We start from the raw sequence: 72,089 nt of genomic DNA, 5'->3' as shown, positions 1-72,089 counted from the left end.
ATTTGGATTGATAAGGAAATGAAATTATAAATTGTAAATTAGTTGTTTATCTTCCAAGGAATTATTATCGGTGTAATGTTTATGTTTAGTTTTGTTATTGCGTCATAAATTTCAACTGCTGAAAATTATTTTTGAAGCATTTGTGGATAAAAATCAGAGAATTTAACTTTTCTCATTCATGTGTGATATTTTTCCGAATCCTGCTGCTTACACACAAATTTGTACTGAGCCTTTTGGCTAATAATGCCGCCCCCAGAAATGTGCCGCCCGGGGTGGACTTCCCCCTCCACCCGCCCCTAGCTATGCCACTGTATTCAACCAAAAAAGACCAAAAATGTCAAAAAGGCAAAAAAAAGTGTGCCTAAACAGACAACACACATCAAACAAGTCCAAATCTGTAATCAAATCTAAACTAATAACAATACACTTTTTGAATGTTAATAAACCACTAAAGCATTCGCTCCCAGCTTCAGAACATATAGGCTGAGGGCGGTCCTTCAGCAGTGACATCAGTGTGGCCCCGCCCCTTGGGTTCCACCCACAAAGCATAAGGAACATAAGAGCAAAGTATAGAACTTAAATACTAAATAAGACATAAACAGAACAAAATTAACCAAAAATACATAATTATAATAAACACAAGAAAAATAATACTTAAACAAACAAGTGTGACCTGTAGTGTGACCACCTGAGTGCCCCAAACCCCAGACACAATTGCACTGACACAGTCCCAGGTTCAAATTATCTTTTTTATTTCTTCAAAATACTTTACAGTATAGAGGCTTCTTTCTTCAACACATTCTTCTTCTCTTCTTCGCTTTTCTTTTCTTCCACTCCTCCCAGGTGAGCTTTGTCTAACTCCACTCTCGGCTGAGGAGGACGTATTCTTTTATCCTGGACCTGGGAGTACTTCTGAAGGAGTTCAGTAAGAATTTACCTAAATAAAATAAATCAAACACTTTAAGCATTGATCAGTCTGAAGCAAGGTTTTATTGCTAGACACACACAAATGTCTTACGCCCTGCTAGGGCCCAGCTGCAGCTCCTAAGATGAGTGTGTGCTCGTTGCATTGAGCAGGCTGCTTTTAGAAGTTCACACATATGTCATCATATATCTCTTAAGAAATGTCATTTCTCTGAAACTTAATTCTTTAAAGTAACAGGAAGGCTAATTTTGAAACAGGCTTCATAGACAGCTTTGGTAGTACAAACCATAGAAAGAAACTTAGAAGTCTTAACGTTGCTGCTGCATTATTTTCATAAGTCAATGTACAGTATAAGCTAAGATAATAGTCAGAAATAAGCAAACATGGGTTAAAGCGGTTATGAGTCATATGGGCTCAAATAAAATATAAGTCAAGACTGCTGTATGGTTAGAGAAACAATTTAACCCTTAGCACTCATCCTTCAAGACTTCACCAACAACTACAGGTGCCACTGCCTCACTCCCAGGAAGTACATGTGGAACCTCCCTAAAATAAGGATGCGTCCTCCTGGCAGCTCCCATGAAGACTGCCAGGGCCTTCCAGCTGAGCTACAGCTCCAATGCTGCCCTGTAGGTGTCTACACGGGTGAGGGATGATGCCACCCATCTGGCTCTGGGTGTAAATGACCCTAGGAAGCAGCCCCCTTCCATCTGTTTGTTATTGCAGCCTCCTGACTATGTAAGGAATTATCCCTTTTGGCACATTCTTCCCCTGGAATCATCCTTTATAAAGGCCATGTACAGAACCATTGCTTCTGAGTTGGAATGCCTCTCTGTCCATTAGCACTGTCTATTATCAAGTATAGCTGTGTGTGGTCTTCGGGACAAAAAACAACCTGAAGCAGTTTTCCTCTATTTGTGAACTTGCAGAGGCATCAGCTAACTCTTAAGAATTACCCAGTGCAGAGGACGTGGACCCTCATGTGCTTGCTGCCCCACTGGCTTTTGTAAGAAGACACTGGCAATATCACATCTTAGCCGTACTGCTGGCATGTGAGTCCTATTAATCTTTGACTCGAGTAAATACCTCCAGATAGACAATGTTTTTAGTGAAAAATTCAAGCCTTACCTTAAGTTGCTGAGGTGTTTCATATGCACGTTGTTGAGCCATGGAGTTTGCTTTGTTTCAGTATTGTGTCTCTTCTTTTGTTTCATTAGCACGATGTCGTTGTTGTGCGGCGACGTTTTCTGCACACAGGTGTTTCGTTGTGAGAAGTGAGGTGCATGCAAGCACCGAAAAAAATGAACAGATCACGCATGCACCATTTAGTGGCTGTGGCTGAGCGTGAGCAGAGCGGACTGGCCAGGTAAAGTTCCATCCATCCTGGCTGGGGTGCCCACCGGTCCATATCGTCTGTTACAGAAGACTCAAAAAAAGAAAAGTGAACAACAGCTATATAAGAAACCCACCAAGCTGCCTAACATGTCACATATATTAACAAATCACACATAAACTCATTCAAAGATTAATTACTTTTAATGCCAGAACATGTCCATAGCAAAGCTAATAGTAGTGCACGCTAAACAAAAACCATCACACCTGGTGTGCGGATTGAGAAGACAGTTAGTAATAATGAGCAGAAAAAAACAAGTATGGGATGAACAAGAAAGAAAGAAAGAAAGAAAGAAAGAAAGAAAGAAAGAAAGAAAGAAAGAAAGAAAGAAAGAAAGAAAGAAAGAAAGAAAGAAAGAAAGAAAAATCACTAACCAAAAATCCAGGCCAAAAGTTCAGAGCTAGTTTGCTAGGAGTTACAAAAAAGAATAAGAAGCACAAATCAATCTCAGGTAATCTGGGAGTACACGTGATGACCTTTATAGAGACGTGCAGATGAAGTTATCCGTCAGCCACTCCTGATGTATCATGGGAAAGATGGCCACAGCAATGACCATGCAGCTGTCCCAAAGTGGCAGCATCCTAAGCCAAAACGAAATGGCAGTAAAAACAGCAGTAGATCAAAGCACAGGGATTATCGGCTACCTGCTGGGCTTTGCTGCCATTTTGTTTTGGCTGACGATGCTCCAACTCTGGACTTTAATCTTATATTTCCAGAATGTAATTAGGGTCGGCGACATGGTGGCGCAGTGGGTAGCGCTGCTGCCTCGCAGTAAGGAGACCCAGGTTTGCTTCCCTGCGTAGAGTTTGCATGTTCTCCCCATGTCTGCGTGGGTTTGCTCCGGGCGCTCCAGTTTCCTCCCACAGTCCAAAGACATGCAGGTTAGGTGCATTGGCGATCTTAAATTGTCCCTAGTGTGTGCTTGGTGTGTGGGTGTGTGTGTGTGTGTCTCCTGCGGTGGGCTGGCGCCCTGCCCGGGGTTTGTTTCCTGCCTTGTGCCCTGGGATTGGCTCCAGCAGACCCCCATGACCCTGTAGTTAGGATATAGCGGGATGGATGGATAATTAGGGTCATTTTGGTACAAACTGTAGATTAATCTTTTATTTTTTTATTACAGTACTGATTTTATTAAAAGCAAGTAACATTCGATACAATGAAGTCAAGCTTAACAAAACTAAAGAGAAAGAGAGGAAGGCCAACAGCAGGGCACATCTTTACTATGCCCTCCCAGTCCTTTCTTTAAAATCCTCTCTGTCCCTCTGAGAACAATTAGACGCCCTAAGAAACATGGCACAAGGCAGACCTTCGGCAAGAAGTTATGAAAAGAGTGAAAGGACAACATAACATTACATAGTAAAAATGTCTTTAACAAAAGCAACACCTTTTGTGAAATGGGAAAAATTAACCTGGCAAAACTAAAAAGAAAAAGCGATTGGACCAGGAAATGAAGTCACAAGGGATGAGGTAAATAGTCATAGAACGGTCTGAAGTCAAGACCAAAATTCAAAAAGCGCACCAGGCAAAGCCCAATGCGTATTATGAAATTCAAAAGTCAAAAAACAATTAATATGAAGTCCTACCTGTCTAAATAGCCTTTCCTTAAATTACTCTTGAAATGGCAAAGTATTCAGAATCAATTCATATATAAGCAAATAGAATAAGTAAGCATCTTGCCTGAAGAAGGGGCTGAGTTGCCTCGAAAGCTTGCATATTGTAATCTTTCTAGTTAGCCAATAAAAGGTGTAATTTTGCTTGGCTTTTCTCTACATGCAATATAAATGAAAATATATGTATGTAAGTTCTTGAAGACATGGTCTTAGTGGTGCGGAATGGCCGTTGTTTCTTTTGCTGTGGGCACTGGAATTTTTTACTCACCAAACATTACACAATGCTGACATTTAATACTGTTGATCCTGCATCCTCATTCCACAAAAATGAACGCGTATGTCTGCCCTTGCTGGGGCTGCGTGAGTGCTGCTTCTTCACAAACAGAGAAAGGCCCTCCAGATTACCACAGCCAAGACTTTCCATTCTCTGTCAGATTCATTCCTCACCTAGTGCTGAGGGTGAGAATTTTGAGCAGTCCCACATTCCGTTTCTTTATCTTTTCAACCAAAATAAATCATTTTAGTTACAGTAAGAACATGTAATAAATTGATTGATAAGAGCAGCACAGTGGTGCAGAGGTTAGCGCTGCTGCCTAACAGATCCTACATTTGTGATTTGTGAAAGTTATGTAGTTCCTCTGTTTTCTGAGATCAGTCCAACCTGTCATTAATGTGGACCCCCAGCTACTTGTAGGAGTGGACCACCCATACATCAGCTCCTTGAAGAGTGACTGGACACTGATGAAAGTAAATAACCAGTTTCGTGGTTTTGCTGATGTTAACATGAAGACAGTTCTCTTTGCACCAAGAAACAAACTTCTCCACCTGACACCGCTACTCTGTCTTTATCAATACACCCCATAAGTACAGGATCATCTAAGCATTTCTGCAAGTGACATGACCTGCTGTTATATTTATAGTCTGAGGTGTACAGAGTAAAGAGAAAGGGAGACAGGACTGTTCCATGTGGTGCTCCAGTGTTGCTCAGAGACACAGCCCTTGAGCCTCACAAACTGTGGTCTGCCATTACCCAGGACACCACAGGCTCGTCCATCTGCAGGCATTGAGAAATCAAATACCATAATCCTCCCAGTGCTGCCAGCTTTGTCCAGATGGGAGTAAGCCTTATGGAACGGAGAGATCATTGCATGGCCATGCTGCTGAATTCTCTCCAATAGCCAAACATGTGACTGCTGTCAGTTCAGCTGCTCTGAATGAAATCTTTGTTTTTATTAACGTTCAGTGTGGATTAATATTAGTTCTGATTTCTTCATTTTCCTTGCCTTTTGCGATGTCATTTTTATTATTGTTTGTTGGTAGTTGCTGTCATTACTGTGTACAATGTGTTGTGTTTTGTGTGATCTGATGTCTACATTACACATGCCACGATCAAATGAATGTCATAAAAATGGTGGCACACATCTCTTGCCATTAAAGTACTTTGATTTAAAAAATTAATTAATTAATTAATTAATTTGATTAAAAAAACTAATTCTTCCCTGAAGCTTACTTAGGAAAAGGTAATCTAAATATTGTTAAGGACCTTGGCTTTGCTATTTTTGAACTTCTGTATTTATTTATCTTCTTGCTCCTGACATTAGCTTTGTTCTTTTTTACTTTGTGCTCTTTTGATCCTTTGGCTTCACTCATTTTGCTCAAAAAATGAAACAACTTGCCTCAGTTTGTTTGGCATGTCCATTTTGGTCACAATAGTAAAGTTCTGTGACGTCAAAACAAATCCAAAACTAGATTCTAAATATCTGAAGGCCTGTCTCCTGGTGGCTTAGGTCAGTGCTTGTCACTCTGCCATTGTAGTGAGAAGTCGAGCACAATGACAAATTTTATTGGCTAACTAAAAAGATTACAACATGCAAGCTTTCGAGGCAACTCAGCCCCCTTCTTCAGGCAAGATGTAATACAGAAACTGCCATTGAAATACGATTGAGTAACCTCGATTGTTCATCTCAGCTTTGCCAAAATGCAACTGCATCCTCCTCAAGTACTCTTTAATAATGCTGAATGAATCAAACGTACTGCTTCTGTCCCATTTTGCTTGGATGAAAGCTACCTTTACACGCCATTCCATTCCATTTTGACTTAAACCAATGAAGATGTTGTGGCAGGACCTGATCAGGCCTAACGAGTCACGAAAGTCTCCAGATTACTTCATGGCACTGAGACACTCTACTCCTTAGCTACATGACATGCGTGGCTGTGGTCATGACAAGTTACTGAGCCCAAGGAATCAATTACTTTTTAGATTTTGCATACCATTTTTTAAGTTAGCTTCTTCTTCGTTCATCTGCTCCCATTAGAGGTTGAAATAGTGGATCATCTTCTTCCATATCTTCCTGTCCTCTACATCTTGTTCTATTACACCCATCACCTGCATGTCCTGTCTCACCACATCCATAAACCTTTTCTTAGGCCTTCCTCTTCCCTGCCAGCTCTATCCTTAGCATACTTCTCCCAATATACTCAGCATCTCTCCTCTGCACATGTCCAAACCAAAGCAATCTCGCCTCTCTGACTTTGTCTCCCAACCGTCCAACTTGAGCTGACCCTCTAATGTACTCATTTCTAATCCTATCCATCCTCGTCACACCCAGTGCAAATCTTAACATCTTTAACTTTGCTACCTCCAGCTCTGTCTCCTGCTTTTTTGGCCATTTTTTTAACTTAGCATCAAGTCAAATTATTTTGGAGTTTTTTAGCTTTTGATCAAATTTGGTCTGTAAGTTTACAAGAAAATTTAGGGGGCAAATACTTTTTCACTGCACTGCAAGTAAGCTTATTAATTCTATGAGACACCTCTGCTCGATTTAGGGAACGCTAAACAGCATGCACATGTGTTCCTGACCAGTTGTGCGAGTGGGTCTCAGGGTCTCAAATTTGTAATACAGTGCACTGTGTGTTTTTATCATTAAAACTCCATCCTGTTTTGTAGTCATAAACTGAGGTGGCACGGATTTGTAAAGCGCACAGATTTCCTTTGTCCTGCTGACTACTTGCACGGCATTTGATGAGAAGACCCTGAAGAGCTCGCTGATCCTTCACACAGATGTACGTTACTCGCACGCTTTTGGAGCCCCATTCCTTTGCCAGTTATTTTGGTGGTTTCAAACTCCTCTTCAAATCACCCCACCCACATTCACAGTTGAAAGAGCACCTCACAGATGGGAGCACAGCTGGAAGGTGGTTGAGGCAAGCGATGAGATTAACAGGAAATTGGGAAATTTGATCTTATGTTCCACTGAAGGGAGATGAAAAACACAAAATGAGTCCAAAGTGAAGGTTAACATCACTTAATTGTGACAGTGGCTTAAAGTGAAGAGGGGGATCAACAGGAATTGGGTGCGTGGCTTTGTTTCTTGTGCTGTGAATGTTGGGCCAAAAGAATCTTCAATTCCATTGCAGGCCTGATTGCTAACAACCACAAGTAAGCTTACAGAATGACATTCTCCTTCTGACATTATGATGTCAACCACATTTTTGATGTTAGCAAAGCTAAGGAGACAGATCTTACTCTCATCTACACCAAAAGGGCTGGGACAGAGGAGGTCAACAGCTTCAGATCTCTTGGAGTCATCATCATTGACAAGCTGAAGTAGGCTCATAACATCCTGGCTATTGTCAAGATGGTTCCTCAATGACCTTAGTGCCTTTGACATCTGAGGAAATGGAGATGGATCTGGCTGCAGGCATCCACTGTCAGGCCAGAAGACCACTGTGGTGACAGAAGTGACGTTTGATTGCTTGTGGAAATTGGGCCACTTCCACGGTTAGCAAAGAAGTTTATCATGGTGACGAAAGTTATTCCTGATCTTTTCAAATAGATAACATTTACCTACAGTGGATTCAGAAAGTACTCAGATCCCCTCACGTTCTGCACACTTTATTGTGTTGTAGATTTAATTTGAAATGGATAAATGTGCCATTGTTACCCATCAATCTACACACAGTAACACATAATGATGAAGCAAAAATGCATTTTCATTGACGTTTGCACATTTATTAAATATCAAAAACTGAAATCTCTCAATCATGCAAATATTTATACCCTTACTGTAGTACTCCAAATTGTGATCTGGTGTACCCTATTTACTTTAATTAGGCTTGAGATGTTTCTAGATGGGTGGCGCAGTGGTAGCGCTGCTGCCTCACAGTAAGGAGACCTGGGTTCGCTTCCCTTCGTGGAGTTTGCATGTTCTCCACGTGTCTGCGTGGGTTTCCTTCGGGTGCTCCGGTTTCCTGCCACACTTCAAAGTCATGCAGATTACGTGCACTGGCAATCCTAAATTGTCCCTAGTGTGTGTGTGTGTGTGTGTGCCCTGCAGTGGGCTGGTGCCCTGCCCAGGATTTGTTCCTGCCTTTGCATCCTGTGTTGGCTGGGATTGGCTCCAGCAGACCCCCGTGACCCTGTGTTAGGATATAGCAGGTTGGATAATGGATGGATGGATGGATGTTTCTAGATCTTGATTGGAGTTCACCTGTGATAAACTGAATTACGGGGACATTGTTTTGAAAGGCACACACTTGCTAGGCCCCACTATTCACACTGCATGTGAGGAAAAAAAACAAACCATGAAGAACAAGGAACTCTCTGTAGGCCTCCGTGATCAAACTGTGGCAAGGCGTAGATCTGGGCAAGGGGATAAAACCATTTCTAAAGTTTTGTGTGTTCCCAGGAGCACAGTGGCCTCAATAAAAGTGAAATGGAAGAAGTTTAGAACCAGAAATGGAAGATGTTTAGATCCAATGAGACTCTTTCTAGAGTTGGCCCGTCGGCCAAACTGAGTAACTGGGCAAGAAGGCCTTGGTCAGAGAGGTGAGCAAGAACCCAATGGTCACAACGCTTCAGAAGAGCTCTGCTGAGAAGGGAGAAGCTGATGGAAAGGTTGACCATCTCAGTAGCACTCCATCAGTCAGGTGCTTATTGTAGAGTAGATCAGGGTCCCCAACTTCAGTCCTGGAGGGCCACAGTGGCTGCAGGTTTTCATTCTAACCCTTTTCTTGATTAGTGACCCATTTTTGCTGCTAATTAACTTCTTTTGAATTAATTTTTTTTTGTTTTTTCAGATGTGTTCCCCTTATCGTTCCTCTGAATTGCTTCATTTCATTCCTTAAATGGACACTCAGACAGAAATTAAATATGACGTGAGTGAGCCAACAGAAGACCAACAAAGTCAGGGCCTCAAACTCCAACCAATTACTCAATTAGGTGCCGATTCTTGTTGTTAATTTAACTCATTCTTTAATTCTGTGGCTTGTTGCTGCTCTCGTGGTGCATTAGCAGACATTTGGGGTGGAGTGGTGGCTCTGAGGTTAAGGATCTGCACTGGTATCCAGAAGGTTGCTGGTTTAAATCCCCGTCACTGCCAAAAGAGATCCTACTCTGCTGGGCCCTTGAGCAAGACCCTTAACCTGTAATTGCTCCAGGGGTGCTGTACAATCTCTGACCCCAAGGGGTATGCGAAAACTAACAAATTCCTAATACAAGCAATTGTATAAGGTGAAATAAAGAACAACAACAAAAAAAAAATCCCAAAATTGTTGGTTTTCTCTTTTCTAAGAGCATTGTTCAAATTTTGGGGACCTGAGCAGATGAACATTCCTCAGACCTTCTTATTTCTTTATTTTCAGATATTGTATGATGGACACAGTTTGCTGGACATGTTTTGGCTCATTACGCTCACTAGGGTGATTCTAAGTTATGATGTATGAAGCAATCCAAGCAAAATAAAGATCACAGTATTTCTGGATAAATGTAGAAACAAGTAAGGGAAGGCGCTCTTTTTGACTTATTTTTAAATGAACTGGATGACTGTGAGATTGGTGAAGGTTATTCACAGCAAGATGGGGCGACCTGTCACACGTCAGCTCGCAGCATGGCACAAATTGAATTGTTTTTTGACAATTGGGTCATTTCAAAGGGATTTTGGCCACCTCGTTTCCCTGGACCTGTCACTTCTGTTGGGCAGTGCTGAAAAGAAAAGAGTACAAGAACAAGCCTCGTACCCTGGAACAATTACAGCGAAACATTGAACAGGAAATTGCTGGCAGCACCCCTACAATGCTTGCAGATACCTTTGCCAATATGGAGTGCTGTGTCGATCTGTGTTTGCAAGAAGAAGACAACCATTTCCAGCACCGAATGTGATTGGGTCGTTTTACACATCTATCAAGGTATGCAATGTATTTATTTTGTTTCAAGTGCGTCATTATTACGTGAGTAACACATCAGAACTCAGGGCCTCACCCGTTAGAATCTCCTTCTACTTGGTAGCTTATTCCAAATGTCTATCGTTCTTTGTGTAAATAAAAACTTCCTAATGTTTGTGCGAAATTTACCCTTAACAAGTTTCCAACTGTGTCCCCGTGTTCTTGATGAACTCATTTTAAAATAACAACCTCGATTCACTGCACTAATTCCCTTCATAATTTTAAACACATCGATCGTGTCTCCTCTTAATCTTTTGCTTAAACTGGTGTGAAATAAAACAGACTCGACACACTCCAAAAAGGTTTGGGGCAGCCACCCGTATAATATTCCTGGCTGAAAAAGGTTTTTGAATATCACAGAGATGTTCACAATACTGAGTCCAAAACAGAACTGCTTAACAGAGGAAGGGAGTGGGGTTTTATAGGAAGGTTTGCGGAAGTCCTGTAGTCCTCGGGGCTGGGACAGGAAGTGACGTAGTCCTCGGAGTTGATAAGGAAGTGACATCTTCATATTCCGGTGGGATTTCCCATGTCTGTGGGGACAAAATAAGAGGTTTGAATGCACCCCAACACCCCCTGGCTGGGCATGGATTTCCCTTCTTTTGGTCCCTGTGGCTGGCTCCCATGTGCACGTGTGTGACACTGTATAGGCTCAGCTCTTTTAATCTTTCCTCATAATTCATCCCTTTTGTCCCTGGAATCAGCCTAGTCGTTCTTCTCTGGACCTTTTCCAGTGCTGCTATGTCCTTTATGTAGGTTTGAGACCAAAACTGCACCCAGGACTCCAGATGAGGCCTCACCAGTGTGTTATAAAGGTTGAGCAGAACCTCCTGTGACTTGTACTCTACACATCAGGGCGCTATATTACCTGACATTCTGTTAGCCTTCTTAATGGTTTCTGAACAATGGCATCTTCATGGGGTGGCTGCAGCTACCATACAAAAATACTGACATCAGCCACTCCAGTTCGCACTCTTTGATAAACTGACTGAGGTGAAACTTTTGAGGTTGTGGCCGCAGTTTTACTGGTAACTTTACTGGTAACTCCCTGGTGTGAGTCCTGCTGCTCCTGACAACACTAGATGATTCTTCTTCGAGGACGGTTGTGATGATGGTGGTTACTTACGATGCCAACTACAGCTACAGAAGAGCTACACTAAGTAACGTAACGCCAGTTTAGCTCACTGGTCAGTTAGTGTAACTGGCAAGCGGAGTTTATCTGCATTACATAAATGACCTTAGTGTAGCCGTAATTAATGTTAATTATTAGAACTTCAAGAATTTTATTTCTCCTGAGACAAAGCAGGTATGTCACACCTGTAGCCCAGGACCATGCTTGTATGTGTTGTTATTCACTTGGCCGTGGTGAACCCGGTGTTTTCCACTGCATGCTTTGCCGTTTTGTTTCGTCAGCCTTAATAACCCTGTTAAACGTGTTCATTCTCAGAAAGATCAGTCACAGCTTCAAGCTGCCACTGCTTCTACTCACCTTCTTAAAGTTGGAGGCACCACACGGCCATTCTAGGAATTAAATTGTCACGCTTGTACACTTCCACCCTGTAATGTCATCATCATACAGCCAGCTAGCCGTCTGGGTTTTAATTTCCAGGAAAGTCGAAATTCTCCATTAAAGGTTTTTCACAGATCTTGTACTCAGCTGTCCATAAGCAGTTTGTGTGTTCTCTTCATGTCTACATGAGTTGTACTCCCACAGAGCGCAGGAGTGGGCTTTGCAGTGGGCTGTGTCCCGTCCAGAGTTGGCTCCTGCCTTGTGCTCTGTGTAGCTGGGATCGGCTCCAGCTCCCTCCGGCACAGGCTGACTAGAGAATGTCCTGTTATCATCTAGATTTAGTGTCCTAGCAGCCTGTCACCAGTTAAACCAGTTTAGAGTCACAACAAAACATGGGACCCACGTCCAGCATACTGGAAGAAAAAAGCAAAGAGCTTCTTGTTAAGGAAGTGCTGCTAGTGTTTGTTTCAGCGTGCATTGCTTAAAGCTCGGCAGGCCTTTGTTCCTCTTCAGTTTCTTAACGTGCCATGATGTGTCGTTTGACATGAGACTGACTGCCTGAACATTTCCTAAATATTTAGTCACTAAAATTGAATGTTTGACTGGATTACAATAACTAATGTCAATGATTTGTCAGCTTATTTACTTCTGACATGACCATTTACTTTACGTTATGTAAACTTCAGGCACACAAACCATTTGTTTTTGGCTCAATTTCATTTGCCTGCCTGCTCAACTATTTTAGGAATCCCATTCGGCGTCACTAAGGCCTCCGGCAGGTGTGAGGACCTCCCGTACCTGAAGAGAATTTGTAAAACTTTTTTAAAATGCTAAGCCACCTCAAGTGAAACTACCTTCATACAACAAGAACTGACTTTATCACAAGCAGTAAGAAGCATGTAGTTGTGCGGCCAGCAGTCAACAGGCGTCCCATCCAGGGTGGGGTCTGCTGTTGTCACTCACTGAGCAGATTATGAGGAACAACCTGCTTATCCGTGCAATTATCTACTCGGCCAGTCATGTGGCAGCAATGCAATGCATAAACTCCCACAGGTAAAAGTCAGGAGCTTCAGTTCACGTTCACAACAAACACCAGAATGGGGTGATGATGATCTCAGGGATTTTGACTATGGTGTGATTGTTTGTGTCAGGCGGGCTGATCTGAGTATCTCTGTGACTGCAGAGTTTACTCATAAAGGTGCAAAAACATCCAGTGAGCGGCAGTCCTGTGGGCAGAAATGCCTTGTTGATGAGAGAGGTCAGAGGAGAATGGCCAGACTGGTTTGAGCTGACAGAAAAGCTACGGTAACTCACATAAGGTGAGTAGAAAAACATCTCAGAATGCACAACATGTCAAACCCCGAGGTGGATGAGCTACAACAGCAGAAGACCACATCAGATTCGACTCCTGTCAGCCAGGAACAGAAAACTGAGGCTGCAGTGGGCATAAACTCGAGACTGGACAGCTGAGCCTGGTCTGATGAATCTCAGTTTTTGCTGAGGCACAAAGATGGTGGGCTCAGAATTTGGCACCAACAGCACAAATCCATACACCCAACAGGCCTCATGTCAGCAGTCCCTGGTGGTGGTGCAATGGTTCAGGGAATGTTCTCTTGGCACACTTTGGGCCCATTAATACCAATCAGCTTGAATGTCATGGCCTGTCTCAGTGTTGTTGTTGACGTGTGTATCTCTTCATGGTCACAATTTACCCGTCTTCTAATGACAACTTCCAGAATGCTAATGCACCATGTCAGAAAGCAAAGGTCATCTCAGTGTGGTGGAACGGGAGATTCACAGCCTGAATGTGCAGCTGAGAAATCCACAGAAATTATGTGACGCTATCATGTCAACATGGACCGGAATGTCAAGGAAATGTTTCATTGAACCTTGTGGGATCCATGCCATGAAGAACTGAAGCTATTTTGAGAACAAAAGGAGGCCCGACTGAGTATTAGTACAGCTTGTGTGCTGATGTGCTCTGTGAGTGTAACCTCTGGGTCCTCGTCAAACTGTCATGAGTTGAATGGATATGGTGTTGGTAAGAATTACTTCTGATCTCTTTGAAACATTATGAATGAAGACACCAGGAGACACAGTAGTCCAAACACACGCTTTTATTTCATTTTCTCACTACACAGTCCTTTGCACCTCACACACAGTGCACAATCCACCACCTCTATTGCTCACAGTCTTTTCTTTCCTTCTTCTCTGCCGCCCTCACTCCTCCACTCGCAAGCTCTGTCCTCTGCCTCCCAACTCCGGCTCCCCAAATGGAGTGAGGCAGCCCCTTTAATGTTGTGCTCCAAGTGCATTTGGTTCCTCTTCCAGCAGCACTTCTTGGTGTGGCGGAAGTGCTGCCATCCAGGGCTCCGAGATCATCCAGGTGCCCCATTGCGGTGGCCATGGACCCCAACAGGGTTGAGCTTCGAAGCTCCCAATCCGTGGCCCTGATGTAATCCAGGGGGGCTGACCTCTTGCGCCCCGAGGAAGATATTGCCCATCTCCCGGTCCTTCCCTTCTCTGGATGTTCCGGTGGGGCAAGGTCCCCGGTCATCTGCCACAACATCTTCAATTTGTTTCCTGACTCACAAGTACAAGAAAACCCCCTACAGCATGTTAGGGCCGTCTTCACGTTTGAGCACAATGGGCCAGGGAGCATAGGGGTCCACGATGTTTCTGATACCTTTATGTGCTTCTGTTTTGTTGTTAAAACAGGGGCCCAGGCGACACTACTTTGCTGTTACGACAGCCCTCCATGTTATAGCATTTGACATGTCATGATGTCTACTTAGGCAAGACGTCAAGCTTTTTGGGGTCCCTCCCTATTTTTGGCTCTCTACACAGAAAACAGCCCTCATTTGTAGGCCATTTTTGAACCACGCAGCAAAAATGTTTAGCTGGACTTGAAGCTGTGCAGATCAAAATCAGCGAGGAGTCAAAGTTACTTCTTTTCACAAAACTGGGGGCATGTGGAGTGTCATTTTATGCCATTTTGAGGTTTCTGATCATTTTTGATATCTGATTTTGTACTGGTGGTCCTTTAAGAGTCAACCAGAAGCATGTGGGGTATCATTTTATACTATTTGAAAGTCAATGATTATGAATATGATGTTATTTTTGATTTTTGATCCTTTACTAGGGGTCTAGGCCGCTATGGTCTTCAATCAGAGGGAGAACAAATGACACATTTTCTGTTACAACAGAGAATATTTAGACTTTAAACGTTTAAATATTTCAAATATCTGACACAGCTATTCTTGTTTAATATGTAGGTCTTCGTCATGAAGTAAATCACCGCATTTCTTAAGAGGACCCCCAATTTGGGCGGCTGGCGCTAATTGAGACTTTTCGCTGAGTGTTTGGGGGTCTCATTCTCCGTTAGTTCCTGCCACTGCATTCTTTGCTGCCTGGAGAAGCTCTGGCCGTTGGGAAAAGCGGGCCGAGGAAATGGACTGATGGATGGCGCTCCTAATTGTTTTCAAATGCACGAGAGCAAGCAGCAAGAACGGTTCATTTTAGAAGATTATTGCCACCCCCCACTCCCTTAAGCACATTCTTTTATTGAATCCTTACAAGAGCACAACAGCATGTGCAGAATACGCTTTAACATTCGCTAGAGTGGAGATTCCCCAATTCACACAGGAAACTTTCTCAGCTGTTACTTAATCCACAGATCCAGAAAGAAGTCAACAAGCTGGTTACAGTTAAGTCGGTCGAGCGCCCGGGCTTGAGTGATGTTATACATTCTACAGCAAGGCCCCTGACCTGTGCCCTCAAAACCAGATCCCTAAGGGATCACTGGAAAATAAAGTAAGTTAAATAATGGAGAATAAATATTGGCATATAACTGTTTTTAGATAGAGAGAGAGAGAAAATAAATGACGCGCCGCACCCGGCTGGCAGTGCGCGCCGTGTAACATTCGGGAGAACAGCGCCATCTGCTGGAATTGACTTGTACAACCATAATGCAAAAACGAATTTGGAATAAGACCTTAACAAAAGCTTCATCTGCTCTTGATCACACGTACAAAGCATCGGCAACGCGGTTATTCGTCTCTGTGCGGCGTGGTATATTGACAGCCTTTGATAAGCAGGTGCAGTTATTCCAGAATATGGAAGGTCTTAAACAAACTGTGCAAAATCAGGAGAAACAAACCAATCGGCCACTACTTTAAAACCACCTGCTTAATACTGAGTAGGTCCCCACCATGTGCTGCTCTGACCCATCAAGGCATGGACTCCACAAGACCCCTGAAGGTGTCCGGTGGTATCAGGCAGCAACATGTTACCACAGTGGTTTTCAAACTGTGGGGCGCGAAGTAACAAAAAGGGGGGCGCGAAGATGTGAAAAAAAAGAAAACAAGAATCGAAAATATGAAAAATACATCTATTAAAACCAAAACAAATTAACTTAAACTACATTCTGATACTAGAAAAATAAATATAGAGTTAGATAAATGTCGATAAAAGTTAAGTAGGTATACTAAAATATGCATCTATGATATATCATTAATTAAAAAAGAACAAATTGGTATTAGCGGGCTCCTTTCAAAAAAATGTTAGGGGGGCGCGATTAAAACTGTTATGAAAACTCAGGTCGCAAATACTTAAAGGTTGAGAAACGCTGTATTAGCAGAAGATCCTTCATGGCCTGTAAGTTGCAAGATGGAGGCCTCCATGCATCAGACTTGTTTAACCAGCGCATCCCAAAGATCAGACTGAGATCTGTGTAATCGGAAGGTCAAGTCAACACCTTGAACTCTGCCATTTTCCTCAAACCATCCCTGAGCAATTTTTTTATCCTGCTGAAAGAGGCCACTGCCATCAGGGAATACCGTCGTCATGATGAGGTGTGCATGGTCCACAACAATCTTTAGGTAGGTGGTATGCATCAAAGAAACATCTGCATGAATGTTTCCTAGCAAAACTTTGCCCACTGCCTATGCTAGCTTGCATTCTTCCCTTAGTGCATCCTACTGCCATCTTTTCCCCTGGTAAGCGATGCACCTACTGTATGCCCGGCTGTCCTCAAGATCTAAAAGAAAATGTGATTCATCCATCACTCACTGGTCCAGTTCTGACGCACACATGACCATTGTAGGCGGTTTCAGGAGTGGATGGGGTTAACATGGGCATATATATATATATATATATATATATAGCTATAGCTACGCAGCCCCATATGCAGCACACTGTGATGACATCTTCCTCTCATGGCAAACATTACGTCTTTCAGCAATTTGTACTACAGGAGCTCTTCTGTGTGATCAGATCAGATGGGTCAGCCTTCACTCCTCATGTGCATCAAAGAGCCTTGGGTGCCCATGACCACTTTTGGTGGGTACTGACCACTGCATACTGGGATACCCCACAAGACCTGCTATTTTAGACGTGTCCTGATCTAGTCATCTTGCCATCACAGTTTGACCCTTGTCAAGAGTCGTTGACATCCTTACATTTGGCCATTTCTTCTGCTTCCAGCACATCACCTCTAAGAACTGACTGTTCACTTGCTTGACCAAGTATCCCACTCCATTGACAGGTGCCATTGTATCGAGATAATCAGTGGTACTCACTTGACCTGCCAGTGGTTTTAATGTTGTGGGTCTCATTTAGCCTCCTTAGGGGAAAAACGAGCCGATAGATAGATAGATAGATAGATAGATAGATAGATAGATAGATAGATAGATAGATAGATAGATAGATAGATAGATAGATAGATAGATAGATAGATAGATAGATAGATAGATAGATAGATAGATAGATAGATAGATAGATAGATAGATAGATAGATAGATACTTTATTAATCCCAAGGGAAAATTCAATTAAATTAAAGAGTGATAAAAATGCAGGTACAAACAGACAATAACTTGAATAATGTTAACGTTTACCCCCCCTTGGGTGGAATTGAAGAGTCGCATAGTTTGGGGGAGGAATGATCTCCTCAGTCTGTCAGTGGAGCAGGACAGTGACAGCAGTCTGTCTCTGAAGCTGCTCCTCTGTCTGGAGATGATACTGTTTAGTGGATGCAGTGGATTCTCTATCATTGACATGAGCCTGCTCAGCGCCCATCGCTCTGCTACGGATGTCAAACTGTCCAGCTACATATTATTACTACATTATGGAATTAATGTAATTACATTATTATTACATTATGCTATTACATGTAACAGGAACACACAAAAATCAAACTATCAACATAAATACAGAAGGAAAGGTGTGTCTAGTGCCCACTGCTCTAATGACGGAGATTCAGTATACGTCCTTCATATGTTATGCTTTGAAAGTCACCAGCGCACATAGGCCTCGTCTGAGTAGATGTCAAAATGTGCTTTTGTGATCATTTTTCTGTACAAAGGTAGAATGTCAATGCTTGACCCATGCAATGTTATTATAGCCCACCGCAGCACAAGGCTAAGTGACTTCCATGTTTCTTCTGACAGTCCCTGCACTCTGGACAGTGCTGAGGAGGCAGATGTCTTTCTTATCCTCCACTTGATTGCATTTTACCTTTTTGCCACACAGCTACTGCACCACAATACAGCTTGACACGTTCACATGAGTGGAGTCACCAGGAATATTATGGTGGTTCGGACATCTATCTATCTATCTATCTATCTATCTATCTATCTATCTATCTATCTATCTATCTATCTATCTATCTATCTATCTATCTATCTATCTATCTATCTATAGTGCCTTTCACATCTATCTATCTATCTATCTATCTATCTATCTATCTATCTATCTATCTATCTATCTATCTATCTATCATATAGTGCCTTTCACATCTATCTATCTATCTATCTATCTATCTATCTATCTATCTATCTATCTATCTATCTATCTATCATATAGTGCCTTTCACATCTATCTATCTATCTATCTATCTATCTATCTATCTATCTATCTATCTATCTATCTATCTATTGTAGCAGATAGAGGCGTGGTCCACCTCTTGAACCCTCAGGTACCACTCTGAACACCAGGTGAAAGTACAATAATTATTTATTTTGTTATAACGTGCACAAAGCACCCTCCACTCCACACTCATATAAACACAATTCTCTCTCTCTCTCTCTCTCTAACCAATCGTCCTCGCCCAGACACGTCGCCCTCCTATCTCCCAGCTCAGCTCAGTGTACTGGGCTTCCCAGAGTCCTTTTATATCCCCTGACCCGGAAGTGGTTCCTGTCCAAACCCACAAGTCCTTATTCCTTCCGGGTCAGGGTAAACAGTCTTTTTCTTCAGCCCGGGAGCACGTCGTTCCTTCCTGTCACATGATGAAGACGCACTCCCGGGTTATAGGGCACATAAGAGCCCACTAGCCCCCCTACAGCGACTCCCGGTGGCCCCCAAGGTATCCAGCAGGGCTGTGTATACAAACTACAAAGTCCATGAGGCCCTGCTGGAACTCAGGGCACGATCATGCTGTCCGGAGGGCTCCTCCTGGCGGCCTGGGGGTGGCGACCGGAGTCTGTAGCCAACCGTCCATCACACTATCTATCTATCTATCTATCTATCTATCTATCTATCTATCTATCTATCTATCTATCTATCTATCTATCTATCCCATCATTGTACGGTAACCTTGGTCAAGCAGAAGGTCCACCAGTGAAAGCACAGATGAAGTAGCCCCACTTAGTTACCCGTACTTGTCATTTCACTTTGTCCCTCTACATTTGCAGAGTATCTAGTTACCGTTGTACCCAGACCTTGCTTCGCACAGCATGTAAAAGTTCATACTGAATACTGCCTTGTTTAGGTGTGACATCCATTTTCCAACCCGCTGAATCCAAACACAGGGTCACAGGGGTCTGCTGGAGCCAATCCCAGCCAACACAGGGCACAAGGCAGGAACCAATCCTGGGCAGGGTGCCAACCCACAGCAGGACACACACAAACACACCAAGCACACACTAGGGCCAATAGATGTGACAGCCTTCCATTATTACTAATGAGACTTTTGTCAATATTTGTATCATGCTTAGTAACCTACACCTTCTGAATGTTTTGAACGATTGCGATTGCGATACACATCCCACACTTTGTACAGGTTTGGTGCCGAATGGTTGGCTTCATCACAGTCATTGTTATTAGTGAAACACAGGTATTTCATAATGAGTGAAAAACAATACTCGTTCATAACTTTAAATGGGTGTCTGTAACAACCAGTTTGTAGACCATTTCTGCACTGGTCCACCTATTATGCTGTGCAGTATCAGAAAACTGAAAACACTCACATGTCATCTGCAGCGACAGGCAAACGGTTTGTTGTGATTTTTCTGACACTGCTCAGCACAGTGGTTCGTTTCAACAATTATTTTCTCCTCTAGACTATCATCGACAAATCCTAAATAGTCCAAATGATCAGCACACATGTTTAGGCACAGGGTTACTCGTAAATGGGCATGCAGGATTGCCAACAGTAGTATGAAGTCAAAATCACTGAAACTTGGCACATCAGAATTTACCAAACCAGCGTCAGTTTTGCTGGTCATGTCAACATCTGATGACCTACTCACATTGTCATCACTATCGCTTGATTCGAGGAAGGGATCAGTTTCAGTTTGTTCTAAAACTGGTTTCATGGCTTTTCGTTTGCCAGCTCCATCCCCCGCTTGAGTATTGATGAGTCACCATAAAGTAGCAGAATGAATTGTCTATTCATAATTATTTGCAGCATGATGTCATTTCATCCACTAGATGGCAGCAGCACACCATCCTGAGAGTTATGCAGACCCTGTGAAGTGAAATCATGAGATGCCATCACAGGTGTGACTCAGGCTTCAACGTATTAACATAGAATCCCAAGCATGAGTCACACTCGAGGTTAACGCCCAGGAGGTTATGCCACGTCTGCCCATTCTGAGAAGTTATTGGAGTAGGCCACACTGAAGAGATGTACTGCCACTGTTATTAAGACCAAATGGCGTCTCTGTTAAGGTCTTGTTACATAACAACAGAGGAGTAGTTGATGTATGTCTGCAGTAGCTAAATTGTTACCCAGTTTTCCAAACACATTTCACAAGGACTGGACTGGCGCATGGAGCACCAAATGCTTCTCCTGTACTTTTGGGTGTGGAGTACACACTACTCTCATACCCTTAACCCTAATCTTGAGTACAAAAGGATGGCTCCTTTACCTCTTAGTGCTGTATTAATTCACCTATTGGTTGTGTGAGTTTGGGCGCATGCATTAGTGTGCCCAGTGATAGACTGGCACGCCGTCCAGACTTGGTTCCTATTTTGTCCCCAAGGCTGCTGTTAGGCAGCCCTGAACTGGATAGACAGATGACAAAATGGACGGGTCAACACAATTATACAGGGGTGCTTAAGCTAAGACCCGGCCTCGTCTCGGTGTGTTATATTGACAAGATTTAAAAAATGCAAATTTTGTGCATATTTCATAGATTCACATTTTCAAGTGTTGTGACCGTCTCTCCCCGTTTTGTAACAAATGTTTATTTTGGCTTCAGTGACGTCCATCTTGTGGCCACGCACAACAGTCCAATGCACTGTGGTTTCTTGCCACACTTTGATTCCCAGTTATGGCTTCAGCCGCACACTTTGCTTTCTCTAGCCTGGGGTTTCCTCAGTGGAGTTGCCTCCTTTTGCATTAAGGTGAACCTGAATGGTCCTGACCCAAGTGTGGCCTAACATCCTCCGTGCTAGACTGCCATCTCATCTAGGTATGATTTCTGCTGGAGCTGCCTCTGGCTCTTCACAATCCTAAGATTTAAAAACATTCCCAGCAGATTCTGCATCTCAGCTGCTTGCATTTTTTTGAAGTAATTTATAAGCAGCATATGGAAACCATTTAGAGTTTGTTAAAATCAAGCCCGTCCATTGCAGAAATTTCAAGAGTACTCTTTAATGGTATACTGTAACTGAAAACAGCTGTAATGGACCAGCGTCTGGACAGTTTAATCCACTTTCTTTCTCAATGAAACAAAGACTTGCATTGCCCTGTAATGCAGCAAACTATTGTGATGTGAATAAGAGAGACTAGAATGATGCAGGAGACGCCGGCACAGCCACTGCACGTCTACAGGTCCACATTATGGTCGAACTTGATATTACAATCCCAATATTCACCACTTTCTTGAAGTCTTTAATGGATATAGGGTAACCACTTCATTGGGGTCATTAGGTGGGCATCCTGCTTCATCAGTGTTTTGTTGATAGGCTCAAAATACCACGGTAGGGCTCAGCAGCTCCAATTGGTATTCCGCTTTTACCCCTTGCTTGACATTTTGCAGCCCCTTTGGGATTCTTTCTCATTAGCCAAATCCAGTTGCTGCTTCGGTTGGCAGTTTCTGAAAGGGACTTGACGGCCTGCCCTCATAGTCCCACGCTCTTCACGTGAACAATTGGGCTTCTGCTTACAAACCCTCTACACCCAACCTCTACCCGCAGCACATGGGCACGTGTTGTTCTGCCTCAGCTGCTATGTCTGCATACTTAAGAATTTTGCACTCATATGCCCCATCAACTGCTGCCTCCCATGGCACTGTTCACTCCACAATGATCAAGAACTTATGCAAGGTGGACCACAAGATTAGGTCAGGCTCAAGACTAATAATACCTGCCAGAAAAATTAGCTTCCAATTTAGATCAACCTGCATCTTCCAGTACCTGGCAGTGCCCAGACGGTTGGTTCTTTTGTTGTGGACGGCTTTTCTGGAGGTTGACCTGCTCTTACAAATGGGATGGGGTTTACAAATCTGGTTGTGGGGTGCATTGCTGGGAGATCTCCTTTCCTCCATGGTAATCATTAGTTGTTGTAGAACCTAGTTATGGCTCCAGGTGCATCGCCTTTGGGACAGACAGATTTTACAGCCAGAGAGGATGCTGGGGTTGGGCAGATAGAACATGATGGATCTTCTCCAACCCACTGACGTAGGTTCATGGGTGTGGGAAGTACATTAAACAGTAGGTGGCTCTGATGATGTTTATTTGAATTTCCTCTTCCACAGAGCCTTCCAGGTGAGCTTATGATGCCTGAGATTTTCCCCAACTAGTCCACTGGCCTCCTTTGGACTGGGAGACTACCCTTGCATGTCTCTCAGCCTCTGCTTGCTGGCACCAGCTGTCGTCTCTGGGTAGATGCTGCCTTATGCCATGCAGGATTGACTTGTCCTTACCCAAACCAACCTCTTCCTTCCTGCACCTGTCGCACAATGGCTCTGTGTCTAAGAGCAGATATTGCAAGCTATACAACGTCAAGACAGAAATAAAGGATGGTCAGCCATTCCTATTTTTGCCAATCGGATTAGAGAGACAATCTTTATGGTCTTTTCTGCATGATTTGTTGCATACACACATAACCTATAAAAATACACCCAGCAGGTTTTAACGTTTTATTATAAAACATTCAATCACAGTGGATTTGTCTTTTTTCACACGGATCAACGGGAAGAGACTTTTAGATGATTAACCGATTTAAGTACTCCCCTCCTTCAAGTGAGTGATTAGCCAATGCACCTTTGGCAGCCATGATAGCCTCAAGCCTATCAGCTTTGCACATCTGGGCACTGACATTTTTCTCAAGCTTCATGAGGACATTGAATGAACGGCCAGAGATGTCGCATACATTTTTTTAACACCCTCCCTTAAAGCTGGGACTGGTGAAGCACTTGGCTAACATTTGTTGTTTGCAGTCTCGCCAATCCCAGCCACTGTACCTTGTGGCTCGTTCAGAGTTCTCCTAGGTCTCTTGGTAGCCTCCCACACTCTTCTTGTTGCACGATCACTCGGTTTTTGTGGCTGGTCTACCCCAAGCAGATTTACAGCTGCGCCATACTCTTGGTTTCTTAAGGATTTCATGAAGATGTGTGGAGTGTTCTTTTGTGGTCATTGTGTGGATTAGCCACCACACTGATTTACCCCAAGTTGGACCTTCCAGATAAGGTTCGTTTAGACAACAAGCAATGCAAACCACAGACAGGTGACCTCCACTGAGCTACTTATGGGAATTCTAAAACCACTGATGATTTGGTGTGTCCTATTAAAGACAGTGAATACTTTTAAAAAGCAAAATAAGTAATCAGATATTTGTAATTAATTCTGACCACTTTTCAATGGCAAAGTGAAAACAGATCTCTGTAGAGTCATTTGCTGTTGGCTGGTGTCAAAAAGCCAAATTAAATCCACTGTAATTCAATGTTGTAAAACAAAATATGAAAAACTGAGAAAGTGAGTCATTTTTATAGGCCTTGTACAAGTTACAGCTGGGATAAAATGTGAACACAACATAAATTCATGAGGAAGGTAGAAACTGCAATCATTTCTGAAATATAGGACCTTTAAAAACAAACTACACTCCTTTCCTAAAGAATTTCAAAAACCGTAATGCCTCGCTGCCATATGTTCAATAAAGTTTTACTAATGCAAAGAGAAACAGAACACAAGATATTATTTTTAATTGTAATAAAAATTCCAGTTTTGAGTAATTAGTATTTATATAAAAAGAGAGCCCGACAAAAGCAGTGAGCCTATGTGGTCTGCTGTAGTGACAAAATGGCCAGGCTGAACAAGGAGGGCTTCACTGGCCAGAGGATTAGTTGTCTCCACCACAAAGTGCCAGCAGAATGTTTCGATAGTCTCCTGAGCAATCACCCTGCAAACAAGAGACACAAATAAAAGCTACAGAAATTAAATATTTAAGACATCAACAAGCAATGATATGGCATTTTATCAAAATGCAAGTAAACAGGAGAATTAAAGAACATCAAATATCAATCATTGCAACGATGCTGACATGTTGTGTTAACAGGGGTTGCACTTGTCGTCCAATGCATAAAAACTAACTGTCTGAAAAAGAATGCTGTGATTTCAAAGTTTCCTATAATTGCAAGTTATAGACACAGCATGATTTTATTTAAAAATACGTACAAACTTTCCACTTTGTATCTTCAAATGGAAATTTTTAAATTGACTGCAGATAAGCGTTTTTCTTTTTTTGTGAGAATATTCAAGTGACACGATTGGCCCAGTTCACCAATTGCACAGAAGCCCTGCCAGGAGACAAATGGAATGAAACACTAAAGCCAGCAGAGGCCTTTTCAGTATTTACAGAATGAATACACCCTGAAAGCTCCAGATTTGGAACATTGTGTATTAAAAGGATAAATGAGAAACATCCACGCTACATTTATATTTTCCAAATCAGTAATCAATTAGAATTGCATTTTCAGTGGATACTATTTCATGGCTTGTGGGCTGCTAAACATTCAATGGTGGCTGCTACACAAGTGTGCCAGCAGCAAGAACCAGAGGCTTAGTTAACTTGGTGAACAGAAGGTCTAATTAGGAATCCATGGACCTTAACACACATGGTGGCCTCCTTAAACATTTGGGGGGGGGGGGGGAGCAAATATGGAAAGTTTCAAACAAAACAATAGAGCCCCAGCAAAAATGTGGCCAGTGCAGTGTGGTGAGTGGAAGCCTCGGGGCACTGCTATCATCACTAGAACAACATAACAGAGCGGTTATGCCCAGCACCAGATAAAAGCACTGGCATCAAAGCAGCAATGGTAGGTTTGGCTAGGTGTAAACTGCTCATAAGCCAGACTTGCAATCAACTGTGTAATCACAGAGCATGTTTTACACCAAGAGGGTCTCAGGGAGACTACACCTGTATAAGATCAGGCGCAAGGCATGACTTCCTTTGACAGAGTAGGCGTTCATTGTAGGTCAGCCTCATGGCAAAACCACCGTCACTATGGAGCTATACATTTGAATACATTTGTTTATCATTACACCGAAGACTGGTGATGTTTTACATGTTCGCTGGGCATAAAAGTAAGAATTTCACTGTACTCTGCATGTGTCATGAAACTACCACTACTAGTTATATATGGACCTTGATAAATAGTTGACATGCATTTGAGGTATGAGAAGAAATGGAAAAATGTGCACATTCTATGCAGTGATTGACCAAGCCAAGAAATAAACTTGGGTCTCCAGAGAGTGGAGGACACAGCTTTCAGCACTGCATCTTTACCTGAAGTATAAGCTAGACATGCATGATTGTGTACAAATTTAAATAAGATACACTTTGGGATCAACCAAATGTAAACACACATCCCTAAAAGAACCTCCATCCCCCAGAGTTTCATCAAAATGTACATGCTTTGTTGGATTTATTTTCCTTTCAGCTATGCAAATACCTTTAGATGGTGCAGTAATCCCATTTTTCCCCCTAGTCTGCAAATTTTACCATAGTAAAGCACTCACATTTTCTTTATGACAAAAACAGCTCTCATATGCCTAGTAGGTAAGTGTAGATACATATTATTATGTTCGCACCTTGATAAATGAGAAAAGTGTTTTTCCATACATCTTCAAAAATTGTGCCTTAATGTCGAGCATGTCGACTTCACAGCGAGACACCATGACTCTAACAAGGATACTGTCAGTGGTTCCCAGGCCCTGCCAAACAAAACATGAACAGAATCAAACAATAAAGCCCTCTCAACATGGACTGTGGTCCTTCTGTGATTTTTGCTTAACATCCTCTTCCAAATTTTGAAAAGTTCTGGGAAAATACAGAACATAAATATATACAATATATATACATAAATTATACAATATATATACATAAAAATATACACAGTGCATGACTCAGGCACCTCCACGAGTGGCAGCCTTTCCAGCAGCTCCATGTATTACTTTTTATTTCTACCTTTTTCTCTATTTTTATCTAATTTTTTCTAATCACTCCTACCACTTTCTTTTATGTGGACTTGTTTCCTGTTTATTAATCCCCAAGGGGAAATTCACAAAGTATCTATATCTACCTACAACACCACACACCACCAAAGGGCAACATTCTCTCTGCATTGAGCTAGCTGCTTTATTACCCGCAAAAATAAGTAGGGATACTTTCCAGCCAATATTTTAACACACCACAAAGACATCAGCTACAAAGAGAAGAATCTCTCATTAAATGGCATGATCCATTAATCAGAATAACTGGCTGAAACAAAAGTCAGCAGCCAGTGCAGGCCTCCAGCATCAGGATTCTCTGTCCTTACAGTGTTTTAGAGGCCAAGAGGATGGCAAGAAGGTTCTGAATTACATCATAAAACATCTGCAAGAAATTCTTTCAACTGTTTAATAAAAATTAAAAAGGAATGTGAACAGTCCGCTGACCATAAAAGAAAAAGGACTATAGATTCCTAAATCTAGACTTGCAGAAACATTTTACATTGTACAGTAAAGTATGACATTTGTATATAAACATAAATAAGAATTTTAGGACAGAAGCTTACCTTCATAGATTTGTAAAGACGTTCTGCAAAGTAGGCAGGCTTGTTCCTAATGCTTCTCACTGAAGCAGAAAGATATTGTTACAAGTTACAAAATGGTCAAACTATAGCCACCCTAGATATCACAATATGGGACCCTAGGTACGTGACCTGTCCAGCCAAAAGAGTGAACTCTTCAGTTTTTCAAAGCAGCATGGCACAAGCTTCCTGCATATAGCAGGAGTGTCTTTTTACTTCACGATAGTTATAAAAAAATTTAAAATCCTACTGCAGATTTAGCAAGAAGTAACCAAAAAACTGAACGCACAATGTCAGCTAGTGCTCTTTCCTCAGACAGCAGCTTTCTATCACAGCACCATCTTCTGTTAACTGTATTTAATGCAAGGCACGCAGTCATTTCATTTGTCATAAGCAAATGTCTTGGCCAGTGATTCAAGTCATGAATCTCCCAACGACCTATCATTTGTGAGCTCTCAGATCACATAGAAGAGTATAAATTACTGTAATTAAAAAAAACAAAAAAAAAAAAACACAAAGTATTGTGGAGAGGTCTGACACTGAGGCTGAACTGTAATAGCAAAATCAGCAGTAGATAGAAATAGTAGGATTTGCAAGCAAAGAAAATGACAATTGTAAAAATAAGATTGGAGGGGGACAGTTTCCTATTTTGGGTGGGGAATGGAATCTTTACACAGATCATCCTCATTTGCAACTATTTTAAGAAGGGTATTCCATAATTCTCCAATTTATCACAATGTACATATTTTCAGCAAGTTAAAAAAAAAAAAACAAAAAAAAAACACCCTGCTACATTTTCTGTGTTTACAGTCTTACTGCTAAGAAAAGCAACTGTTTTCTGAGTAAATAGTCTTTGTCTGCCGGTTCCCATACTAAACTGAATCATTTTCAGTCTCTACAATTAGCAGTCATCTAGTCTGACAACACATGGGAATGCAGTTAGGAACAGTGTGGACTTGTTTTGAAAATACAGAGTCATGGGGAAAAAAATACTTAGCCATTTGGAAGTATGTGGGAATGTACTCTCTAGGGATCTTGCACTTAAAGGAAAAACAACTATAGCCAAGCCATGCAGGTAGATCAAAGTCAGTACAGTTTAGATACAAGCAGCTTCTGAATGCAAAACTGCACCTAATGCACAGGAAACTGTAGCCATTTCCAGCTACCCATGTCTCCCTGAGATCAAGACTGGAGTCTGCCATAGCAACTTTACCACAAACACCCCTGTCCCAAACAGCCCACCTAATGCAAAAGATAAATGGCAATGAAATTTGACAGGAACCTTAAAAAAAAATTCCTCCAGTACTTTGACTTTAAAGTGCAATAGTTTAACTAGTAATGACAATAATTCATTTTCTTGATAAGGTTCAACTTGGCTATGACAGATACTTTTACATGCATATTTACGTTTAACTTACATTGGAGACTTGAGGGAATGCCTAACTACATGTCCACTGGACCTTACCTATCATTGCACTTTAATGCGATGCTAATATACACGATACTATGATGCATATTCAAATGAAAGTTGAAATGCAGTATGCACACAATTATTTTCTGCATATATAGTGCATAAGCTTCCTTAATGGTGAAAGGGAAGAGACACACACAATACTTCATATGTTAAAAAGAACACTTATTTCAAACTCCCTCCTTTGTTAGGACCCCAAAAACCAAGTGGTAGTTTAAACTTGAATTTGTTCAGTAATAGGGACTTACTCAAGTGTTTATTATACTGCATAGCTTCATATACAGTATTGTGACAGATTTGAACTTAAAATACGAACTTTCAAATCTGTTATTTTCAGCTTGTACATTCCTTAATTGTATTCTTCAGTGTATAAAATGTTTGAAATGGGTCAACATTGGTCTGCCTCATTTATAATTCTGTGTATCCAAATAACAGCCTGTCGGCTGCTGACAGCATGCTGTACAGAAAAGTATAGGAAGTGCCTCCTTATCCAACGGGAACAAGAATTACATACTGAAGGGACTTGAAACTCATCTCAACAAGATGTTGTGTGGCCTTTTTTTTTTTTTTTTTTTTTTTAAGCTGAACTAAAACTTCACTTAACCCAAGTTCATGGGGCCAAAGACCACCCTTGCAGCATCAGGCAAAAGTAGGAACTAAACATGTAATTTAATAAATGACAAAGTGCATAAAGAAAGCATAAAGAATGGAAATGTTGCATCTGTGTGAGAAATAAAGTCACATTCTTACATTATAGTGATTTTCTAGAGGGTTAAACATGTATGAATTAACACTTAAAGTTACACATTTTTTCCCCTAGAATGCTAATTTAATTTTTAATTTTTTTTTTTTTTTTTTTTAAATAGGTACTGCATAATCAAAAGCATCACACCCCTTAACCACTGTATGCAAAGCTAAACAAAGTCATCTGGGACACTTACAAATGAGTATTTGCAAGGCTGTGGTTGTTAATTCCCAACAGGGCCATTAGCCCCAGCTGCACAAGAGCTATTCAAAATTACATTTCTCAATCTAAGTCACTTGTGGCCTCTTTAGGTATTTCCTGCACTACTTTCTTGTACCCATGTTAACCTTCATGTACAATAGCTGCTAGTTAACTGTAGTTCTCTGTTCCATTACCCTCATTAACCAAATGGTAGCCACCTTGAAATATATGGAATATTCAAAAAAACAAAAAAAAATCTAAAGGAATGTTTACCAATTGCAAGGAACACATCTTCCAGATTGCCAGACATCTCCCTTTTGATGCTCTCTTCAATGTCCCGGTTGGAAATCTTTTGGTAGTCCTCAAAAACTAAGACGACAAAGGACAAGATAATGATGGGCCATGACAAAACTTTAGACAACTCGGGTAGGTTGGTTTAAACTCGCAAAACATTATTAAGTCATTATAAAAATTTCCAAGACCATCATAGTCATATTTATACCCACTATATGTCAGCCATCACTACAATCTGTAATAACATTCTGAAAACCAAAATTAAACTCAATTCAGGTTTGCAGGGGACAAGAGCCTCTCCCAGCAGCACTAGGTCAGGGGCGGGCAAATTCATTCCTGGAGGGCCGCAGTGGCTGCAGGTTTTTGTTCCAACCCAATTGCTTAATAAGAAGCACTTATTGCTCTAGAAACACTTCTGCTTCATTTTAGTTATCTCCCTCGTTAAGATTATGAACCCTTATTGCTTATTTAAGTCTTAAACAGCTGCATTCTTGGTTTTTAATTGCTCCTTATTAGCAATAAGATGCAAATGACAAAAGAAACCAGCAGTTATCCATTTTGCTTGTTACCCTTTACACCTGTGTGTATTTATCGTGCACTATTTGGTTTAATTAAATACTTGGAAGGAAAGAGAAGAGAAAAAAGTGAAGGATTGAGAATTACCCATCCGTTTTACACTTCAAAGTATTTGGATGATATCCTTAGAATGGAAAAAAAATCTCGGATATGAGAATGACTTGACATAGTCAAGAGTTAAAGCACCAACAAGCCATGAAATGTAATTATTGGCAAGGATTGTTTTCTAATTAAGCAACTGGGTTGGAACAAAAACCCGCAGCCACTGCGGCCCTCCAGGAATGAATTTGCCCACCCCTGCACTAGGTAACACTGGAACGATCCCTGGACTGGCACCCAGTCCTCTGCAGGGCCAGCTCATATGGCACCAATTTAAAAATCCCCAATTAAGCCACTATGTCTTTGATATCCAAAATGAGAACCAAAAGTACCCAGAGTAAACACAGATACAGAGAGAATTTGCCTACTCCACAAAGAAAACCACCCCAAACCTTGGACATTTGAGGCTGCAATACTAATCACTGGCAACATGTCAATGTAGTGCAATTAGCAAGAAAACCTTTTGACTGAATTCACGGATTTAAAGTACTTCAGCAACCTCCAAAGACAGACTAGGGATAATAAGTTATGGTACTTGGTCTGAATGGCCGAGACCTTGTGAGATAAGTCCACATGTCCTTGTATCAGGGCTAACAAACAACAACTGGGATACAGAATGTGTGTTAATGTTAGTCAGTATGTCACGTTAAATTTAAGTCTAATAATGCTACATTTTCACAATATATTGTTACATTTTCGTACATAAGCAAAGCAAAACAAGTTGAATCCGTTTCTGAATCTGAATCTGTTTTTAGATTCTGAGAACATATTTAATGTGAATTAACCATAGAAAGAATCTTATGATGTTTGATGCTTTTCACTTCCCATCTTTTTTCAATTTTAAGTAAATAAGCTTTCTTTTGAACTCAAAGCTTTTTTGGCTGCTGTGGCCAGACTTGCACTTCACATGGAGACGAACTTTAGCTAATAAAGACAGGAACAAACAGGCATTTATAGGAGCTTGCAAACACTATGGCAAGCAATTTCATCTATGGATTCTTGCCGCTTTGCTTTCTCTTTGATTATAAGCAGTTTTTAAATTCTAAATTCAGAATAAATCAGCCTTCAAGTGCTCCTGACAGCTGGAGTATGACAGACACTGCTAGTTTATTGTTTGTCAGAGTATTTAATATGTCAATACTTGCAAACTGCGTGTTGTTTCAATATAAGCACTTTTTTCACTGTAGTACTGTGAAAAACCTGAACCTGAATAACCAACTTAAAGGTGGACTGAGCATTTGGTACAGGATTCTTTTCATTTGCAATATAAAAACTTTGCAGTTCACTTTCTGTGGGACTGTAAAAGCCATGCATATCTGCTTTGCAAGTACCAAACAAATGCATGGTTCCTACATTCCCACAAACTGTAAACATTAACATAGATTCCTATATTTGATTAAACAATATCTCCGTGTATTGATAAGATTGTGACAAAAATATTTTATTATACTATAGATTTTTTAAAACAATGTAATACTTCAGCAATCTAGACTTGCAGTTCTTCTTTGGATAATAAGAGCACAAGTGATAACAAGGAAGCTCAGTACAGGTAGACTGTTGAAGCCCAATATTATCATGCAGTGATGAAATCAGCAATACATATTTTACAGTCTCTTGAAACTTAACAGCTCTCCTGATGCATGCTGCATTTTAAAATGCCACTATACCTTTTACTAGTTGTCTTTTGTTTCTGGTGCAAAGAATTGTCAGGAAAGTCACTTCATCTGTGCCCCAGCGTGCTTCACCGGCATCAAAAATAGCCTAAAAGTCATGGCAGCAAAGTTATTGCCACATACAAAACTACCATAACTATAAAACTGCACAGAGTTAGTCTAACCTTGGCATCCTCTTTGGCCTTTGAAGCATCCATGTTTTCACTTTCATCTCGATTTGCCTGAGAATACATAAAATAAGACAAAAATAAAAATCACTAATCGTATGAAGACTCACACTGGCAAAAATAAGCTGTAAAACGAGTTTCATCTAAAGCCCACTTACCGTAAGAAGGGAGACTAGAACTCTTTGAAACATCCCAGAGGTGTCTGAGCAGATATCATCTTCAAGGTCCTTGCCAAACTCTGGAATAGAGGAAAAGTTAATAAAATAAAATAAATAAAACAAATAAAACACACAATTTCTATGGAGCTAGATTTAGTTTGCCAGGATCAAGCAGTGAATTCCCACCCTAGTTCTAGACTGAACATTTTTACTTAGCTATAATCTTTAATTAAAAACTTTAATTCTGCAAATATAAATAGATCTGCCTAAGACAAACACACAATATTGATTATTAAGCAGCTCTGTGTGTGGGAGTAAGCCCTGGGATGGGCTGACACTGCTGCCTAAGTTGGATTTCTGCACCCAATGGAGTCAGGAATGGCTTTGATTTCCCCATGACTCAGAACTGGATCATACAAGTTTGAAAATATATGGGCTATGTTTTATCCTCAACATACAAAAAAGTAAGCCAACAGTACAAAAAGTAAAATAATTCAAACAAGAATTCAAGCCTTGCTACTCCACTTTTATGGTAAATAGAAGAAAAAAAGAATCAGAGTGTTTTGGTTCTTACACACAGAAGAGAAGCTAGTCTGATGTCTAGTGTTTTACATACCTCAACAGAATACAAAAATAATTAAAAAGGGCAAGCTGCAAATGAACTTGCTATACTTTTTTATGCTTTACCTGGTGCCTTTTCTATCAGGCAGCACATTATTGGTTGTCACAACGACTGCACTGGAAGGTCAGCACTCAATCGTTAAATTAGCCCTGCATTTTTCTGTCATTTAAACCAAATTGGTCTGGCGACAAGATTAGCAGCTGCAGTAGTCATCCGACATACCCCTTGACTAGTACTTGCCTACTATGACATAGACTTTGGTCGCTTAGCTCCATCACCTAGTCACTTCTTGCTTCCATCAGACAGAAAACTGGTAGCAATAGCCTAAACCATGGCAGCTCAGGGAAGCTTTTACACCGAGCATGTCATCATAAATAACACAGTATCCAATACTAATTGTAGCTTATTAAAAGAAATTAAGGAATTAATGATTTTCTTATAAAGACCTACTAGGAGGCAGTACTGCAATAAGATTTGTTTGATCAATGAACACAGCAAAATCAGTTTCTACAAGTACTGCTCAAGATTCTGAAGTTGTGCCTGGTACAAACAAAACTCTTGTGAGAATAAACAGAGCAGAAGAGCAAGGAGGCAGGCAAAGGTTCTTCTTACCCTTCTTGTAAGTAGCTTTAATTTCCCTGATCTGCTGATTATCTCTAGAGGCAAGGATTTCAATCAGACAGGCTTCATCAGTACCCAGGCCCTGCATTACATGCAAAAGTCAGTTTGCATTAGAATTACTACATACTTTATATACAGTATTATAAATAAATAAACAAACCAGTGGAATGCTCATGTTGAGCTTGCTATCTGAATAAAAAATTGAATTTGCTATTGTACAATATCTCAACCAACAAATTATTCAAAACAAAAGAAACCAAATTATATAAAACTTTGTAATGTGTCATGCAAAAAGCCTAATAATTGATAGACCTAGTATTAACGGACACCAGTCAAATAATTAGCATGCCCCATCCCTTAATGATATACAGTAAAACTGTTGAAGTCAGAACTGTTTCTTGGCCAGCTGGTTTGAGTATTGAAAAGTACAGTACAATCTACAGTGTTCGATATAAGTTATGTTTGTGTCTGTTTTTTCAATTGAGTAATTATATATTTTTTTAAAAACCTGCTGCCTTTCTGACTGCTGCCAGGCATGTGATTTAAAAGATATTGACTTAAGGAAATTTTCATCCCTCATGCCCCTTTTCACCTAGAAAACCAACCTCTTGGATAGGCCAAATAGGAGCTTCACAACTTTTAAAGAATGCTAGATTTATCATTTGATTACATATGGATACTTTGAACAAATAATTACAAACTAGTGGTTTAGCTTTAATGTTGGAACAATAACCATAACACATAAAAGGTGAAAAAATAGTTGACAATAAACACTACAGGAGTGCGATTCCCCTAAAGATTAAAATTTAGACCACACAAGTTTTTTTGTTTTTTTTTTGTTCTTTATTTCGTCTTATACGATTTCTCGTATTAGAAATTTGTTAGTTTTCGCATACCCCTTGGGGTCAGAGCGCAGGGTCAGCCATTGTACAGCGTCCCTGGAGCAATTACAGGTTAAGGGTCTTGCTCAAGGGCCCAGCAGAGTAGGATCTCTTTTGGCAGTGACGGGGATTCGAACCGGCAACCTTCAGGATACTAGCGCAGATCCTTAGCCTCAGAGCCACCACTCCGCCCTAAAGTTAATCAAATGCTTCCCAGCTCTGGTCAACCACAGATCCACTATAGCAGTATAAATGACATGAAATACCTGAAAGGTGGTATAAGAGCATGACAGTTTTGTCAATTAAATCATTTTAATTCAAATTAATATTTCAAAGTGATATTCATACACAATATTTTTAACAGAATTACCACATGTCGTTTAAACCTACTAATGCAAAGAAAATGGCAAACACCGCTTTCCTTAGAATGAGGCGAGGTTAAGTCAGTTGTCTGAAATTTGTTTGACATCTGACCTTTCATATCCAAACCAACTAATGTAAGAAGCAAAGTTTGAAAAAAAGACAATACTAGTTAAAAGTGGCAGCAAATCCAATTTATTTCAGAACTTAGAAACACCTAGCAGAATGGAAGCAGTGCATGAAAGCACAGGGCACAGATAAAAGTATGTATTCAGTTAGACAGCATGATTACATTAGGAAGACAGCATGCCTTGTCTCTGGCCGGAGGAAGAACATGTTAGAGATGTCTGTTGTGCCTTCTTGCCCTGCAACAGTGGCTAGGTTATGGTAGCAGAGAAGAACAAAGAGGCTGCCAGTAAAGAGAGATCGGATGGCTATCAGAAGGCACTTAGAGGAAAGGACTCATCTACAGCAGTGTTTCCCCAACAGCCAGTCCTCATGGCACTAGTCTGTAGAAAATTTTGCCAGTCTGCGAGAAAGCATTACCAACTGCCGGTCTGCAAAAAGCAGTCAAAGCGTGTTGCTGGTCCACACCATTCTTCAATGTTAGTCAATCTGGGAGCTTGAACCCTTGTGCGTTTTGATTGATTTAATGTTAGCAAATGCAGATGCATGCAACTCCAAACCCCTCATCTCTTCCTCGAACTGAGTTGAAACGAAGCCACTCAAAAATCCATAAAGGCCCCCAAGGAATTTCTCAAACTAAAAATGGTCCATAAGTCAAAAACGTTGGAAACCACTGCTCTACAGGACCTGTGGTAGTAGCTATGCTATAGGTAAGAGCAGGGAGGAATAAAACAGAAAAAGGTAATAGGAAAACTGCAGAATTTAATGAAAGTTGCATGTAAGTGACACATTTTTGCATTTTTAAGGAGGATAAAGTTGTATTTTCAGGCTGCAAAATATGGACAACCTTCTCATCCAACCACCCCAACCAAGAATAGTTGAAAATGATTTATGTTGAAATATTCAAATAAATCAAAAACCATCAATTAAATTAAAAAAAAAAAAGCCATAGCCCTGCACTAGTCTCAATTTTGATTTCTATAGCTTTTCACTCAGCTATTCAGTTTATGTAGTGCCTTGCCATAGTAAATACTATGCAAAAGCAACATACTCCTGCATTCTTGAATGGCATAAGAGAGATTTAGATATAACCTCTGACCTTTATCGCACTGTGAAGTTCATGGGCATCATACACTGGAGCAGGCATCAACAATCCCAGCACCACCTTTTCAAAATGCCCAGTCAGTTCAGACTTCATTTCATCAGCCAACTCCTGAAAAAACAATTAATTTTATGTATATAAAATAAAAATGACAACAGATTTAATACCAAACCACAGCCTTCAGTTTTTAGGGCCAATATATCATGCTTCTTTTGAGCAATTCCGAAGAGGGAATCGGGGACCCATACTCTGACAGAAAACCAAATTCACATATAGTATGCAATTTGCCAGCATTATCTGTGACATCCTCCTATGGTTACTTATTCTCTGGTAATGCAACTCTAAATTGTTACTTTGCTAGCACTGGTGCCATACAGCCTTTAACCATAGTGTAAATCAGATAGAAGTTCAATTTACCTGCATTTTACACACGGCATTTCTTTCTGAATTTTGATTCCTCAAAGGCTCTGTCACATTACACAACGTTTTAGGATTTATCAATTGCAGTCTTAATTTACTTACCTTTGAGAGCCAGAGGCAGATGTGGCACATTTCTGTGTCTAACTGTTGTGTAGTCTGACATACCTAGCAACTCCATCCACCCAGTCTACAACTTATGCCAACAAAAGAGATCAACAACTGCAGTTGTCCAGTCTGATATCTCCTCTGACTAGAGGTCGTGCAGTGTGCTGCCATCTACATGTCCCCAGGCTGTGACCCTTAATATGATTCCATTGCAAAATAAACAAAAAAAAAATTAAAAATCCATTTAACCACTGGAATGCAGGAAACCCGCAGTATAGCGAGAGTAGACAGTAAGCATGACAGGAGGAGTTCTTACTTCAGGGGCAGGTTTAGTGGCAAATAAACCAATTTACAAAGAGAGAAAAGATATTCATCTGTCTAATAGTATATATTTAAAGAAGTGCCTTCTCCATGGTAGGGGGATGCTTTGTGGCATTGAAATGTACCATTTCATTAGTAGAATCCTGGCGAGAAAGATACATAATTCTCCTGTGTAAATTTGTATTATGACAGTATGAAGTATGGAGGGAGGGGTTGTGTTGCAGATGTTGTGGCATCTGGTCAAGTGGGCTAGTAGTCTAGCCTCACAAGAAACCAACTCTTAAGCAGGTCCTGTGGAGTTCCATTGATTCATCTATCATTTCTGGCCAAACATTTGTGCCAAACAATGTTGACACCTGCTACAGAAAATATGATCTGTACTTTACTGCAAAGTACACTAACAAATGTGCACGGTGTCTTAATCTAGATACAGCTTTGGGCTTACCATCTGTAAAATACCCTCATGTTTACCAGGCTATGGACACAGTGAAAGGTAAAAAAGGTACACCATCATGCAGACCACAAAGGGGATTCATAAGGTTGCATCCTCACCATGAACAAATATACACTTAAGCACTCTTGCTCTGCCTGGTATCAAGGACGAGGGTAAACAGAGTAGCTTCCTTTATTGTAAATCTTATCAAGAAAAACTAAGCCATAAAAATGTAACTAACAGGTGGAGTTTGTCTCTACCAGGTACTGATCAATAAAACTAACAGACATACATAATTATTAACCTAAAGATGTGTCACAAGCAGAACTGACAGACTGTTTAGCTGCGGGATTAAATTCCTGCCTGGATTTCTTTTGAGCTACAGCTCAAACCAAAAGGCTCCTAGAAATTCAGAAACAGACATAGGAGCAGTTGACTTACATATACTTTAACAAGTGGAGAATTTTACAATTCATCAGACAAGAAGCATAATAGCACATCCTTCAAGGGGAGACAGGAGAGTCTGGCTACAACTTTCAGTATGTGGGTTTAAAATTACAAGTGTACAAAACGTGTTTAAATCTCAGAACACAGTTTTATATTGTGTTTTTATTATTTCTAAGTGTTTACCATTTGCTTACCGACTGCCTCCCTACCCAAAATAAATCCAGTCTCCAATACGGACATAACTACACAGCACTGTAATCAGCAATAGAAATTTCAGACCCAGTCTTGTGGACCTCTGAAGTTTCTGAATTAACCCATTTTCAGTAGCGGTTTCTGCACAAACTTCAACAAAAGGATTACACACCATAGACTATATAGCCTATGTATTGTAGGCACATGTTCGTGAAATTAATTTGGAATGTAGTTATAAAAAACATTTCTAAACATACTGAGTGGTGTACATATGGAAACAAAATGCCTAATTTAACTTAGCTTCTGGCCTAGACATTAAAAAAAAAATGGCTGAAATTAAAGACAGGAACTATGGAGGTTCCAAAAAGACATCCGTGTTCTAGGGAAGTTCAGTTCATATGCTTTTTGTGAGAGTAGAAATACACAACAATGTATTTTATTCCTCTATGAACTAAACCTCACTGATCCATTTTCCCCACATTATTTTCCACAGAAAAGTCTATTCATTGTTTTTGTTTAAGTTTATCAAAAAGGCGTTTTCAGGCCGTTTGAGCTCTCACGGTCTAAAGTTGTTATGGTCAGAGAAAACCTGAGGAAGAATGTCTCTTCAAAAGGATTTCAATGTCAACTTTTTACGAGCAGAATCCCTTTCCTCATCAAACTGCATTAAACCAAACAGATAAAAAAATAAATAAAATATGAAAAATTAATGTCAAAAGTCAGCCCTCCTCTATCCTATCCCAGCCCTGTGAGTGAAGTGGTCCTAACATTAAACCAACTCGCAGCCATTCATTTCCCAACAAGATTAGCAGCAGACAGCTACATAAAAATAAATAAAAGAATCTGGAGATTTCCAGCATATCAAAGCTAACTTGGCATCAATGGTGACCAAGAAGAAAAACCTGCACTATAAAACTGAGGAAAAGCAGAGAGGTCTAGGAGGATAAAGACCTGGGGACAGAATGAGATATCAAATGAGAGGATCAGCGAGACAGAGACAAGACCAAAAGGAGGAGACTGCAGACAGATGCAAATAGTGGAATACTGAAAGAGCAGAAATAGGAGAGAACAGATTGGTTTAAATTTAAAAATGCCCCCCAGTTACCATCAGCACATACAGCTTAAAATTTACAGAAAAAGCTTATTTAGTGTCATTGGTACCCACAAATGTTCATCATAAAAAATTACTGTTTTAAAAATAATTAACAAATCAAAGTAAAAATGTATCCAAAACTCAAGATGTTAAATACCATTTAAAATGTCATATTTGTGACCAATACAAACCAGACAGCTTGCTAAACTCAGGTTTCTCTGCTGGCATATAGTGTAGAACATTTTCTCCTTTTTACCATCCCTTTATTTTGATTAGAAGCACATAACATTCCATACAATCAAATCAAACATAACAAAGCAAGTTGAATTTTGCTTTGCTTTTTACCTTTCCAAAGGATGCTTTAAAAGCCTGTTTGATGAGCTGGCGCTGGGCAATGGTCCTGTGCGCAATAATATCAATTACGGCAGCTTCATCAGTACCTGTGATTAAAAAAAAAAAAAAAAGAAAAGTTCAGAGTATTACATTTGTTGCATGCTTTATATTTTGTAGTTTTTAATATGACAGCTCATGGTCCAACATAAAAAAAAAAAACACTATACAAACAAATTGCAAGCATGTACTAAAAACTTGAATGTTATCACATGAACAGGACTCAATATGTAATGGAGAGGGAACCAAAAAAAAAAAAAAAAAAAAAAGAACACTTTAACTAGATTACAACTATTTTCTAGAAGTCATTGAACTCTCCCATTTCCACTTAAAAAACAACATCCAAGGAGAAGGCTGATCAAGCACATCGAGCCTACAAAGAAATGGGAAAAGATGAAAAGAAAGGACTATCTGGCCTGATACTATGACTTTAAACTATGGCAGGAAACCAAAAGTGCCAAGAGGATATACATACATTTTCTGGGATTTTTAAATTTTTATTCCAATCTAAATACATCAGTACATTCATTGAAATGAATAACAGAACTACTTGTAGACATGTTAAAAGTGCTCATCAAGCCCTAATCAGCTTTGACATTGAGACATTCTATACTGCATTACTTCAGCATTTGTAAAGAGATGTTCACTACAAAATGCGCAATGTAGAAGAGTAAACATGTTTGTGTATTTTTGGAAGATGTATGAATGAAGAAGATCTCTCATGAACCATTTTAGAAGCCCTTTTGAAAATTAAAATACATTGCAATTTCATTAAAATACACAAAGGTACATTAATCACATGTTCTGCAACCTGGACTACAGCTAGTCAATACAGCCCAATTATGACACATTTTCAGAAGGAAATGGAGCACTTCAAGCAGGCATGTTTCTCAGAGGATGATGCAGAAAGATATCCACATAAATAACCAAACACCCTCCCCCCACCACAACACTCATTCTGAAATCATCAACCTGGTGTTTGTACCCACCTATCCTGACTCCTCCTTTTCACGCTGTTATCTAAATTTATACATGCCAGTGATTTGATTTTTCATTTCTCTTCCTTGCTATAATGAACTGATGAATATAAAGACATCCTGCACTGATAACAATATTCAGTTATGCAGCTAGAATAATGTTGATATTCATGTTGGCCAATTAGATATCTCTCTGAAAACTTTTTTAAATTCATTTCATACATCTAGGGCACATTTAGCAAAGATATATCTGTAGACACTCGTATTGGATTCTTGAAAAATTATGTTCAAACAAACAAAAAGCACAAAACTCAGAATGGAGTCACATTTAGCTAAATGCAAAAAGTAGCCATAAATTTATATTATTATATATATATATATATATATATATATATATATATATATATATATATATATATATATATATATATATAGCTATTGGACCTTCATTGGACATACACCTAAATGATGTAAAAAGCAAGCAAGATAAGGGACAGAAGAGGCTTGGGAAGACATATCGATATGCTTTTAATATCCTTTTCACATATAACAAACAATTGCACTCTTTTCTACAAACATCAATATTTCTAGCCTGCAACATTTTACATTATAAACTGGCCATTACCCAGCACTGTAAGCATATTTCAAAACATGGCTGTATATTTTACTCTACAGTTGATTAAATTTGTTTAAAATCTGGATTATCCTCCACTCTTTTTTCCTGTGTATTATGCCTGGAGTCAATCAAGTTAGGGCTGAAAAAGCTGAAGTCCAAATATTCAAATTTTTACAGCCTAATACTTCACTTATAAAATTCTATCAAGCATCACAATTTCCAACCTCTTCCCTTTATTGAGAAAATTGATTTAAAAAAAAAAAAATTAATTAATTCCAATACTTGAAAGTTTCAATTTTCTTTTCTTTAAAAGCAATAGAGACTACCTCTAGTTTTAAATATATTAAGAAAGGGAAATCCAGCTAATACAGGCCAGGTAGACAGAAAGGTAACTAAGAAAAGAATGTAAAAAGAAATAAAACATGTAATAGCTCTGGATTGCGGTATTGCCATCTTTCATGTACATTGAGGAAAGCTCTGAAGAAGTATATTAAACAATTAATTTTAAAACACCACTTACCAATTTGTATGGAGCCATTCAATGTAATGTTTCCCGACAAATGTTATCTTATTTTGACACAGGTATAGATAAACAGATTCCTGATGTTCCTGGCACTTGAGCAAGCCACATACAGTTGCCCAGGAGAAAGACAGGGTGACCACAGATCTACATCCACTTTTTGCAGTGTTTAAAACTGGCCCCCCCCCCCCCCCAAAATTATAAAAGACAGAGTCACTGAATACCATAGCCATTCAAAATGGCTAGGTATAATTTGCCAGGATAACAGGAATTGAAGGTATAGTTAGGGATCCTCCTGTATCACATTTAATTAAGAACGTATATAAGAATCAATACAGAGCTTCTGCTACCAGTTTTTTCTCCATTACTTAATTTTGAAACTTCTCACATTCCATTTAAAAGAAGACTGGGACTTCAGCTAGTCCAGGAACATTGATCTGTTCGGCTGAGAAGTGGTCATCAGAAACCATGTCAAGCAGGTTGCAATGGAAGTGTAATAGTGAAGATATGCACCTTTTACTTTTATAAATTGACAGATTTAAAAGAATTTGTTCTGAAAGCTTACAAGCACTAAAGTCAAATATAACCCTATTTATATTAAGTTTATACAGTATTATGATCATTGTTATTCAAAAACAATGTACGCTTCAACATTTTCCAGATCTAGTAAAATGCAACAACTTGCAACAGTTTCTAGTATTGGTGCTACAGATATCGCTTTACTCACCGGCGCCAACTTGGACATGGGAATTGCTCACTGCCTGTTTTCATCCACTCAACCATAACATGTTGTTACAGTCTAAAAATTGCACAATATCTTTTTACTTTGTCAGTCCTTACCAATCAACCACCACACTATCAGCCATTTCACACTGCACAACCAAGAATGTATTTCAGCAAAGCAGAGGCAACCCTTATTGCGACAGGCACTTCTAATCTTAATACATAATCCTCCTTGACAAATACAGTATTTCAGACTCATATGAAATTTTGATAAAGGGCTGTAGCTGGAGGAAGTAGTTGAAGCGTAGACCACAACTTAAGCAATCAAGTTTCATATAGTGCACTACAGAAGTCTGTTAAGCACAAATGTCATTAAGCTGACATGTAAAAAGAAACAGGGTGCATAAGCTGAAATACAGAAATCCAAAATAAAAAATATATATATATATGTATGAATAAATACATCTGGAGCTATCTGCCAAATAAATAATAATTTACAGTGTCACCTTTACATGATTTGACCGCCATTAAAAGAAAACTTATATAAACTAAACAATGTGATTTGGTACTTGCAACCCTCCCAATCTCCTAAACCCCCCCCCCCTTACCTGCACCCTTCATTGCTGCCCGCAGCTTTTTAGCATCTTCATCTGCATTAAATTTTGCGTACTGCGTTACTGTTCCACGTGATCCAATCTGGAGAGAGACAAAAAGAACCATTACATGACAGAGCACTGCAAACCATCTAATACATGATCAAAAAGTGACCAGAAATTCATTATTAAGACACGAACAATGCAAACACCCACAATGATGTGTGGCTATTATGTTTTATGAAGGAGGAAGACCTTGAAGATCTCAAGATGCCAGTCACTAATGTGTTTGATTTTACATTGTTCTGTTAACTTTTTAATTATACTCCATGTGTGTGTTATACATTTTGTGACTATATGTGCTGATCCTTGTCCTCTGCTCAGTTTCAGCCTCGGGGGAAAAAAATACTCTTTAATATAACATTCTGTTGCGAAAGACATACAACATTGGATTGTCAAATGCCAGATCAGCTGCCACCGTACTGAGTAAAGCATTTATGACACGTTGCTACAGCCTTTAAAGTCAATTTACTCACCTATTGTTCTGTTTCCACTCTATCCTGTGCATACTGCGCGTGACCTTGACCCAACTCATGCTGCGCCTCTCTCTATGGGTTGTTTGAAGAAATGAAGCAGGAGTAAAGAGACAACTAGGGAGTTGCATACTTTGTGGAGTGTTTGGATAAAGGCTCAGACACTGAATAAAGCTTGAGTGCTGTTCCTCCAAGTGCTAAGATAAAAAGATCTGCTTACTACGCCCTTCCCTGCCTGTCTTTTGTGCCACACACTCACTTTCTCTCTCATTCATAATATCATATATTTGCAGCTGGAGATCCACAAAGAGAGAAAAATGAATCACGCATCATAAAGTAGTTTTTATTCCTGAGCTTTCAACCCCTGCCAGGGGTCTTCATCAGAGGATAATGCTTAGACTTACAAGAATCAAAGACGATGGGAAACTTCGGCAATCCGTGAAGCACAAAGCTATGAAAAACTCTTCCATATATGTGTGTGTGTGTGTGTGTGTGTGTGTGTGAGAAAAAGAGGAAAAAAAACAACCCAAAACCATTTTACATAAAAATGTTAAATGGAAACTCTATTTTCTCTTCATAGTCAAGAGAATATTCTGACGTTTGGGCACTGCAAAATGCTAAATGCCAAGTATTCTTCATGTAGTAGGTTTGTATTCTTCATTTTATATGCAGAGGTTTACATAAATAATTACACACATATGAATTAGGAGGTATGTAGCCTTCATTAATACAGGCTCAAAACATTGAGCCCAAGTGTGTCTTCTTTCAAATAAATCGTAAGTTTCCATGTTGTCTACTCTCTATCATTATTAAGATTTGCAATTTGCAAACAGGCGAGCAGCGCATTACAGCGGAGTGAATCTGCTTTTAAGCCAAATATACAAAAGGCTATCATTACTATTGGATAGCGGAGGCTCAGGGCATTCCAATGATGTACAGTGGTCTAAGACTGGTCATTCATATATGTTACAGCTGTGAATTAAAAGGTAAGAAATAAAAATTTGGATATACTTTTTATCACTACATACTGTTATGCACAAGCTTCCGTGAGGGTCCATGGGGATTGTTTGGTTGATACTAAGCTTGCACTAGGGAAATGTAATCTTCAAATTATATAAATATAAAAAATTATAAATTTTTATATATATATAAAAAAAATATACAGTGGAACCTCAGTTCACGAACGTCTCGGTACACGTACAACTCGGTTTACGACCAAAACGTTCGCCAAACTTTTGCCTCTGTTCACGACCACACACTCGGTATACGAACAAGCCAGTTTCCCTTTCGGTTTGTGCGTGCCGATGATTTCCGCACGTGTTGCATTGTTCTCGGTCAGACGTGCATGCGTGCTGTCGCTGTGAACTCTTTGTGCTCTATTTTATTTTCCTTCCGGGTCGTACGTGCCGATTACTGTATTTACTGTATACAGCCTCTCCCTGTTCATTGTTCTCAGACGTGCGTGCTTTACCTGAGAATTTGTGCTCTACATTATTTCGTGTGCTTTTGCAGTTAACCATGGCTTCTAAGCAAGTGAAGAGTGGTGAGAAGAAAGTGTTGCAATGTTACTTTTCTCTTTTTTTCAAATGTTTATTTTTTTCCATGTGCTTAAAACTCATTTAAAAAGAGTGTTTACAGCGATCGATCGGGTTGTAATGCTATTAGCATGAAATCATGCAATGTTACTGTGTTGGTTGGCTTTTAAATAAAGTTTGGATTTGTTCAAATGTTCCTTTTTTTTTCCCCCTGTGCTTAAAACTCATTTAAAAAAAAAAAAAAAAAAAAAAAAAAGTTTATACAGCGAATCAGATTGTAAGGCTATAGCACGAACTGCTGCAATGTGAGAGAGAGGGGGGCTGCCGTGCTGCAGAGAGAGAGAGAGAGAGAGAGAGAGAGAGAGAGAGAGAGCCTGCGCGTGCAGGGAGCCTGGGTGTTTGTGTCAGTGTTATTCAATGTTTTCACATTAGTTTACTATTACACTGTGCATTCTATGGTGTAATTAACTATAATTTGTGCGTAGACACCTTTTAAAAAAAAAATATTTACATACAGTTCGTACGGTCTGGAACGGATTAATTGTATTTTACATACAATCCTATGGGGGAAATTGCTTCGGTTCACGACCAAATCGGTTTACGGCCAGAGTTTTGGAATGAATTATGGTCGTGAACCGAGGTTCCACTGTATATGCTGGGTAAGTTCTAGAAAAAAGTTATAGAATGCTAGTTATATGGAATATGAAGATCTCGAGTCAAATTCTAATCACAGTTTTGACTCTATTGAGAATGACACATTTGTTGAAGGACTAGATGCTACCTTTGATTTGTAAGTACTGCTTACAATATAATTTTGAAGCAGTGTGGCTTATGGTTTTACAGTTTAAGTGTCATGGGTTGAATTACCATAACTGGATGTTGTATGCTGCACATTCTCCCTGTTACTCAGCAGTGCTCTTTCAGTTTCAACTTAGAGTACAGGCAAAATTTATTTGTGTATCAGCCAGTGCTGCTGCACTGCATCTGCGCCTCTCAAGCTTAAATCTTAGATTGAATGACACTGTTTTACATCACTAGCACACAAGGAGGAAAAAAAAAAGGCCATTTCATCTATCAACTTGTACACCCCCGCCAAAGGCATCGACAGCACCATGCAATATCTTTTACCCATTTCTAATCATGCATGCTTCACCCCCAAAGGACAAGCACACCCCCACCCCCACACAGAAATGAGCGCAAGAGAGTATCCAAGGGTTCTTGAAGCAAGTGCGATTAGGAATGGGATTAAAAAAAAAAAAAAGTAAATCACAGAAAACTGAATAAATCTGATGTGCTAATGACCCAGTAAGTGCTACCTGAAACCCAAAAGTGGCGAGTAACATAGGTTTAGGTGTACGCACAGTGTGTGTTTGTGTGGCTCAGAGGTCCAGTCCAGGACAGTTTCTTACCCTGCACCCAGAGTTGCCTGCCAGGAAAGGCATTGTCCCACCCTCACAACACAGCACTGAAAGAAGCTGACATGAAAATGTACTTATGTACTTGCTTTTTTGCTACATTTCATGTCTGGAATAAACAACCAACAAAAAAAAAAAAAAAAAAAGTTACTAACAATTAATTAATTAATTAGAAAAAAAACCCACTAAACTTGTGGGGCAACTGTAGTTGAAGGCAGGAGAATGTGTGTGAATTTCGGCTCAAAAACTCCAATCTATTTTATAAAATGTAAACTTTGTCCGAGTCTAGTACTAAGCAGAAATTGTTTAAAGGACTGGAATGAAAAATAATTCATAGTTCCATTTCACTTTTTCTTTGTAAATTGTGACATATACTTAAAGTGCAGCAAAAAAGTATTTGGCGTCCAGGGATGTATTAACCCCCCCAAGTATGTGGCTGTTTAAGGCTTAAAGCCCCAAAATGCCGTCGAAAGGCCCTGTACCTTCTAAGGCTTCTAGCAATGAAAACGCACTTGCATGAATTACAGTACATATAGCGGTAACATCGGTATTTTACATTCTAGTACTGCAGGAGACATAGCAGTACAGTACTGTGCAGTATACGGGTTTACCTTTACATTCTTTTTTTTTTTAGGTAATGTATTAAGCGGAGTTTGAAATTGTTTTGGGGGCATATTTAAGGTTTAAACTATAAAAATAGGCATTTTTTTAACCACATCCAAAATTCGCGGTTTTTCACAATTTGTGGGTGCTCTAGGAACGTAACCCCTGCGAAATTTGGGGATGTACTGTACTGTGAAATCCAGTTTTTTGGACAGAAATCCCTAAATGTCCTTCATTTTTGTTTTATTTAGTTGATATTGGTATAAGCAAAGGATTGAAATCATATTAATACTATCTTTTAAAAATCTGGAGTATTGTAGTCACTACTCTTCAGTTATGTTCAGCTCCTTTATTACGTAAGCAGAATAATGGTCATAGGTTTTTGGATACATCAATTAAGCACAATAATGCCAAAATGAGTTAATAATCATCCATTACCATCTGAAACCAAAAAACCTTAATATTTCTGAAACCTGCTTGTTTTCATTTCAGAACTAACCAAAGTCAGACATAAAAATGCAACCTTTCTTCTACAAACCAATTCTTTAATGTGAAATATTTAATGGTATAATGAACAGCATTATTCAGTTTTAAAAATAGTTGACTGTCCTCCTCCCCTCAGGCAGGCCCATGGATGGCGAGGACTCTATAGACACAGACTAGCCACAATGAAAGCTGTAAGCGTGTTCCCCACTAAATGCATAACCATTTCACATCCATGGAAAGAAAAGCCATGTCATCACTTACCGCTGCCATGGTTACAATGAGAATTACTGGGAATGCTGGGATGCCTGGATAGAAACAAAAGGAAAATTTTACTAATAGGCAAAAGTTTCTTCTGTTGCAACAAGACACCATTTTTTTTTTTTTTTTTTTTGTAAGCACAAAATAGTTTACTCAAGGCCATCTGCTTGTGGATTGCTAGAGACTGAATGCTCACCAATTGTCAGAAAAGGAAGTGAAAAGAAACTTTACATATTACAAGAGCAGTTCCCACTGAACCCCTCTGAATGGAAATTTCAAATACAAGAGAGGTCGACTCATCCAACAACATTAATGTTCTTTAGTTACCCTTGTACATACTTAATATTTAGTGGTGTACCTAAACAGTAGAAAAAAAACAAATTTCAGGAAAAAAAAAAAAAAAAACTGTTTGCTCTCTTCCAATTTAACCCTTTATTTACACTTTAAAGCTTGCTCAAATTTCTGTCTGTTTACTTTTCAGAGCTTTGGATCTAGAATATATGCAGTCAGGGCAATGGTTAGAAATGTTTATGACCAATACTAATAAAAGAATGGGAACCCAGGTAATGATGCACTGTTGGCTTTTATATCAGTGGTGTCAAGTTCAGTCGAAGGCCTGTGGCTGCTGGTTTTTGTCCCAATCAACATTTTCTTTTAAATTGGACTCCTACTTTAAAAATTTAAAAAAAGGAAAAAAACACACTACATTTGTTTTGGCTTCTATCCAAAAATTATAAAATTGAGTTTGCTAATTTTTTTCTGAAATGTAGCCAGCATTTATGTTATAAACTGGGCTGAAAAACTCATGTAATTTATCATTCAGTGTGTCTAAATGCACTGTAATAGATACAGAAACCTGGTTTCTAAAATGACATGAAGTCCTTATTAGGGTAAGAAAGCCAGGAGATTGGTCTCTGAGAAATCAGTTTAACACACGTAGATTTCCCTGCAAGTAACCCAGTTATCTGGCCACATCAACTGTTAACAGAATTACCGTTAAAGATTTTGTAGTCTGTTCATGTCCATTGCATTCTGTCAGCTTCTCATATGCTTTCAGCGGTCACAGGATGAAGCATCCACAAGATAAAATTTCCAGAGGCAAATGCTCAGGAAAACGCATTATTTCAACCAGTAGAAGGAACAATCTGTCTCATTATCTCAGAAATCGCAAAATTTATGTCGATGAGCTGAATGTTCAGGGTTAAGCTCAGAAGCACAATCTTTAGAGCAGTGTTGGGGCTGATTAAAAGTAATGTGCGTTCCACAGTCCGATTTTTTTTTTTTTTTTTTTAAATATATAAATACGAGGAAACCCAATGCAGTACTACATTTTCTTGAAGTAAAAATACCTGCGTTATTATTGTCGTACTAGCACTGGGTTTAAGGCAAGCAGCATATGCACTGGTATCGCAGGCTTCTACAGGGCTCAATTGCACTGTTAAGCAGAAGAGTGTGCTGCATGCAGTCTGGTAACAGAAATATATTAAAGTGTCAGTTTAGTTGTAATCCAGCTACTTGATATAGATTTGTTAGTACCGTGTGATCAGGTGGCACAGTGGTAAGTGTTCATACCGCAAAGCAACAATGCCTTAGGTTGGAGTTGTAAAAAGAGGATGGATGTTACTCATTTTACACCACATGAAGGATTAAATGTATTTTTAAAACACAAGAAAATTACCACAGGCTTTATGTTTGTTTTCATATTCACAATGGCCAATGACTTTTTTGCACAGTTCAATGATGTCAAGAGTTTTTTTTTTTTTTTTGTTTTTTTTAACCAAAGGAGAACTTCAGAAGTGTACCATTGCACATTAATGGGGTTTTTTAAGAAACCAGGTTTCTGCCTTAAATGGGTTATTCATCTTATCCCAGTTTTGTGTGTGCTTGTAAATGCACTCATTGACATACTGCAGTACTGTCTACCACGGATTTTTTTATGAATGCTGTGGTATAGCTGTATAATTTAGATACATCATCTTTCAGGAATTATTTTTCATGTACAAGTTCTATAATTGCTATGGATTACTTTTATTACTATAATATGATCTAACACGCAAAGTGAACACAATAATTCTCAATGGTTCAATCCCTTTATAATAGGATTATAAAATTGTAACATTTGCTAATGTAGGTAAAATATTAGTTTATTCTACCACAGCTCCCAAAACCCAGTCATGGTGTATGTAGCTTGCACGTCTTTCTATAGACCAAAAAGGACTTTCTTCAGATATAGCAGTATCTTCCAGTATTACTAACATATGAATGTTAGTTTAATGGGCAACAATAAATTGGTGTTACTATGCCCCATTATCCATTAAGTCCAAGTTTGACTACAGCCTTGCAACTAGTGCTGCCATAAATGGCTCAGACTTCCTATTAGCGTTCAAAATGAAAAAAAAAAAGAAAAAAAAAAAAAAAAAGACTCCAAAAATATGTAATTATTAATAAACTTAAAAAACATATGTTACGGTATTTATGCATTAACCATCCATTCCCATTATTGCGTAGGAAATCTTCAGAAACAGAACAAGCATAATCCACATTATTAGTATTATATTTTTTAATCTTCATGTATCTGTTAGAGAGCTTTATGAAAGGGAGAAAAAAAATTAAACAACATGATTATACATGCTAATCCAGAAGGGGAGACGAAAAACAAACGTACGTAGTTATTACGCAAAGGAACCTGCTTGTGTTGTACTCCAAATCATGTTGTCTTCTTGCAAGTGAAACAATCATGTCCTTCTGGAACACAAATTTAACTAGTAATTCCGTAGCAATTTCAGAGATTTAGTGTTATGCAAACACTTAATTGGCTCAACATTGGGGTACATATGGAAATTTATTGCAGGTAACTGTCATATATAATCCAGGACCGATTTATGAATTACACCTTAGGCAGTTAGAGATTTCAGATAGGTACCCCTCCCAATAACCCCATGGTGGGAATAGGAAGTTAAGAAAATGGATGCAGAGGTTCATAAACCTGATGGATATAATTCACATTTGACTGGAAATATTCCTATATAATTTTTCACTAAACTGAAACTACAACTTACTGTTTACACTTTTTTCCATTCATGAAGCTGCTTTTTAAATTAATTTATTAAATGGAAAATAACAGCAAAACTCAAAACAACCAAACAGACATAGCTAATTAAACTCATAAGTTGTCCCTGGAAATGTCTGTATGTTTTGCTGCAGAGTGATGCAAAAATAAAAACTTTTTTTTAAAAATTTAAAATAATTAAATGTTTATTAGCTAGGATGTCTTTTGTTCCAATGCTTTACACAATTGAGAAATAATTCAATGTCAATATCAATTTATTTATATAGCACATTTAAGACAACATAGGAATGCTGTGGCCAAAGTGCTTTACAATAAAAGAAGAAAAAAAAAAACATACAATTAACATAAAAACAAATAGAAATAAAATAAATGAACATAAATAAAATAATAAACAGAAGTAAGATTCAGCCTACACTATATTAAGAAGCTTATTTACACAGGACATTCTATTTCTGTTAATGAAATATATACTAACCTTTGTAACTTCCTTTTATATATACTGTACATACTGTATATACTAAATTAAATTCACAGTCATGCATACACCAAGCTTGCCCGGCCACTTTATGTCTAGAAATACTCGTTCATAAGGAAGATGAAAATTGTGCCAAGGCAAATATACAGGAGCCAAAAAAAAAAAAAACCTCACATATACCAGCTCTTACTGGTAACAAAAGTCAACAGAACCAACGAGTAGTGCTTTAGGTCACCAGTACTTGCATTAAGTCAGCAGAATCAGAGGAAACAATCTCACAAGGTCTTTCAGCAGACAAACACTGTATGCTGTAATCCAATCATTCGTTAATTAAATATACAATATCAGAGTTTGAAACCATGTACAAGAAAGCTAAAATTGTTGTGCAGTTATGGGAGAGTGATTGTTAAGTTACTTGTGCAAATATTTCCAGCCATTTCTCTTGCTAGGATTATCAGAACCAGGCACCTGAAAGTTACACTGGGTGAAAGCAAACCATAAACTACCAGGAGAAGGGTGTTAAATTAATTTTTTTTTGTATAGTGAATAGAAAAAGAAAATGTAAAACAGCATGGAGTATATTTAGACCGATTAATGAAAATGTAGGAAATGTGACACCCAAAACAGATAGAACAGCATTTCACACTGGAGTATTTATAAAAAGACAACATTGATGATTTATATGTAACTAGTCATTTAGCCCGTTACAATAACGGGCGCTAGAACAGTAGTGCATAAACATTAGTAGGAACAGTCTATATTAAATGGCAAGGGACTTTGACCTCATTCTTTTTGTTGGTCATATTTTTCTTTCTTTCAGCCTTTCTTTTGTTGATGTTTACTTGCTGAGCTGACCGTTCTTCATGGGCTGCCGCCGTGCATTGTGTGTCTTTAATTTTCTGTGACAGTAATACTGTCTTATATGGCTCTATTCAATAAGGGCACGCACAAAAAGGCGAGCTTCAAAAGGGCGACCTCAATTGAGCGCGGCGCGCCCTTATTGAAGGATGCCTGTGATGGCCCTTATTGAAGGATACCGTCTTGTACGTCCGCTGGCTTGTATGTCCATAATATAGCTTTAATTTTCTCAGGTGGTAATACAGGCGTGCGCGTCGGTAATATGCCTTTAATCTCCTCTGACAGTAATACTGGCTTGTATGTAGCTGTAATATGCATCAATGTATTGTGTACCTTTAATTTCCTCTCGCAGTAATACTGGTTTGTATTTCCGTAAAATGCCTCTAATTTTCTCTGACAGTAATATCACGCACTCACCGTGCCCCGCGCATGCGCACTTCATCAGAAGACACCCACACACGGACACCTGGACGCACATAGGGATTTTATATATATAGATGACGTATTTGCAAAATTTTGCAGGCTGCTCACCAAGGGGTAAATACGTTGTGTGACTACCGATTTACATACATTGTCATGATGTCTTACAGAGTATTGCAGAAGTAAATGACTCAATGGCCTCAAAAATATAAAATGTTCCAGGTTACACAAAACAGAAAATAATAGATGCTAAAAATAACCAAAAAAAAAAAAAAAAAAACTTTCAAATGCCTCCCACTGCCCACCATGTCAGTCAAGGTGACTTGAAAGTATTTGCATAGCCACATATACCAGTCCATCACTGGCTACACTCACATGCTCTGAAACCCATTCAATCTATATATACACTAGGTCCTTGGACTGAGAGAGAAAGGCTAAGTGCCCTAAGGAGTTAATAGCCATTTACATTTAAATTATGAAATGCAGAAGACTTATTGCTACAGCAGTTCTTTCAGGCTGACTTCACCATACACTTGCACTGCATATCCTCTCAGTGAGGACACTTGTAATCTGCACTGAACAGTACGTTCATTTATTCAAAGCAAGAATTTTCCAATAAAATAACCACATCTAAGCTTTAATATCATAATCAGGCAGAATATTAATAGAATTCACAGGACATGCCGTATCCCTCAGACTGACTGGGAGCATGAGTGGATTTAACACGAGCTGCCACTATGTGCTACAACAAACTCTGGCTAGACAGTGTTTTTTTTCTGTAATTTGTAAAAGTTAAATATATTATGGAGATACTTGTTTAATTATACCATTGTATATTCAAGTATATTGTATAATGAACTGTATCTTAAAGCGTGAACTGAATCCACTCTCTAAGCAAACACTGCACATCAACTTTAACTTTGCTGTCAATTTAATCTAGTTGTAAAAAATCCTTAATTATACAATACTGTCTCTAACATAACACAATGATGTGCAATATTGCACTGCAGTCTCTAATACAGTAATAAAAAGTTATATACTTTGTTTCATTACTTTTAAATATTTGAAGAAAATGAACAAGCCACTAAATTGAGACACATACAAAAATGTTTGTTGTGATTTTAAAACGTCACAGTTTCATTTTCTGTGTTATAACTATTAAGTGCCGTAAGATTGACAATGTGTTTCATGTTGGTTGGACATTCAAGTAAGAATTCCACTTTACTCTGTGTACTGTTCAAATGACTATGCAACAGCTGCTAGTGTAATATATGCATTTTTTTTTCCAAGCAAGGTCACTTATTCAAATAAGAACACAACCTCACCAGTGATCTATTGTTACAGCATCATTGCCCCCAAGCTGCTATAATTCACAAAGAATTTTCTTGTCTCTTTAGGTTGGCAAATCATTATATAGCTTTATTTGGTCTTTATGATGTCAGGTTTTATGACGTTTTTCAAATCACTTGTGCTAGCTTTGAATCATATCCTTATGGAGATATAAACAATATATCATGATGTTAAAACTGTATATGAATAGTGTCAGTATTTTTATTAACTTGCCATTTGGGAAAGGACAAATCCTACATTTTCAAGGTAAGGCTCACTTTTCTAGTAATAGCTGCTGATCGTGGTGCTGGAGAGTGATAACATGTCGTAGGTTAGTGTCATTCCCAGTGCTGTTAATGTGTAGGCTGCCATAACATTTCAAATAAAATATTAGCATGCTGTTTTAGATAAGATTAACTTTTACTGAGTGTTAGTCCCAAATTCCTCCATCAGAGTTGAGCACTTCATTAAAATATACTCTTCTCTGAATGTTTCTTAGATAAGCCACAGCAATGCCGACATTGCCAAGATATGCCAAAAAAAAAAAAAAAAAAACCTCCAATCACATGTCTTTCGCTTATACTGTAACAAAATCTTGTGATTTTTTTTTAGAAAAAGATTGGCCAGTACATATATTAAAACTTTGAACATATAGCCTGCTTCACTAAAAGTCATAGCCATTTAAATCATTTACTAATGTTATTCTATTTGCACAGCAGCTTGCTATACACTATTGTGCAACTAGGATAGTTTTAATTCTATACCGAAGCTTTCAGTACCCCCCAGAACAGTGATGCGCCCTCAATAAAATCACAAACAAAGGCTGCTCTACACCAACGTGTCTATATACACCAATCATTCGGATGATTTCTGTTGTACTTTTATGAGGTCTCCCACAGCTATTCATACTTAGTAGCCTTAGCCAAAAACACCAGCTTCACCTAAAGCAAGATATTCAGCTTTCCAGGCACCTGTTGCTCTTCGTACTGAAACTTGTGGCTTAAGTGGTCTTGCACTTACCAAACACTTCTTACATAGTTTAATTCACCGATTTAAATCTGCTTTAAATCGGTCACCTTCAAATCCTTAAGGACACACACATATTCCCTTTAGCATAAATAAACTAAAAAGTCACTCCTCAGAACTAGGCTATTTATGCATATCCCAGATGCTTAGCAGCTCTTAGCATACAGCTGCAGTAGCAGTCATGTTACATTGCTGAACTCTGGACAAGTGACTCAGCCATCACTCTAGACTAATAGACACATACTCGCCGCTCAGGTAGCTGCCCTATCTCCAACAGCAGTCCAGACGTACATTTGGAAACAGGACACTTCGAAGTTTTAGATATGTACTCCAGTCAAAATCACGTTTTAGATTACTAAACTGAATGTAATTACACATGTTAAGTTCAAATTCTTGATGTTTGCCTACAGAACAGTCAAGAGGTCAGCACCTATACGTATGGATACACTTGAGGTTTTATGCTCCTTCTCAATCACTCAGGTCTGTTGACAAATGGCCTCTGGTGATGCCACCTCTGTGATGGTATTACATCAAAATCCACACTCTTTGTCAGGTGTAGCTCCAAACTAGTGGTATGAGTGGCCCACCTCAATTTAAAACTGACTCACAATGTATTTAAGAAGTGTCTGAAGTCTCTCCCGTTTGTTCCTAAACTGTCTCTTAGTGTCAAATCTTAAGCAACTAAATATAATCTGTTCAGTTAAGGATGCAACATGGCACTGCCCTTTTGTATCCTAGGCAGACAGCAGCCCCACCTGTTGCTGCTCGGATGCATCTCAAACTACCTGGCCACACACACTAATGAAAAAGCACACCGGAAGAACTGTCCAAACCGGTCCCGACCAGGTTTACCTCTATGAAAACAAATGCAGATTTTTGATTGGCACTACTTACTTTTACCTGACAGGCTGCGGTCCCTTTTCGGTTTCTCTGAATCTGCCTAGTCTGCCACTGCTCAGATAAATTCCAAGTAGTAGCCACTCTGCATTCCCCGTGCCAAACATGTAAAGCTGCTGGGCTGGCGCTGTCCGCCGGGCACACTCTGCCGCGCGTCTTTATTTATTGTAATAAAATACCCGGCGATGATTAAATCAAAGCGTAAAAAGAGCGTCTGAGGCAGACGGACTGGATCAGTGCGGAGTCGCCCTGTCACGAGTAATACGAGGTCCCATGGGGCAGGGGTGTGGAACGGCAAATGGCCGGGGAACAAGCAGGGACCAAAAACGCCGACGTGGGGCAAGAAAGGTCATAAAAACATGAACAACAACGGATGGCAAATGGGCAAAACACAGCAAACAAAATTACCAGAGTAAGTATCCCTGAATTTCGTCAGGGTATACGTTCTTTAACTCCCAAGTTTTCAGGGATGGGCCGCAAGTACAAATTCGATATTTACTCTCGAGCCTCCATCAACCCCGCCTTAGTTTTTACAGCTAGGCTAAAAATCAAATATAAGAAAGTGAGTAAAGAGGCGGGACAGGCTTAGATATCCAAGAATTGGAAATGAAAGGTTTCAGCCAGAAGCACCTCGTCTTATAGAAAAGTAAAAGCTGGCAACTGGAAGGAGTCTCCATTTTTATCACTTTACTCGCACTTCCTTTCGTTTTTTCATCGCGCGGCACGATCCCCGAATGAGTCTCTGCTGTGACCGACCAGGCACAACAAAAACCTGCTTTCTAGATTAAACACCTAGTCCTCACCTGCTAGCCGAAAAACTCACCTGTTTGCGTGCAGACTGACAAAGAGTGGTGCAGCAACAAGTCGAGATATCCGGGTTATAGAAGAGTGGAATGGGTGGGCGTGGAGAATGAACCTCCACCCCTAACGCGGAACTGAAGGTCAGGCACACTGACTTATTAGCTTATGTTTAAATGGCCTATTACAAGGAGAAACAGTTTATTGTGTGTACGTAAAGTACTGTAGTATCGCTAAGCACACACCCACAACTGCTTTACAGCAGGACATTCAAGAGTCGCCAGTTAACTCACAATGAAAACCCGTAAAACATACAACCAGCTTACACACTTATGTTTTAAAAGTGAAAAAATCAGATTACATGACAGAACAACTGTACAAATGAATAAATACAGAGAAATAACGTTGAGGATGTTACACAAAGCGTACTGGAATTGTTTCTTTTGTGAATGTTTAACAAAAGGCATATATGTGAAAATAATACACCGCTTGTTGAAATGCCTGTGTGCAAACCAGGAATAGACACGGAATACCTCAACTACACTGCAGAACAATATTTTTTTATTCATTTATTTTCAACCTGCTTAATCCACGATTGTGTGGAGCGGGGACGAGGGCCTGTCTCAGAAGTACAGTACACAACAGTGATGCAGTCCATCATATAGTTGTTAGAGAAAGAAGCAGAATGTTTAAAAACTGGATCTTTACACGGAAGCTTTATTTTACAAATACTGTATATCTCATGTTGCTTTTTGATGCTGAAATCCCTTGTGATGTTAAAAGCTTCTTGTCAACTAATGCTTTGGTTTTTGCTTTAGAATTACTTGATATATTACTTGCCTATGTATGTTCTTGTTGTTAACAGCTACTGTAATGCACATATAAGTTGTTCATGCTGTTCTTTTGGCTCCAATTTAAGATGTCAGAAGGTTGAACTAAAGCAGCATAGTATGATTTTAGTTTTATAAGGCCTTCTTACAAACCAGGAAGGAATCAGAGGAAACCCTATAAATAGTTGAGATGTCAACCAGGCCACTCTGTTTAAGTCCTAAAAACAGAACAAACATGAGCGTGTGGTGGTGCAACAGAAAAAATGAATGGCCTTGTAGCCTATTAGGCTTGCCGAAATGATCGACTCTGTCAAGCATGTTTATATATCAGGGAGCTCCATGATGCAGGATCAGTTTCCCAAACTGGGCTGCCATTTCCTGGGAATTCCTTGTCTTATATGGTCCTGACCAGAAGTGGTGGGGCTTCTTAGGGTGTAAGCAAGCGGGTTAAGCAGCCCTCTTTGGGAGTCTTCTGGGCACTACAGAAGAAAAAAAGACTATGTCATTAGTGACAGTGTTCCCCTCTTGTCCCAGCATGATTTTGTGTACCTCATTTGATGACCATGCATTACACTAAATTACAAAATCACGTCTCACTGTGGCCTCCTGACTCTAATGGGAAATGTGTATGAGCTCTGAATGCACATTTCGTAGATAAGAAATTTAATTGTAAAAAAGGCAAAGTTGTTTCAGAGACAGGATGACCACATCATACCTAGATTAGTTTTATAAGATCAGTAAAAAGTTGATCAGAGAGAGGAAGACAGGGGAAAAGTAAATCTAAAAATGCTGTTACTGACTTCTGATACTTCAAACAACACAAGAAATAGGCCACCTGGGAAAACTGAGCATCTTAATAGTACCAGCTGCATGGTGTTTACACATTATTTTGCTTTTGGTTTATGGCACTCTCTGTTTGAATAATGCTTAATAAATGCAAAACATTTTTAACTGTTTGTTCTGGGAAATATTGAACTAAAACATCAGCCAATTCTAAGAGTGGGATAAGAGTACGGGATTGGGTGCATTCTGTTAAGGTCTACATTATAAAGAGTATAAAGGGAAATAGAGTCACCCTAGAATTCCTCCCATGACAAATCAATAGCACACTCACACACCCACCCACTCTTATGATAGATAGATAGATAGATAGATAGATAGATAGATAGATAGATAGATAGATAGATAGATAGATAGATAGATAGATAGATAGATAGATAGATAGATAGATAGATAGATAGATAGATAGATAGATAGATAGATACTTTATTAATCCCAAGGGGAAATTCATACCAGGCTAATGTTGATTGGCCAGTGAGTCTAATATGCACACCTTTGGAATTTTGGGAAGAACTCAGATCCATTTATTCATTCATCCATCATCCAACCTACTTAATCCATCCATCCATCCATTTTCCAACCCGCTATATTCCCAACCACAGGGTCACGGGGGTCTGCTGGAGCCAATCCCAGCCAACACAGGGCACAAGGCAGGAACCAATCCCGGGCAGGGTGCCAACCCACCGCAGACCTACTTAATCCTCACAGCAAAATTATTTGTGCTAAATTATCACTTACAGTTAATATATCTTTCAAAATAGGCACTTTTATTAATTTCTTTAACATTATAAGAGTTAATTTAATATTTATAATTTTGCTATGTCATCTGGTGTCTTGATAGCCAGAGTCTATCTCAGCAGCACTGGTGGACATCACCAGTGCACATTCACTCACTCACTTGGAGCCAGTTTGGAGTTGCCAGTCATCCAAACCTGCATGTTTTTGGGATGTGAAAGGAATCCCACCCCACACAAAGAGGGAGAAATTGCAAAAGAGACTACCTAATTGGTCTGTAGCTGTGAGGCATTTTTTCCAACCACTGTTCCATTGTGCTGCCCAAATTTGTTTTATATTTTAAAAATATCTTTCAATAATAACAAATTGTTTTATATTCTCCATTGCCTTGTACACTTCAGAACAGATAATCCACCTGAAGCTAAGCATGTTTGGGCCCGACCAGTACTTGATGGGTAATCATATGGAAAAGCTTGGGTTGCTGATGGAAGAGGTATTGGTAAGGCCAGTAGGGTACACTTACCCTGTGGTCTTACATGGATTCCAATGCCACAGTGCAGTGATGGGAACACTAGGCTGTAAAATATTGCTTTCTTTCGGTTGAGATGAAAAACTGAGGTCCTGAGTGTCTGTGGTCATAAAAGATCCCTGGGCATCTTTTGAAAAGAGCAGGGTGTGTCCCAATATCCTGGATAAATTGTCCACCTCTCTCTAATCTTTCTGTCCCCTTATCATCCCATGTCACTAAGTGACTGAATCTCACTTATCCCCTCACCACCTAATACCTAATGTGTGATGAGCATTCTGGTGCAGTTGTCCCGGCCCGGGACGCCCCTTTGGCAGCAGAATTGGGATGCATACTACTTCCCCCGGAATGTGTGGTGGCAGCCCTCCTGGGTTACATCGGGGCCACAGGCATGGGACTTTAGAGCAGAGCTGCACGGCTTAACAAGCCTGTGTGGGCTGAAATGCAGCCACACCCAGAAGTGCAGCCTGAATTAGGTTAATTATCACCTGAAGCACTTCCGGGTGGGCTATAAGAAGAACCTGCAGCCACTACTCGAGGCACCAGAGTCAGGAGGATGAGGACGAAGCTGCCTGGGAGGAGTGGAAGAAGAAGAAGAAGAAGAAGAAGAAGAAGAAGAAGAAGAAGAAGAAGAAGAAGAAGAAGAAGAATATTTTTGATTTGTTTTGTGTGGTGCTTTATGGGACTGTGCTGTAGCTGAGGGACACGGGGAAGACATGACCCCCCAGCGGAAGAAAATAAATCTCTTTGTTTTATTTTTAACTGTGCCTCCGTTGTCAGTCTGTGTCGCATCAGGCACCTATATAGTGCCTTTCACTATATATATATATATATATATATATATAGTGTGAAGAAGGGGCTGAATGCACCCCTAGAAGACATGGTCACTCCTCTGAAACCCCCTCTTAAATGGTGATACAATGGGAAACAAATACAATTTTTTACCTCCTCTTTGCTCGATTAGCTCTGCTGCTGCTGCTGCTGTTGCCATACCACGTGATCTGCTTCTCGCACGGCACTTAGGACATTTAAAAACCTGTATAGCAGCTGTCCTTTTGTCTTATTGCCTTGTCTCACTTCTCCCCAGACATCCTCTGCTTTATGCCTTATTATGCTGTTTACGAATAAAGTTGATGTTTCTTGAAAACCCTGAATGAATCTGTGTAACCCATGCATGACAAGTGGTACCAGGAGTGGGGTTTCAGCGGAGCGACCTCATCTAGGGGTGCGTTCAGCCCCCTTCTTCACAATATATATAATATGTGTCTGTAAAAATCTATTTTACCATCATTTTACAATAATCCTGTTTGCGGATTAGGAAAGAAGTGTGCAAGATCTGCATTGCTCTTTTGCTAATACCAAAAACCTGGATTCATTTTTTTTTATCAAAAGCTCAATAACCTTTACATCTAAGCATGTGGCTTTATGCAATGGCTTACCATTGGTCCATATTAATTCTTGTCTTTTTCCTGATAGTGGCTCCATGTGACTTTATAGAAAATAAAAGCAAGTTCATAACATATTCTGGTAAAAATGTGCATCAGAAGTCCATGAGAGCTCCATACGGAATCATATGGTGTCAGTACGTGCACAAGTGTCTCATTTGTAAATGGATCATCAACTTTTCCTCCCTTTAACATGTGGTGCCCTGGAACTATAAGGCTGCTATTCTTTCAAGATGCATTTTGAAATTCTTTACTGAGAGGTGATAAGGTAGTGTAGGGTACCGCCTGGTCTTTCTTGTAAATTATTAACACTGGGAACACCCCAGGATATTATGACAGGGCTTCTGGGACTAATCAAAAAACAATGAGGTTTTCTGTTTCGTATTTTGCACTATTGATTTTTCAGTTCCTTTTACAGTTGTCTCTTTATCTATTGATGAATACTTCTGCATGTCGCCTGACACCCATTTGCATTTGACACATAACACAGAATTCCTTATCTCTAATGTCAATTTAGGATCAAGGTCTTCCTGCCTAGCTCTTAACACATAAAAGAGAAAAATCACTACTTTTAAAATAACTTTTATCGCAGAAAAAATTATCTTTGTCTGAATTATCGATAGTGCTTTTGTATCACAGGAATGATCTCTTACTGAATTCTACAACTTTAACTCTTTATTAAAAAGAGAGGCTCCAGGGAACATAGGAAGGGAAAATCTGTCTGAAGACAAGCAAAGCCCTCTGTAATCTGCAGTGCCAATCAAAATACGAACAGACTAACTTGACAGACACCACAAAGAGACAGGTCAAAGAGGTCTCTCAACATCCACACTGTGCATGTTCTGGGTCACCCAAGAAAGTAAATGTGTCATTCAAGATGACAAATGTAAGAAATTATCAGCTGTTACAGCATAATTGTATGCAAGAAGATAATTAAACTGAATCATTTTTTGTTTTAAATTAGAAAATGATGTGGCATAAATGAGTTAACTTAGACTGCTAGATCTGGAAAGTGCAAGACAAATCCTTTCTTTAGGAATTTCTTTTTTCATTTGATTATCTGTACAACACTTACTAGTCCCCAACAAGAAAACACCTGCTATCACAATGCCTTCCAGAGTGTGTGTGATTTGCCCACAAACTCAATAGAGGAAAAAAAAGGGAATGATATCTAGCGGCAGAACTAAAGCACATGGGTCAAATGCCCACTGACAAATGTGTGGCAAAGAAATCATACGTTGACAAATGTGCAAAGGAAAAGTGCATGCAGCGACAAATGTTAGCTGGTAACAAACCCCCTTGATAATAATTTTTCCATTATATATGAAGTACACATATAAGTACACATATGCATTATATGTAATTCCCAGCATAGTCTCAAGGGCATGGAGGAGATTCCAAGAGACAGGCAGTTACTCTAGGAGAGCTGGACAGAGCTGTAGAAGGTCCTTAACCCATCAGCAGGCCCGGTATCTGCTCCTTTGGGCAAGGAGGAACAAGATGAGCACTGCCAGAACCCTACAAAATGACCTCCAGCAGGCCACTGGTGTGAATGTTCCTGACCAAACAACCAGAAACATTCATGAGGTTGGCCTGAGGGCCCAACGTCTTCTAGTGGGGCCTATGCTCACTGCCCGGCACTGTAGAGCTCGATTAGCATTTGCTATACAAAACCAGAATTTGCAGGTCCATCACTGGCACCCTGCGCTTTTCACAAATGAGAGCAGCTTCACCCTGAGCACATCTGACAGACATGAAAGGGTCTGTAGAAGCTGTGGAGAACATTATGCTGCCTGTAACAACATTCAGCATGACTGGTTTGGTGGTGTGTCAGTGATGGTCTGGGGAGGCAAATCCATGGAGAGACGCACAGACCTCTACAGGCTAAACAACGGCACCTTGACTGCCATTAGGTATGAAATCCTTGGACCCATTGTCAGACCCTATGCTGGTGCAGTGGGTCCTGGGTTCCTCCTGGTGCACAACAATGCCCGGCTTCATGTGGCGAGAGTATGAAGGCAGTTCCTGGAGGTTGGTGGAATTGATACCATTGATTGGCCCCCACGCTCGCCTGACCTAAATCCAATAGAGCACCTCTGGGACATTATGTTTCGGTCCATCCGACGCTGCCAGGTTGCACCTCAGACTGTCCAGGAGCTCAATGATCCCCCAGGACACCATCTGTTGTCTCATTAGGAGCATTCATACAAGCAGGTGGGGGCCATACAAACTACTGAGTACGATTTTGAGTTGCTGCAATGAAATTTTGGCAAAATGGACTAGCCTGCTGCATCATTTTTTCACTTTGATTTTTGGGGTGTCTTTGAATTCAGCCCTCTGTAGGTTGATAATTTTCATTTCCATCAAACGATGTGGGATCCTTTTATTCCAAACACATTACCCAGTCCATATCAATATAGATATCCAGCATGACATTTTTTCCCCATTGAGATCTGATGTGTTTTCAAAGTGTTCCTTTAATTTTTTTGAGCAGTGTATATATATATCCTCTTGTGAACTGTGGTTTTACTAAAAAAATAAACTTTTATGTACTGGAAAGAAAGTATTTTGTTACTCAGATTATATAAAAAAATGTGGTAAACAAAACTGTGAGGAGAAAAACTATAGGCAAATGAAGCATAAAACAATGTAGTTTAAGGTGTAACCATACTGTGAGATACTGTGACTGAATGGTCACGAAATACCTTATAGGGTGACCAATAAACCTCCTCTCTCTGCAGATCTTTAAATTAATTTTCTTTTCCCATTTATCCTCCCAGTTTGTGAAATAAATTTTCTTTAACCATATAGCCAGCCCCCAGGCACCTCTTGGAGACCCTCCTTTTCACAAATCACTCTGGAACTGCTGAGCTTTCTGTCTCCCTGACCTTGTAACCCAATCAACCATCAACTAACTGTGCTTTTGTCATCTTGCTAGGTTATCATCTGGTTCTAGAACTACTGCAGCTCAAAGCATCTTATGCTCTAATTGTCTTTTTTGCCAACCACTCACTCAGATGTATTGTATTTATTGTAACAGGAGAGAGCACCTTTGTGGCATCTGTCTACGCTTAGAATAATGACAAAGAGTCGATGATATCAAAGTGGTTAAATAAATAACAAAACACACTTGGAAGATAGATAAAGCAGGGGGCACCAGAAAATAGCCAAAAGCTGACAACCAACAAAATGCTTCTGCTCCTCTAGGCCTGCCTTCACAGGTTGTCATACTCCTTCCTATCTGGGAAGTGGCTTTTCCACTTGCCTACCTCCGTAGTACCACCATAAATCTCTCTTTTCACCTCCCATTTCACACTCTCTCCATCTCTCTCCAATGACCATGGCCTCTTCTACTCAGCAGTGAAATATTTCCCAACTCTTCTCCCAACTGTAGGCTCCACGGCTTGGGGCTTGAGGTCACTTTGGCCAAAGTGGCTTGGTACAAGGGTGTACCATTTTGGAATTCTTCCAACCTCTTGAGTGCAATGTTCCACTTAAAGGGCCAGGGGTCTCATGTATAAAACTTATTTACACTCAGAAATTTGTGTAAGGTGTTCCTTATGCAAAATTCGGGATTTAAAATGCACAAACTTGGCACAGGAAGTTTCTTAATATTACTTAAAGTCTAGCCGCCCATCTTCAAATCCAACACAGGTGTCATTGGGGTTGGCATTTTAGTGATTCCAGGTGTCAGGACAATGAATTGAATAGAAAATCCTGTTTCATTGTGCATTTTAATGACACATCAGCCATATTTTGATGTTTATGAGCTAATTATATTGTAGTTAATTGACATGCCATCTCGATACAGCTATCTTTAGTGTAGGTAATAATGCTTATGCTTAAAGTTAATTGCTTTAATGTGTAAACTCTCTGTTAGTTCTATAATAAGGGTGTGCTGTGTGTTGTGTGACATAACTGGCGTTATCAAGAAGCTGACTATCACATGCATCACAACCCTGAAGTCTGCTTCCTTTGCTACTGTTTAATCAAATAAAGGAATCAGATATTCAGCTGGACCACTTTGCAACAGCATCAGCTAGACACGTTTAAGCATATCACATATTAGTTATATTTTAATTGAGTGAAAGTGCTTTTACAAAAGTACATTTATTTCTATGACAGTGTCTTAACATGTGTAGAGTGAATTACACCAATTATATTTGGAAAATCAGCAATTACTGCAAATTGCATTTTGATCTCAGTTTGCTCTCCCTAACTCTAAGGAAACTGGATGTTTCTGGGTAGCATATTAATTATACCTTCTCATACAGATGTCATGGCACGTCTCAAGGACAACAATGACCAGTCAGCTAGTTCATGCTGAAAACACCTGTCACCAAATATCCTATGACTGTTAACACCTGTGACTGAACAGGAATCATGTGATTTCTGCATGACGGTCTCTATAATGTAGGCTCCAATTCAGCACACAACTCTAACGGGACAGCTTTAGGATTTATAAGACAGGTTTTAAGCCAGCAACATGAAAAATATTTCAATGACAGAAAATGTGTTTAAGTTTGTTTGTCTCTGTAATTGCGACAAAATAAGTATTTTATTATTTTAACAAATTAGAAAATGCACTATCACACACACGCTCATGGGACGCAGCTAAAGGGCTTGAGTAAGGGCAGTTCCAAGTCATACTGGGATGTGGCAGAGTGCACTGACTCTTTTTCTCCCTTTCCTGTAGACCATTCACGGGAGATTCCACCTGGCCCTCTTGACATCACTTCCAGGACCGAGCCTATGGAAGGAGACCTTGCCGGCTCCAGCCCCTGTGATGTCACGTCTGGGCTCGAACCTATGGCTGAAGACCTTCATGAGCCCGACCCCTTTGATCTCACTTCCTGTGTTCCCCTTTAAAAGCCTTCACTTTTTTCCTATTCCCTCAGTTCTGTTTTGGAATGGGTTTTGTGCACAGCAGTGCTACCATTTAAACAACAATTTGCAGCCAGGAAACCAAATATACGAGTGGCTGCCCCAAACCTTGCTATGGCTCTTTGTGGCTTTTGTGACAGCACACATAGTGTAACATTCAGGGATGACTTAGTTAACTGATTTGAAAGTTGGAGCTATTTCTTTTATTTATTTGATTCATCAAAGAGACAAGTATTACATTTTTGTTTTACAAATATTTTGTCACAGTGTTAGAGATGTGCTCAGAACACCAGGCAGCTGTTTGGACAGGCTGGCATAACTATAATTTCACTCGCTTGTGCTGACTACTGAGGGCTTGCTTGCCAACAGGAACATCTATCAGGTGTGTAAAAGATAAAAATACTGAATACAGTATATTCAATTTGAAATAACTTCTCACAAGATAAATCTGAAACAGTGAACTAACCTGAAATTGAAACCGCAGAATATATTAAGTGGAGCCTACCTTGAAAAGGCAACACAATCCCATGTCTCCATATTCAGGACCATGTGCTGACTTGAGGATAAGGACCTGCCTCCAGCTAGTCCTTTTAGGCCTTCCCTTTGAAAGGGCAACATGGTAAACACTCCCCTGACTTTTGATCAGGTGTTAACCACCCTATTGACCTGGGGGGTATTCTCCTATTGACCCAGGGGTATTTTGGCCTTTCCGCTTCCGTTTATAGCCCTACCCCTTCCCATGATCAGACACCCTTGCCCTAAATGGGGTCATCTGCCTTTTAGAGTACCTGGGACACTTGGCCTGAATCTTCTTCAGGAGCTTTTCTCTCTCTTTCTCTCTCTCTCTCCCTCTTCGTCTCTGTTGCTCTGTGGTGCCCACAGGTATATTATTTCTCATGCCTCCAATCTCATTTTCTTTCCAAAATTAGCATGTGGATATTCCACTCTGTCTTTCCTAGATGCAGGCCTGGCACGTGTCTTGTTGTGTGCTAAACTATTGCAAGTTTTGCCACTAGCAAGCCCTGGCCAGATAAGTAAACTTTCACAGTGTACAGAATATTATAAATTTACTTAAGTAAATACAGTATGCGTACACGATAAATAAGAGTCTGGATCATGTAGGCTAAGTCTATACCAACAGCATTTGTTAAAAGGAAGGAAACCAGACCTGAGCATTGCACAAACTCATCAGAGGGTATTCTCATATGTGCCAGTAATGAGTTACCAATTGAATTCAAGCAGCAGGTCTTTGGTATGTGAAGGAAAGATTGGAGCACTTTTTTTTTTGTTCTTTATTTCACCTTTTACAATTTCTTGTATTAGGAATTTGTTAGTTTTCACATACCCCTTGGGGTCAGAGCGCAGGGTCAGCCATTATACAGCTCCCCTGGAGCAATTACAGGTTAAGGGTCTTGCTCAAGGGCCCAGCAGAGTAGGATCTGTTTTGGCAGTGACAGGGATTCGAACCGGCAACCTTCTGGATACCAGCACAGATCCTTAGCCTCAGAGCCACCACTCCAGTTTTACACTAATGGTGACTCAGATGTGAATACAGGACTCTAGTAATGTGAAGCTGTAGTGCTAGCAGGGCATCAGCATGCCCCCCCCCCCCCCCCCCCCCCCCACAATAATACTACTATAGTAGTAATAATAGTAGTCATCTTTATCATCATTTTGTATTTGTATGAGATGTGAGTGGCAGCTGCACTGAGAAAAGCACAGTGTGATAAATGTACACAGGAGAAATGGGATGATCTTTCCATCTTGGGCAGTTGCTGTGAAGGAAACTGCAGGAATTGAAATTGAAGGACATTTATGATATGTCAAAAAGGTTTGTGAGGACATTAAAATATTATTTACTTGAAGTTATGTGCCTTGTGAAGATGTGCTTGCTGCTTTTGAATAGCTTATGGTTGTTTCCTCTTGTGGCCTCTAGGGGGCATATCAGCACATACCCCCCCCCCCCCAAAAAACCTCAGACACAATTGCAGGACAGCAGCCCAAGTTCAATAAGTGTTTTAATGGCAACAATACCTTCTGTACAACACTTTCTCTTCTCTGACTGCTGAGTCGAGTGAAGGTCTTGTTATTAACTCCAGACCCGGGAATACTTCTGGTGCTCAATATATTACCTCTAGGAAGCACTTCTGAGTCTAGCAGGACCCCAATGGTCCTTGTACCATCAGTATTCCACAGATTCCCCTGGCAGTCCCCACAGAACCAGCAGGACAGGCTCCTGGGACCACAACTCCCATGGTGTCCTGCAGGTGTGCATAATGGGGCCCTCCAAATGGGATGCTGCCACCCAGTGTACAGGGTCTCTCTGCCCATAGCAGGCAGTCACCTACTGTCCCGGCGTTTCCAGTTCACAAGCCCAATCTGTGTGTCCTTCTAGGGTTGCTGGAACACCAACCCTGGTATAGTTGTACCTGCAGCAAGGGAATATCACTACTCTCCAATTGTCCTCCTTTTCACATGGCCTCCTGACCAGGTAAGGGAGCAGGGCCCATCCTGGCAGGGACACCTATTGGTCCCTCACACCCTCCAGAGCTAAAGGTGTTCAAATCAAGAACACCAAATCAGCATATTTTCCTCCTATTTGATGGATAGATCGGTTTAGAATTGTATATTATGTTAAGTCCTAATTTGTTCTTCTAAATCATATTATTTATACATATTTTATTGACTCTTACATGTTTTGTTCATTTGACTGAAATTAAATGCATTTGAATGTACAGTATAATGGAAAATGTGTGCATATTTAAAGATACTCAAGACATTTCTGTCCATCTGTTTAAATGCATTTTCCAATTTTCCCCTGGGGAAAAAGTCTATTTATGTAAATTGTTTAAAGGGTGACACATTACCCCATACTACAAATATTGAAAGGTCCAGGCAGTTCAGGAGGTTGTGATGTTAACAAGAAGATTTTTAAGTAACAACGACACAAACCGGCTGACCTGGAATTAAAATGTTATCATCATCTCGTCAACCCTGGGGACATGTTGGATGATTTTAATTATTAATTACATGCTACGTCCTCCTCCTTTCTTAAAGCTGCCAAAGAATGGAAGATGAAGATGCCTAAAAAAGGTTAAAGCACTAAGAATAAATTAATAATGACTAGTAATTTGTACAATCATTTTACAAATGTTTTCCACTCCTGGGTATCATATCATTTAAACAAGTAATTAAATACGCAATTTAATTAGCAATCCTTTCCTTTTTAAGGTCATTATAACTTATTCAAACCATATGTTATCTTCAAGCACCAAAGTTCATTGAGAAAGTGATATATATATATGCCATTTGATTAAAAATGCAAGAATTTACATGTTATCAATCTCTTCTCTATAACCACATGTCTTATTGTGCTGTGTTTTCTTAATGTGTCTCCTCACAGTCTACTTTCTCAGCAGGTTTTGTTGCATTTCAGAGTGGCTCACTGTATCCAACGCTCATCCATTTTAGGATGACAGTAACAGTAACAGACTTTAACATCCAGTGTTGTGCTGGCACTTACTCACTCTGTGCCCTGTGAAGCCACCAAATCATTGTATTTGCCTTTCTGTAGCAGATGTTGCTGTTGTGTTGTCAGGCCCAGACATATCAGTACAGTAGAGCTGTGTATAAACAGCAGAGATGGCACATCCTGAACTTGACCAAGACTACTTCACACAGCAGAGTTAAACACAAAATTGGTTGATTTTTTCTGCAAAATATAGTCACAAGTGTTAGTAGATTAACAGAATGAGTAGATTAATGGCATGCTGCTGTTTACAAAACAAGACAATTTCATGGTTCTTGTTTTTTAAAAATATAATTCAATTCCAAACTATTATCTTTAAGTTTTATTGTATATTTCTAATGATTAATGTATTTTTATCATTATATTCTTCCCATTACTGAAAAACCACTGCGTTTGTTTTTCTTCTTTTCCTCCATTTTTGATGCCCATGGTCATGTTGTGCTTTGTCATCAGGTCCTTTCCAGCCATAAGATCATGGCATCATTGCATGCAATGTCTTTGCACTGATGTCCAAGTGTCTGGATAAAACTAAAACAACAACTTTTAGCCATCCATCCATCCATTATCCAACCTGCTATATCCTAACTACAGGGTCATGGGGGTCTGCTGGAGCCAATCCCAGCCAACACAGGGTGCAAGGCAGGAAACAAGCCCCAGGTGTGGCGCCAGCCCACCGCAGATAACTTTTAGCTCATGCCTTAATTAGGGAAAAGATCAATTTAGGTTTCTGAATTCTTGTTTTGTCATTTTGACTTTGATTTTTGATAAATGTTTTGGGTTTTCACAACTCATTTCTTTTTTGACCACCTAGTAATTTGACCTGTAGCTTTTTCCTAGATGTCGCAGTATATATAGTTATACATGTGTTTGAGGTTTATTTTTGGATTTGAATTACGAGGAATCACTTGTAATGGTTTATTTTTGCATTTAATTTGAATCAAATAAGTAAATCTCTGCTACTGTCTTATATTCAATAGTCCCGTGACTGTGAACATGGAATCATCATACATGTGTCAAAAGTGTACTGCAATTAATAATCCATAAAGTAGTGCAGAGAGGAAGATAAAACCACTCCAAAACAAGACCCAATAAACAGATAAAATCCAAGAGTTAAAATTAATCTCAGAATCGGGCATGCTACCAGACTCATTCCCCACTGTGTCCCTCTCTCTGTCACAAGGCACAGTCAATAGGACAGAGACATCAATGAACCTGGTCCCCTCTGGCTCACTGTCCTTGCTAGCTCTGCTAGTACCCACTGGGTTTTCTTGAGCCCTTCTCTCTCTTCCTGCCACCTCCTTTGCTCTTGGAGTCGTCAGTTACCTCTGCTACCCCTCTCTCAGCAGGATTCATCAACCCTGGAATAACTCCCTGCTCCAACCAATTCCCTTTCCTTCTCAAACTGGATTATTTTACAGATTCTTTCTTTCCCCATTTTCCCTCCCCCACACTGACCTACTCAGTCCTTTTATAGATTAACAAGTGTAGCTGAATCCCTCAATGATCCACATAGCCGCTAATAAGGGGTGGCTACACCAATCTTTCTTGGTGCACGTGAATGGCTAATCAGCCCATTCCCCCCTACCTTGGCTGGGCTTGTTTTCCTGCACTTGGGAGTCTGAGTACACTATTTTTTAAAAAGACCTGCACCTCTGTGATCTGCCATGGACCCCAGACATTCCATGTCACTAATCCAAAGGAAAATCTTTATGTACAAAACCAAAAATAAAATGCAAAATCTGAAGTACAGAAAAAAATATCAAAACCACAAACCTAATAATAGATCTTTTATTTAAATATGAAACTACCAAAACCTATTTAAGAGCAGTGGGCCTTCAGCAAAAGTTCAGTAGGGCCACAGCAAATGCTGAAAGCAAATGAGAGCCTTATTTAATCCTCTCAGGTAACTATAACCCTAACGGCCGCAGCACATGAGAGTCCTGAATACAAATAAAGCTTCACCCTTGCAGACACTAAGCACAATGTTCAAACTGAAGTGAAAATAACCAACAAAAAAGGACAGTAATAAGGGAGATAGGAAAATGAAAAACACAAGCAAAAATGTTAATAGGGGTAGGACATCGATGCAATCCAACAGGCAGGCAGAGTGGCTGTGCATTTGATGTTTTTGTCTTCAATTTATTTTGTACTTTTACAGTTCCTTTTTTTAAATCTGCCCGCTGCTCACTTCGCTTGCCAACCCCTCTGCTGCTCAAAGGGTGTCGGGGCGCCCCTCCATTAGAGAGAGCAATTGTATTTAACAAGGTGGTATATAGAAGAGTATGCAGGCCATGGGAGGAAGACAGCATGGCAATTTGTTATTATAGATAGAGAATCAGTTACTTTCACTACAACTGTCTATTTTAAATACCAATAAATAATAAAATGTAGTAAAAAGTAAAATTAAAAATGTAAAACATAATAAATAATAAATAAAAAATGTAATTACATTAGCAACTCGTTAAAAACAATATTATGAATTACTTTATCCTCTAACTTACATTCTATAAACGTTTCTTTTTTGTATTTCTGTTTGCATATTGTTTACGACATTTTTCTCTTTCTCGTTTATTGGACGATTCTCTTTGTTATTCATTTTTATTATACGTTATGCGGCTCTTTTTTGTTCATTTTATTTTTTTCAACGTTCATTATCAATTCTTGATGCTTTTTTCTATTGCAATCTAAAATTTGACGTTCTTGAATAGAGAATTTAC

General features: G+C 39.6%; 1 protein-coding gene across 1 annotated transcript; it reads right to left on the bottom strand.

Moving 5' to 3' along the window:
• Positions 1–24,223: 24,223 nt before the first annotated feature.
• Positions 24,224–56,723, bottom strand: anxa4 (annexin A4). Its single transcript, XM_028799137.2, has 13 exons — positions 56,609–56,723; positions 47,714–47,757; positions 42,896–42,983; positions 39,407–39,501; positions 36,048–36,161; positions 33,573–33,663; positions 32,339–32,418; positions 32,178–32,234; positions 32,008–32,101; positions 29,645–29,740; positions 26,940–26,998; positions 25,975–26,097; positions 24,224–24,283 (listed from the first exon to the last, which is right to left on the bottom strand). The coding sequence occupies exons 2-13, from the start codon at positions 47,720–47,722 to the stop codon at positions 24,224–24,226; spliced, it is 966 nt and encodes a 321-aa protein (XP_028654970.1). The 5' UTR covers positions 47,723–47,757; positions 56,609–56,723.
• Positions 56,724–72,089: the final 15,366 nt, after the last annotated feature.

Source organism: Erpetoichthys calabaricus, chromosome 1 (assembly GCF_900747795.2).
Source record: "Erpetoichthys calabaricus chromosome 1, fErpCal1.3, whole genome shotgun sequence".
NCBI classification, from domain to species: domain Eukaryota; kingdom Metazoa; phylum Chordata; class Cladistia; order Polypteriformes; family Polypteridae; genus Erpetoichthys; species Erpetoichthys calabaricus.
Note: the sequence above shows the minus strand (reverse complement) of the source record. Positions and strands in the feature narration are given on the sequence as shown.

Bases quoted from the DNA above. Each gene is read 5' to 3' on its own strand.
- anxa4 (XM_028799137.2), bottom strand. The intron at 32,235-32,338 runs GTAAGTGGGCTT...ATGTATTCTCAG, and splicing joins TTCTAGTCTCCCTTCTTACG to GCAAATCGAGATGAAAGTGA. The intron at 26,098-26,939 runs GTAAGCTTCTGT...TTTGTTTGGCAG, and splicing joins GTCTTTACAAATCTATGAAG to GGCCTGGGAACCACTGACAG.